A 60948-nucleotide genomic window follows, 5' to 3' on the forward strand; every position below is an offset into this window, starting at 1 on the left:
TTTAATCAGGGAGGTGTAGGCAGTGCAGGAGATTGTGTGTGTGTGTGTGTGTGTTCTGTCCCTCAATTGCAAATGCCTTATATGCGCAAATGCAAACACCGTATTATAGAGATTGATGGTTGACACCACATGACAAAACCTACAACAAAGGTCAAAGGTAAACTGCCCCTCTCCCTGGGCAGTTGCAGCCCTTCACAGTTGGGGATGAAAGCTGCAAAGTCCAGGGTCAGTGGGTGCTGCCCTAGTTGTGCCAAGGTCTTGCACATTTAACCCTCAGTGGTGAGTTCCCTGGCTCAGACTCTGATGGCTGTGGGGGTCGAATGTTTGCAAGGCAATTCGAGGAATTTGGAAGGAATATTTGGAAGGGACTGGAGGTGGGAGATTACGGAGCTGAGCCAGAGGGTCTCTTGTTCACTCCAGTGGGCATTGGATCGGTCTCTAATTGGTCCTTTGCAAACGTATGAAATGGGCGAAGAAATCAAAGGAATTGGCACCTGCGCACCTCAGGGCAGAGCTCGGCCAAGGATCTCTGCCCCAAGGAGCTTCCAGGCTAGCTCACTGGGACCCAGTGAAAATGGCAAGGGTAGGAGAAGTGCCTGGAGAGACAAATGAGAAGATGGGGACTGGAAGAGGGATTGGCACGTACTTTGCCAAGAGCATGCCAGTATTGGGATCTGTATTTTTTGTGATATTCTTTGATTCATTGTTTCCTGCACGTTTTCCTTGGATTGTCATATCTTGACGTAACTTGCTGTAATTGACCAAACTGTTTGGTGACCCTTGAGAGAAGAATCTGGGAGAAGAACGAAAAGGAGACGATAGTGTCAGAGCACAGCTTTAACATAGCCTTGCAGCCAGATTTACACCTGCTGCAGATCAGTTGGCTCAGACGGCCCCTTAATGAGGCAGAAATCAATGCAAAATTTGGTCTCTATGTTTCAAGAGTTCTCTGCCCTTTATACTTCTCTGGGGCCTGATCCTGAGTGGCCTCCTCTCCTGCATTTGCTGAGAGTCGAGCGTGCTGAGCTGCAAAGAGTTTTGTCAGATTTTTCAGGAAAGGGAGAAATCCAGCACTCTGGATCGGAGAGCACGAGAGTCAGCTCCTAAAGCACAGAGCATAAGGCAGTGAGAGCGGAGAGTGGGAGAAAGAAGAGTGCATTAGTGTGGGGCGGTTAATCTAGGCTGCAATACGGTTCCATAAACCTGTGGTTTCAAGTAAACTCTGGACAGCTTTGTACAGCACGGCGAGCCTGGACCCTGGGTAGCTGCGGAGTTCTGTCATCTCAAGGATCCAGCATGTCTTCATGTTAATCACCCCCTTTTCCGCTTCTCACCTGCACATGCTAATTTAGACAGCCCTCTCTTTCGAGCCCTGATAAAGAGAGCGGGTGCTAGGACCAAGGGAAGCTTTCAGGACTCATGTTTAAACTTCTCAGCTGAGGCTTTCAGCTGTGTTCCTTCTTGGGAGCCAGGAGTCAGCCAGACTCGATTCCAGTCCAGGTTTTCCTCCCCCTTTCTCCTCTAAAATGCAATCCTGAAAGAGTCCTCTACCTGTCTGACTTGAGTGCACTGCAGACTCCTTCTGCAAACCCTGCTCACCTGGGACAGCGGCAGAGAAATCCCAGGCTGGATTCCGTGCCCAATCTGGAGTGGATTGTGCGTACGCCCCTTGCTGGAAACCATGGAAACTGCTTAGCAAACACACTGTAGCCTTGTAAGCCATGTATGAGGGAATAGATGGGGAACTGTCAGAACCGTTAAGCAGCGGACAGGAAAGCAGTTCTCAATTCTCTGTACCAGACAGATTTCCCTTTTAGGAGAGGGCGGGGAGGATTTGGGAGTTGGTGATTTATAGGATATAAAAGGAAGGGATGAGAACACTGCAGAATATAAGAACAAATGAGTGTGTGTTTCTTTCTCTTGCCTGTTACCTGAGATAGGGTGCTCCACTGGGTGAGCACAGGACCGGGAGCCAGGACTCCTGAGTACTAGCCCCCAGTTTTGCCACTGACTTGCTGTGAAGCCAGCAGAGCTACGTTTTCAAACGTGGCTACTCATTTTGAGCGCTCAGGTTTTTGGGGCACTCTGCTTGAGACACCCGGGGCCTAATTTTTAGAAGCTGCCCAGCTGCCCTACCACCAGTTAAAGTCAAGGGGAGCTGAGGTTGCTTTGAAAATCAGTCCCAATGTGCCTCAAGTTGGGCACCTGAAAACAGGGGCATCCAAAATGTAAACGTGTTTGAAAAAGTAAGCCTACCCTTTCTGGGCCTCGGTTTCCCTATCTGAGCTGGCCCCAGAATCCAGAGGATGCAAAAGTAGCTTCAAGTCACCTTCCCTCTCCCTCTTGCCTTCTAACCTAGGTTGCACTTCCTGAAGCACAGCTCAGCATGGAGTGAGTGACAGACAAACACGCTGAACAGCCATGATAACCACACACACGCACGCATGCACACAGAGCCAACCATGAAACATCCCCCTCAATGGGTCATGCACCAGACAATGAGAAGACAGACACACATAGACCAAACTATGAGGCATACCAAACAATCCGTTAACACAGACAGACACCAAACAATGAGAGACGCAAAACAATGGGAGAACACACACACTAGACAATGGCAGAACACAGACATACCAAACAATGAGACTCACATAATGCACCGAGCAATCTCAGAACACACCAACACTCCAGACATAAGACAGAGAGAGAGAGAGAAAGACACGCACAAACACACAAACCCCTAACGTTGGGAGAACATGCAGGCTAAGCGATGAGAGAGACACACACTGAGGCCATTGTTGTATTTTTATGTGTTCTGTGCGATAGTCTCATGAGTTGCACATCTCATTAATGGGGGACCTGCACATAAGCTGCAATACACTGGCATCCCCCTTGTCTCCTAGTGCACGCACACACAAACACACACACACAGGGAAAGACAATGTCATGCTCACTGCTCCCTCTCTCCACGCCCTGGTATTTGCCCCTGGAGGCGGAGAACAGGTTGAGCGAGTCTGACTGAACCTGGGAGCCGAAATGCCAGGTGCAGCTACTCCTCCACCCTCCCTCCCCTGGCCTCTGCCTAGCGGAGAACGAGACTGCTGAGGCCGTAGGGGAGGAGGAATAGCCAGCTCTTAGTTATCACCAGGTTACTCCTTGCTCTGGTATGTTACTGCTCCTGCGGGGAGAAGATTCTTCAGGGAAAAGAAGGAATGAAATCACCCAGGGTCCAATACTGTGAGGTGCTGAACCTTCCTCAACCTCCGCTGAACTCGGACACAAGGTGCTCAGTAGCTCCTAGAGTTAGGCCTGTGTCATTGTAATCTCTGAGAGCTGGAGCGCTCTGAGCAATGGATTGTCTCACAGATATGATGCGTTTAGAAATAGATATGTCCCTAATAACAGGGCATGGTACTTATGGTAGCGTCTTCCAACCAAGGATCTGTAACTGCTCTGCTAACGTTAATTAATGAAGATTTACAACCCCACTGTGTGGCAGAGAAATATTTATGGTGGGGAAACTGAGGCACGTAGCGGCTAAGACTTATGTTTTCTGAGGGGCCCAGCACTCTCAGTTGGGCCCAAATTTTCAGACGAGTTCAACTCCTATTTAGGCACCTGAATAAATTGCCAGATTTTCAGAAGAGCTCAGTACTTTGTGTCCTGGGCTCTGTTGCCAATCTGGCCCAAGGTCACATAGCAAACCATTGACAGAGCTTTCAATAACATCCTAAAGTTCTTGCTCCAACTTCCCTGCTGTAACCACTAGACAACATGGCCTTACTCTAAGATCGCCTCCCCGTAACCCTCTCCGTCGCCACTGTGACCAAACCTGCTCTCTTTGCCGTTAAATTTTTGCGATAATCATTTGGAGGGAAAACATGGCCTGGGTTGTTTTAACTGTGTAAAATTGCCCATGTAACAATCATTGGTTTGGGTTGGTTCCCCAAATGTTGCATTAAGGAGAAGTTGATCTTTAGCGGTTTGGTTAATATCATGGAATTTTAATGTAGTTAGTTGAGTTCTTTTAATAATGTGAACTTGTTAAGTGCTTTGCATAGTTATACTCCTGAGTAACATTTATCAAACAGAAAGCCCAATTAATCAAATATGGAAGCTTTTATAATTCAGAGTATTTTGTATTCTTTCTCCTCTCTCTCTCTCCTATGAACCCTCCTCTGCATTTCTTTCTCCTCCCTCTTTCTCTTTCAGTCTCTCCACATTCCTCCACCATTCTGATCTTCCTCACTGTATATCGGCTTTGCGGCATTTAAGTCAATGGAGCAATTCAAGTCAATGGAGCTATGCTAATTTACATCAGCTGAGGGTCTGGTCCATAGTTGTTGGCCTTCCAGAGACCAAATGTGGGACATGCAGGTTGTCAGGTAAAGAGCTAGTGTATTTTCTAAGAGTGATTGGGGAGGAAATGGGTTTATCTCTGTTGGTACTGTGGTCACACCCACAGACCCTAATTTGGGATTCGAGCCCCTTTGCACTCGGGGCTGGCCATCCACTTCTGGTGGGAAAGTGCCTGGGGCAAAAGCAGAATCCTCACTCCACGTTGACTGTACTGCCCTCCAACAGACATGAGTCAACCATAATAAATGATGGACAGGCTTCAATTTGTGTTTATAGATACTCGGCAGCTGGGGGGGGGAACTGCATGGACCCACAAGATGGGTTTGCCTGAGGTTTGCGAAGGGGTAGAATGGGAGCTTGCTAAGCTTTAGTCTGAAATGGATCCAAATGGGTCTGTATCCAACATCACTGTGAATTTACTGTGTGACAAGAGGAAATACTTTAATGCTGCACCACCATGACTGTTAATATAATGCCTTCCCCTTTAAATATCCGTTTCTTGTAAAGAGATGCGATCAAATGTAAGAATTATGGGACCAACCCTGTGAGGAGGTGCATCTCGTTTAAACCACCGAGGGTACTCAACACCACACAGGGAGGGCACACTGTCTTAAAGGTTTGGGCCACTAGAAGTTAATGGTTTTTTTGTAATTGACTGGTGATAGCAGGAGGAGGCCCTATATCTCTGTAGATATAGATCTATACATACGCACTCACACATATGACTCCTCAGATTATTAAAAGTCAGGGAGAAATACAAAAACTAAAATTTCTTTTTACCATGTCACTCAGCATTTTACCACGAGTCTCATGGTGTATAGTAGGTTTGTTAAAGCCCCAGCTCCTGGAGTCATGTGAATACAGCAGAATCTCAGCTTTCAATTAAAAAAACAACCCCAAACAGTAGGTTTCTAGTCCTTGCGATCATGGAAGAAAGCAAAAACACAAACTGTAAAGCCCTCAAAACCAGAAGGCAAATAAAAAGAACCCAACATTTTACTTTTTCAAATCTCATGATTTTTAAGCCTCCCCTAGCAAAACTATCCAAGGCTAACAACAAATGTCAGCAGACTCTGTGCTGAATACAGAGCACGGCTTCTACACCAGCACTGAGCAGGGATTGTCCTTGGCTGGGCTTGCCATTAAATCTCACTAAGATGCAAAGGGTTTTACTGTTCTCTCCACAGACAAACAGTGTAACTCTGTGTCAGTCATTGCTGTCAATGGAGCTGTGCCAAATTGCATTAGCTGAGGATCAGTTGCACCCATTGCCACAAAAGTAATGTTCATGGAGACCAGGGAACGAGGAATGATCCCACCGGCTGATTTTGAGGAGCCCCTGATGAGCCTGGTCATGACTGATTAGCAATACAATACAATATTTTGTAAATCAGATGCCCAGTGCATCCCTAGCAGCCATCTAGGAAGAGGAGCAACACTTACACACCTGTCTGGATATTAACCATTACTCTGATAGTCCCTGCTCCAGCTATGTTCCCAGGTTGGAGTATGTATGATTGCTGGTTGCCTTTTCCAGAATTTCTAACAAAGCATTGGGACAGATGCTCAGTCAATGGCGCTATGCCAGTTTAAACTAGCTGAGTTACTGACCTGTTTGTTAATATAACAAAATCTTTGAATCTTTAAGTATATTAGGAGCAGGAAGCCTGTGAAAGAATCAGGGGGTCCACTGGATCACCAAAGGAATAAAGAGCAGCAGTTAAGGATGATAAGGACATTGCTGAGATGCTAAATGATTTCTCTGTGTAAACCCTCACTGCTAAGGATGCTGAAGAAGTACTTACCCCGGCCCTGCTCTTTCCTGGTAATAACGGTGAGGTACAATAAAAAAGACTGAGGTGTCAGAAGAAGAATCTGCTGCAGCAAATTGATCATTTAAACTGCAGTAAGTTGCCAGGCTGAGATGGTCCATCCAAGAATTCCCAAGGATCTTAATGATGAAGGAGCTGAGCTGCTAACAGAATACGCAGTCTCTCATTTAAAAAGTCACTGTTCCAGAGGGTTGGAGGGTAGCAAATGCTGAACCTGTATTTAAAAAAGGCTCAAGGGTGATCTGGACCAGTAAGCCATATATCTGTCCCTGGCAAATTGGTAATGAAGCAGCAATTAAAAAACGGAACACCTAAAACTGAGCACCTATGTATGATAGTGTCGAACCAGCACCGTTTCTGCAAAGGAAAATTGTGTCTTTCTTATCTCTTAGAATTCTTTGGAAATGTCCATAAAGTAGTGGATAAAGGAGAACTAGCTGAACTAATGTATTTAGACTTCCAAAAGGCCTTCGACAATGTCCTACATAAGAGGCTCCTCAAGAAGTTAAGTAGGTCTGGAGTGAGAGTCAAAGTATTCTCATGGAGCAAAACTTTCCTAGGATATAGCAATCAAAAAGTAGGATTAAATGATCAATATTCATAATGGAAAAGGGGTACTGATGGCGTGCCTCGAGGTTCCATATTAGGTTCCATGTTGTTAATATATTGAACTGCAAAGTAGGGTGAGCAGAGAGAGCAAAATTTGCAGATGCGAGGAAGTTATTTAGGTAGGTCAGGACCAGAGAGGAGTGTGAGGAACTTCAGAGAGACCTAAAGAACCTAAGTAAGTGGGCAACACAGTGGCAAAGGAAATTCAAAGTTGATAAATGCAAAGTAATGCACATTGGAGGGAAAATTTTAAACGATTCCTACACCTTAGAGAGTTCTAAATTAACTGAATCAACCCAGGAAAGGGACCTGGGTATCGCTGTAGACAGCTCCATGGAGACCCCTGCTCAACGAGCAGCTGCGGTCAGAAAAGCTAACATAAGGAAAGGAATGGTGAATAACACATAGACTATTGTAATGCCTCTCTATAAATCAGTGGTGCAGCCTCCTCTGGGAGACTGCATGCTGCACTGGGCACCCCACCACAGAAAGGATATTGCAGAATTAATGTGGGTTCAGGGAAGGGCTATGAGAATGACTAGAGGCCTGGAAAAGCTCTCCTCTGAAGAGAAATTGAAAAGATTGGGATCAGTACCTTAGAAAGGAGACAAATAAGAGGGGAGATAATCAAAAAATGAATGGTCTAAAGAAGGTAAGTCAGGAGCTTCTGTTCAGCCTGTCTCATAACACCAGAATAAAGGGACATTCAATAAGCACGTAAGAACAGTCATACTGGGTCAGACCAATGTCCATCTAGCCCAGTATCCTGTCTTCTGACAGTGCCAGGTGCTTCAGAAGGAAAGAACAGAACAGCGCAATTATCAAGTGAACCATCATCCCCTGTCATCCAGTCCCAGCTTCTGGCAGTCAGAGGTTTAGGGACACCCAGAGCATGGCATTGCATCTCTGACCATCTTGGCTAATAGCCATTGATGAACCTATCCTCCATGAATTTATCTAATTCTTTTTTGAACTCAGTTATACTTTTTGGCCTTCACCACATTCCTTGGCAACTGTGAGTTGTATGACAAAAAATTTCCTTCTGCTTGTTTTCAGCCTGCTGCCTATTGATTTAATTGGATGGTCCCTGCTTCTTTTGTTATGTGAAGAGGTAAATAACACTTCCATATTCATCTTCTCCACACCAGTCATGATTTTATAGATCTCTATCATATACCCCCTTAGTCATCTCTTTTCTAAGCTGAACAGTGCCAGACTTTTTAATTTCTCCTCATATGGAAGCTGTTCCATACCCCTAATCGTTTTTGTTGCCCTTTTGTATACAGTTTCCAGTTCTAATATATCTTTGTAGAGATGTGGCACCAGAACTGCCCGCAGAATTTGAGGTGTGGGAGTACCATGGATTTATATAGCAGCGTGATATTTTCTGTGTTACTCTCTATCCTTTTCCGAATGGTTCTGAACATTCTGGCAGCTTTTTTGGCTGCTGCTGCACATTCAACAGTTGTTTTTAGAGAACTAGCTGCGATGACCCCAAGATTGCTTTCTTGAGTGGTAACAGCTAATTTAAACCCCATAATTTTGTATGTAAAGTTGGGATTATGTTTCCAATGTGCATTACTTTGCACTTATCAACATATAATTTCATCTGCCATTTTGTTGCTCAGTCACCCAGTTTAGTGAGATCCCTTTGTAGCTCTTCACAGTCAGCTTTGAAATTAAAAGATGGCAAATTCAAAAGCAATACAAGGAAATACTTTTTCACACAACACATAATTAGAGTGTGGAACTCCCTGCCGCAAGAGGTTGCTGAGACCAAGGACTTAAGATTTAAAAAATGTTTGGACATAATTAATGATAACTAATTTTGTGGAAGGAATAGTAAACCTTATGTGTCAGAGCTGAAGCCAGTCTCTGACTGTTAGATACCAGGATGAGACCTAACATGAGGAAAGATTATCCCATGCCTGCTACTGCAGGGTTCTCCCACCATCCTTCGAAACATTATCTGGTGCTGGCCACTGTCAGAGACAGGTTACTGAGCTAGATGGACTTTGGATATGATCCTGTCTGGCAATCTGTATGTTCCTCTGTCAGTGAGGCTTTGGGGTTTTTTTGGCAGATTTTGTTCCTGCATGAAGATGATATGGCTCAGAAAGAAAATACCAGATTTATTATTTTGCAAATTTGCTGCAGGCTTTTATTAAATCACAAGTGGCAGAACCATGAGTCAGGTCATGGCTAGGGAGTAGAAATATAACAAAAAGCCAGTGGGTTTTTTCACTTGTTGAAGGCCCTTTTTCAGCCAAAATGTCAACACTTTTTGCTGTGCTGCCTATGGTTATGTAAGAGAAAGTTAAGTAATGTCTGCATGAGTCTGAACAAGTTGATCTTTCAAGAGGAGGGGTCTGTGTGCTCAGGAATTCAAATAAAACATACATTTTCAGTTACCTTTTGTTGATGGCAAGGATGGCCTTGCGGTTAAGGGACTGGCTGGGGACTCAAACGCTGGGTTTGGCTCTCCTAAAAGCTTCTTAGGTGAGGTGGGGCAAGCAACTTAGGCTGGGATTTTCCAGAAAGCGTGAGAGAGTTTTAGTGTGAATTGGGCATATTACTACCTTAGTCTCCGAAAATCCCAGCATTCCTCTCTTTGTGCCTAAGTTTCCTATATGCATAATAAGTCTGAGTTGTCTGTTTAGATTGTAAGCTCTGTGGGGCAGGGACTCTTTCTTGCTTTGTTTGTATAGCACCTACCACAATGGAGCCTCTAGGTGCTACTGTGAAAAAAATAACAACAGAGACCAAATTATAAAATCCGTCAATTGTTGTTTATTTAGGTTAACTTGTGTTGGCCTTTCTCTGATTCTTCTAACATTTTTAATAACTGTTGGGATGCAATTGTGATGTTTCCAGCCTTAAAAGTAATTCATTTATTTAGAGGGCTGGATAAGCCTTAAGTGACGGAGCCAGATACCGTTGCTGGCTTTAAACAAGGGCGGAGTGACGTTATGACCATTTGGATATATTCTAGCTAAACAAGCTAAGGTAACGGGCAATCAGCTCTCCCGGTTCAGGGCACAAGCTGATGGCTTACAGCGGTCAGGTGGTAATGCTGTGTCGTGTCGTTCCCCCCCCTCCCCCCAGCATGTGCAGCATTAGAGAATTAGTAGTAGTCCAAGGGAAGAGTGAGTGGCTTCGTTTGAGACATCATGAGATGGGCCATGATGATACTTGATAATCTGATCCATTATGGCAAATCCTGTGTTCCTAGTAAGATGACTGGCAAATATCAAAACATGCAGATAGTTCAGAGGCCTAAGCCTGAGATCGTCATTCGGTGTTTCCCCAGGTCAAACTCCCATTGACTTTGGAGTTTGGCCTGAGTACGTTCTGAGAGACAAATTCCATTCCCATTTCCCAGTGTAACATCTGGAGTAACTCCGATCAGGATGATCATTCTGTATTTGTATTACTGTAGGACCACTGGGCCAGGCACTGTACAAACCAGAAATATACTGGAGCCTCTGAGAGCAGAGTGTATGAGGAAGCCAAACAAGAGAAACCATTCTTTTCCTTTTCATTCCTGGGAACTATTTTTCCTGGCATAGTGATATGTAGACCATTTCTATTTCAGAGCAGGGACTGTCTTCCTATCTGTCTGTCCAGAACCCAGCACTTTGGGGCCACTGGATGTTACTGCAGTTTAGATATGAAATAATCGTCTGCAGACCACCAACATTTTGGATCAAATTATTTTTATTTCTGTTAATATTAATCTACAATATATTGATGGAATTCCAGGTTTGAAAGCACTGCTGAAGACCATCCATCTCCCCACCATCCCATGCTGAAGGCTAACACACTCCCTGTGTCAGGACCTCACAGGTCAATATTTCTACTCATGGGGCCAGATTTTCAAAAGCTCTCAGCTCCCATTTACGCAAAGAAGGGCCAGACTTTCAAAACTGTTCAGCACCCAACGCTCACAAGGCGTGCCATGCTCTTTGGAGAATCTGGCCCCCAGATGTGTGTGCTAGGACCTTGTCAAAATTCCAGCCATATTGAACCATTCCTTTAGGGCCTAACATCATGTTACATTTTAATGAAATGGAATCTTGGCCTCTCGGACTTGGAATGTCTCATTGTCAGATTCCCAGAATCTCTCCTTCCCCTGAAACTGGGAGCGTAACCCCCTGGGGTCGTGCTTTGCTCCTGTCTGCATCTCTTTCAGTGCCTCGTGTCCTCCAGGGCTGGGTCTGCCTCTTCTACCTCTTTGTAACATGCATGTGACTGAGTGTGGGGTGTGGCTGTTTAGGGCCTAACCTGCAGCGGGAATAGGAAATCTACTGCTAACGCTAGATAAAGGCCAGCTTGAGAGCTGAAGGAGCAGGATTCTCGTGCTGTCTCCTCTTGTGGCTGTGATTTATATAACAACGATGTCTATTGCCTGCAGCACATCTGGACATACGGCAGCTGATGCCTTGGGGGTGACCTCCAGTCTCCCACATGGGGGGTTACAGGGAAAAGAGAGGGATGGGTCAGTGGCTCTCCATATTGCCACAACATTAGGTGAAGCAGCAGCTTCTCCTTTGACTCCCCATCACACTTTGATTTCAAGCAGATTGGTGGAGATCTCCTCCACTTAGATCCCCAAAACATCTCTCCCCCATCCCTTTCACCGCTTGCGTTGTTCTTTTCCCTGTTAAGGTTCATTTCTTTCCAGCGCCCTATCAACACCCTCTCCTTCTTCTTCTGCCTGCAACCTTATCCCCTTCCCACACCGCTCTGCGTCGGACACTGGAAGGAGGTGGGTGTGCTTGGGGTTGAGGAAAGCACAGCTGGGAACCAGAGACCAGAGAGGTGGCTGCAAAGCTCATCCCCAGTTGATGTGCCCAGCACAATAAGCCATTTGGCCTTGTTCCAGTTCTCTGGGTTCAGCTGGTGAGTGGGGGGCGTGGGTGCTTATCCTTTGATGTTTGCCTCATTGTCTCCTTAGCTCCTTTGGAGTGGGGATGAGCAGCCTTTCTCTCCTTTAACATCAAAGGGGTGGTTGCCTTGAGTGAGATCCGGTTGCTGGAAGAGGGAGGTGATGTGATCTGTGAGGGGAGACAAGTTTCAGCAGATTCCCTTTCATCCCGCGATGCTTTGACGTGTCAAATACCTCTGGAGGCCCTGGCAAGTTCAAGCACATTGGCCACTAAGCTTAGCAGTAATAGCCCTATGGTACGTGCTCCGACATTGCCTGCTAGTGACTCTAAGGGTGTCCAGAAAAGCAGAGATGGGGCTATCGTTGTGCAAGTATTTCGGTATGGCACAGTGCTGGCTCTCATGACTGGCCCCTTGCACCATCCCAGAGACAGCAATGGGCCTGCTCAGAATCCTGCATCCAAACATTCCTTGACTCTGCGGGTGGTCAGATCCGTACTTGGCCCTGGACTCTACCTCTACACAGATTGGCTCAAAGGCTGGTATCCAGGTAGCCTTGGGCTTTGGGGAGGTTCAGCTCCACGTCCTTACTACATGACTCAGGCGCATCTGGACTCACACCAATCAGCAGCACCTTACATAACCAGTGACTAAGTCTGAATTCACATTGCCTCCCCTTAGGAGTGCTGTAATGGTCCCCCAATGAAACCTGTTGCAGAGGGATGTCATAGCGGTTCCATTAAAGCAAGAGCACTGAGCCTCATTCCTCACATTCAAAGATGCTCCAGAGACAGAGGCTAGAACGCTGATTCCTACTACTAAGTACAGTCATCACCCCTGGTATTTCACGAAGAAAGCAGAGATCTCATCGTCACCCAATCGGTACTGCCACAGGAACCCCATTGGGAAAGATCAGGCTTGGGAAGGGGTAACAGAACGGTATGGAAGAACCCATGCACCAAATCTGTCTCCAGCCAGGGTGGCACTCCCTCAATTTTCTATGTATCAAATTCACCCCAATTTATCAAAATTAAGGTTTATGGATTTCCTGGCCCAACAGGAGGTGGCTGCTTAGTTGGGGGATTGGATTGATTGGGGGGATGGAGGAGATAGAGAGCCTTCCAGCAGTTAAAATCTAATCCAGGTTTGCTGTGACCAAAATGTCCTGTATCTCTTGATATCTCTTCAGGTGTCCATGAGAACAAGCTGGGGACCTCAGTCCAGTTCTTAGCAGACAGGTCTCTACATAATAAAAGCCACCATAGCAGTTGAGACTGTAGGCTCATTGCTGGCAGTCACAGCAGAGGCTGTGGGTAGGCTGGATCATAAGGAGTCACCTGCTCACTCTTGCCTAGAAGAAGACCCTTGAGAACACATGCCCTGTGCATTTACAGTAAGCTCAACCTAAGCTGTCTTGGTTTCTGTAGCTGGATGGGAATATTGCCACAGCTTCCAGCTGTTTGTCGTCTGTGTGTGTGTGTGTGTGTGTGTTTGGAAGGGGGATTGCTGGATTAAATACAGAAGTGAATAGGGCACATTCTTTTTGGGTAATTTATATGGAGATTAAAATCACTTTATTTTACTCTGCTCCTACATTGTTACTTTGCCACATGCTACAAAGTACTGACCAAGCAAAACTGCATCACAGAAGCTGTTGGGGGTGAGCTCAGGTTTGGGCTGTTGGGGATTGAGGGTGACTGGACATTTCTGCTACAAGTACCATCAGTGAAACAGTTAATAGGGCTGACATTTAATCTGTCATCATTAGGTTTCAGAAGCCACAGCCCAGTTTGACAATGGAGCAGGTCATACCTGTCTCAGAACTATTGCTTCAAGCTGTCTTCAAATTCAGGCAGACGTATTGGTCCATGCTCAGGTCACATTGGAAAGATTTTCTTTGCAACTAGGAAGGCTGGAAGCTTTTTCTTTTTTCTTTTTTTTTTTTTTTTAATGAAAGATTTGATTCTGGAGTCATAGGGGTGGATTCTGCAGTTAATTTTGTAGTCAGCATATACAGCCCTCTGTAGGTAAGGTAAGGCGTGCAGGTGTCTTCGCTTGCATAGCACTGGTTATGGCACCTGTTTCTGGCAATTCACCTAGAGATATGATGGCTGCCAACTTCCCCACGGTTGTGTGTATGCCGGAAGATTTAGCTGGATGGCAAACGTTGGGATATGTGCGCTGATGGGAATCTGTGTGTAATTCAAGGGGACAGATGAAGAGAAAGAGGTCCCTTGATTCCAGTTAAGGAATGGAGACCAAGGGAAATATGGAAACATGACTTTATTTTTAATTTTAAAGCATGTTCTGATGAGCTAATAATAATCAAAAGGAAGATCAAGGGGGGAATCTGCAAGATAGATTTACTGTCAGTTCAATTAACACCCCCCCCACAAATCCACAGTAAAGCATCATTAAGGGTCTAACTTAAAACCATAGAGCCCAAGGAAATTGAGAATTAAGGAGGACACTCCATCTGTAAGCTCCCCACCCTTCCTGGGGATCCAAGGACTCTCCAGGCCGTGGGGTTCCTACTGACTCAACCAGGACAGTAGGGGTGGAGCAGCAGCTCTCTTAAAGCTCTTTGCATAAAATTTCCTGGTGTTTGATTTTTAAAAATCTTCCACCAAGAATGGAAAAATGCTTTTAAGCATGGATGGGGTGGATCTCACTTCAGTCCCCGGAAAAATCATGGAGCAGGTCCTCAAAGAATCAATCCTGAAGCACTTACATGAGAGGAAAGTGATCAGGAACAGTCAGCATGGATTCACCAAGGGAAGGTCATGCCTGACTAATCTAATCGCCTTCTATGATGAGATTACTGGTTCTGTGGATGAAGGGAAAGCAGTGGATGTATTGTATCTTGACTTTAGCAAAGCTTTTGACACGGTCTCCCACAGTATTCTTGTCAGCAAGTTAGAGAAGTATGGGCTGGATGAATGGAATATAAGGTGGGTAGAAAGTTGGCTAGATTGTCGGGCTCAACGGGTAGTGATCAATGGCTCCATGTCTAGTTGGCAGCCGGTGTCAAGTGGAGTGCCCCAGGGGTCGGTCCTGGGGCCAGTTTTGTTCAATATCTTCATAAATGATCTGGAGGATGGTGTGGATTGCACTCTCAGCAAATTTGCGGATGGTACTAAACTGGGAGGAGTGGTAGATACGCTGGAGGGCAGGGATAGGATACAGAGGGACCTAGACAAATTGGAGGATTGGGCCAAAAGAAATCTGATGAGGTTCAATAAGGATAAGTGCAGGGTCCTGCACTTAGGACGGAAGAACCCAATGCACAGCTACAGACTAGGGACCGAATGGCTAGGCAGCAGTTCTGCAGAAAAGGACCTAGGGGTGACAGTGGACGAGAAGCTGGATATGAGTCAGCAGTGTGCACTTGTTGCCAAGAAGACCAATGGCATTTTGGGATGTATAAGTAGGGGCATAGCCAGCAGATCGAGGGACGTGATCGTTCCCCTCTATTCGACATTGGTGAGGCCTCATCTGGAGTACTGTGTCCAGTTTTGGGCCCCACACTACAAGAAGGATGTGGATAAATTGGAGAGAGTCCAGCGAAGGGCAACAAAAATGTTTAGGGGACTGGAACACATGACTTATGAGGAGAGGCTGAGGGAACTGGGATTGTTTAGTCTGCGAAAGAGAAGAATGAGGGGGGATTTGATAGCTGCTTTCAACTACCTGAGAGGTGGTTCCAGAGAGGATTGTTCTAGACTATTCTCAGTGGTGGAAGAGGACAGGACAAGGAGTAATGGTCTCAAGTTGCAGTGGGGGAGGTTTAGGTTGGATATTAGGAAAAACTTTTTCACTAGGAGGGTGGTGAAACACTGGAATGCTTTGCCTAGGGAGGTGGTGGAATCTCCTTCCTTAGAAGTTTTTAAGGTCAGGCTTGACAAAGCCCTGGCTGGGATGATTTAGTTGGGGATTGGTCCTGCTTTGAGCAGGGGGTTGGACTAGATGACCTCCTGAGGTCCCTTCCAACCCTGATATTCTATGATTCTATGATCTGTCCAACTGCTGGGCAGGCAGAAGGAGCCAGAAGCTCTCAGGGTCCGTCTACGCTGCAATAAAAATCCCACCACACCGAGTCACAGAGCATGGACTTGGACTCATGGGGCTCAGGCTGTGGGGCTAAAAACAGCAATGTTGACATTTGGGCACAGACTGCAACCTGGGCTCTTAGATCCCTCCCTGCTCCCAGAGTCTCAGAGCCCAGGCTCCTGACTGACCCCAAATGTCTACACTGCAATTTTATACCCCCTGCAGCCCGAGCCCCACATGCTTGAGTCAGCTGACCCGAGGCAGCCATGGCCATGCCATGGGTCTTTGATTGCAGTGTAGACATACCCTAATTCAGGGGTAGTCAATAGGCGGACTGTGGGCCCAATCCGGATTGCCAGATGCTTTTGAACAGACTGCGAAATCTTTTTATTTACTTATTATTATCATTTTTAAATTATTTTCTCTGGAATCTGGACCTTGACTGTACCTTGGACAAGAAATTTGGACTTTGACAGAAAATAATTAACTACCCCTGCCTAAGTGTTGGTCTGACTCTGTTCCCATTGAAGTCAACGGGAATTTACCCTTAGGGCCAGTCGAAATATTTTTGTCAAAATAATGTTTTTAAGCAAAACGATGTGGGTTTTGGTTTTCTAGCACTGGGAGAGATTTCCTGCACACCGTTTTCACAACGTTTTCCTCCTTTGGCTTTTCGTTGAAAAAATCCAAACAGTTACTTGGGGAAATTTGCGAGGGGGAGGGGGGAGGGAGTGAGTTTTGAAATCTCCTGCAAACTAACTGGCCTTTTTCAGCCATCTCTTTTTAACATTGACACCAGTGAGACAACAGGTAGGCCAGGGCAGAGCACTTTGGAAAACTCCACCTTTACTCCACAGGATCCGAGCAGCAGAGCATGAAGTGTCCAGCGTATTAAGATAACTGAGTGTTGCCAAGATGCACCATGCCGATTCTGCTCCTGTGACCCACGACACACTCCGTGGCCCTCATGCGTGGCCAATCAGCAACATGAACCATTTCCATGTAATGTGCAACATCTGGTGAGGAGGAGCATGGTGGGAAGCAGGTACTAGGAGTGCCCTCCTCTGGGACTGTGTCTTTCATGTCTAAGGGTGCAGCTGCAAACTGAGTCTAAGTGGTTCGGGGGGGGGGGGGGGGGTTTCCTCACAACAAGAGAGAGATTGTCTGGGAGGATCAGTGAAGAAATTGCGGCACTCCCACCCAGTGGGGGTGTGGTGTAGGGGCTAGATGGTAGCATAGTCCACCAGGCAGACCACGGGACTAGGAGTTAACAGACCTGGATTCTGTTCTTGGCTCTGCCTCTGCCCTTGGGCAAGTCTCTTTTCTACCGATATTTACCCTCCATTGTAAAGTGAGTTGAGAACTATGGAGCCAAATACTATTATTGGACAGTTTTATTCTCTGCTCTGTCACTGACCCACAATATGTACTTGGGCAGACGACCTGCCTGATTACATCCCTGAACTCCAGCTTCCCCGTCAGGTGAAATGCCGTTATTAATATTGACCTACATCATAGGGATGTTGTGACAATTAATTCATGGCTGGCAAATGCTGGGTGCCTGTTAGACCAAAGGCACTGTACAAATGCAAAGCGTTCTCATTATAATAGTGGGAGTCCTGCCTCTGCGTGGGGTTTGGGATCAAGCCCCATAAATAATTTTCTTTGAATGCAGGCCTAACGTGGTCGGTGATGTTAATAATTAATAGCGCTGGGCCGGGGCCTTGAGTGGGATCTAGAGCTGAGGGGCCAGGTCGCGTGTGCTTCATTTCAAGGTATTCCGGGGTTGGTCCCTTTGCATCCGTGTGATCAGTTTGTGATCTTTTTCAATTGGCTTTGAAACCAGGGATCACAGGGGGGAGGTTTTCAAAAGCACAGTTGGGAGCAGTGCCCAGGTCCCACTGCTCTTTGCATCAGTACAAGTCCCCCCCTGTCATTATGAACCATGCTGGCCTGCACTGCCAAAGATGAACAAGGCCCCATCCTCAGCAACTCTGGAAAAGGGGGCTCTAGTAACTTGATGGGAGCTGCACACTTCTCCTCCCCTGAGGAGATACGTGGACCACCCCTGACAACCTTAATCCTGCCTCAATGCAGGAGGCTGGACTACATGACCTCTTAGGTCCCTTCTAGCCCTACCTTTCTATGGGTGCGCTCAGTGAGCCAAAGACCCTGCAGTGCGCCAGGCCCCTGAGCAGGGGTTGGAAGGAACGGGAGATCCTTGGGCTTTCTCATCCCCTTCTTTTGTGCCCCTGGCTTGTAGGCGTCTTTTTCCGTCTCATTTGTTATATCAAGTCCATAATAATGATTCTGCCTTACAGTGCCTCTCGTCCCAATATACTTCCCAATTAGCACTTTAAAATTTCCCAGTAGAAAGGGAGCATCAGTGGAATTCGACCCACAGGGTAGGAAATACCCTGCACAAGTGGAATTTTAAAGGGCCAGGAAGTTATCCACATGCAGCGCCGCTAAAATGCAGCCACCTCTGGGGAGGAGGTCAGCAGCCAGCCAGCGTGGTGGTGAGGTGGTGGAAGGAGCTATTGTTGCTTATGGCAAAGCCTTTCTCTTGCAGACAAAGCACAGGTCCTCAGCATCTAAGGGTCACCCCAAACACGTCCCCCACACAAAATGAAGTCCATGGATTGCATGCCTGAGGATGATGAAGGGACCTTGCTGTGATTGGAACTTGGGTTTACAGTGAATCTGGGTATTTAGCGCACTAAGCCACCCCCTCTAGTTAACATGGTTCTTTGCAATAGTTCACAACATTGCTGGGAGCGGCAGGAGCAGAGAGCAAACCAACTGAGCCAGGCAATAAAGAGAGCTTTGGACTGGGAATTCTGCTGAATGGGGGCTGGGAATCCACCTCCCCCCCAAATTCTCACTGAGATCAGGCTGGCATTAGAACATAAATGGGAGACCAGAGTTTCCACCCCATCCCCTTTCTGTCCTCCCCCAGAGGTAGGACAGGAGATCAGACAGGTGAGGGATAGCAGTGCTCAGAGTCCTGGCCTGAACTCCCTGCTCTTCCCGCTCTGTCCAACAAGGTACTGAGTGGGGCAGGCAGGGGGTGCCCAGTGGGTCTTCAGCTGCCCTGGAGCTCTGGCTCTCTGCAGCGTTGCCTGCGAGCTGCCTGTAGCCCAGCCGGCGTTCACATCACATTTTCCCATGAAGCCCTCTGAAAGGAGCTTGGCTCCCATCCAGCCATTAGAAATGGAAATGCACCGTCTCCCGGAAAGAGCCGGCCAGCCGGGCTTTTATGTCTGTCTCTCCCCGCACCATCAGGGGACTCGCTCCAGTGTTCGACAGCAGGTCTTCCAGTGATGCAGAAACCCAGCCCAGTGGGCTCCTCCACCCCATCCTTCTAGCCCATCTGTTCCAGTGGCCACTCCCAGATCCATCCCATTCAGGAGACCTGGAGTCTGCATTCGTCTCCCCAGTGACTGATTGGCTCGGAGGTAGCCACAACCCCAAGGCTGCTGCTCAGCCTGCAGTCTCCTGAGTCACCCAGCCTAGCAATGGGGCAGCCTCTCCGCCGCCTGGCCAGTGACCAAGCCCTGCCTTGCTTCATGTGCAGATGGTTTCGCTGTCCAGGGGAATGAGGAGGAAGGCTAGAACCAGTCCATGTGTGAGAAGACTGGGGTGGTAGGGTGGGAAAATGTGGGTGTGGAGTGATTTTATACCACTGAGGATTCCTGTCCTTCACCTGTCTCCTCCCACTGTGACAAAGAAAGGTGGAAAGTGACCTGGGATGAGGGAACCTTGTGGTATTCAAGGCTTGGTGAACCTCAAGCTGGTTAGAGTGTCTACTTCTCAGGAGAGGGAGTATTTGTTCTGTGTTTGTGCAATGCCTAGCACAGTGGAGCCCTGAGCCGCGTCTGGGGCTCGTAGGTGCTCCCACAATGCAAATAATTAATCATCTTGCACCTTCCCCATCCTTGTAATTTAAGCTCGAGATGGAGCCAAGCAGCAGGGGGAGACTTGGACTGGGATCCCAACTCCCCTGAAGCTAGGAGTACTCAGTTTACATTCCCATTGAGGCCACTCTAGCGAGAGGCCCGGCATTCGGATCAGGATCCCAACTTCCCCAGGTCTCAGCGGTGGCTGGATCTAGTGCTCTGGGTTTGGTCCTACTGGAAACTCGTTGCTTTTCAAGGGGGGGGGGTTCCGTTTTTAGAAAACCTACATTTGTTGTAGGTCAAGGGCAGCGGTGATCCCAGGCAGGAACGACTGGACAAGTTCCCCTGAGTTGGAGTGGGGCAAAGGGGCTGTCTTGTATGAACTATGTAGGGGGAAAGTCTGTTTCCAGTGGACTTAATCTCTGCTCTTCTCCTTGCTCCCCAAATCTCTGTGTCTGTTTTTCCACGTGGCTCACAATCTGCCATTTCTCACCCTGTTATTGACATTGGCACCTTCTCTCTGTCCCCTTCTCCACTCCCTCATTTCTCTCTGTAGCGGAAGGGGAACTCAATGGCGCTGGAGTTTGAGACAGAGCTACCGTGTGGGAGTGGATTCGAAATTGGGCAGAACAAATCCTCCTCTCCCTGAAAGTAGTCTAGGGATTGCAGCGGCACCGGGGCATTCTTAGCTCAAGGGAGCCAGGTGGCTTTTGGAGCGGGTAGGCAGCATTCATCCAAACTTGGGTATTCTGCTTACCTCTGTGCCCCCCACAGCAGAGCTCAGCAGAAGGCAGCCAGGCAAGGGCAGGCTCCTGGGGGGACAGACCCTGCTGTCTTGTTTGGGTCTTGGGCACAGTCCTTGCACATGCAGCTCAACAAGGAGAGGTTGCCAGTGAGACACCAGCTCCCCCAGCTTCCTCTGCTGGCAGAGGAGCAAGGCAGAGAGGAGGCTGGAGTGTTTGCACAGTGCACCCCCTTGCTGAATGCACCAGAGAGGGGTGCAAAGCACAGTCCCTGGCTAACACATTGGGGAGGGGAGGGAGAATCCTCCCCCCCCATCCCACCCCCGCCAGGGGTCCAAAGCTCAGCAGCTCTCCAGGAGTCAGGCTGCCTTAAGCTTAGGAGCAGGATTCCTGCTTTCCTCTGTGGATTTCGGGCCGGGCTGGCCAGTCCCTTTGACCTCCAGTGCTGCTCTGCAAATGCAGCCTGCAGAGCTGATTGCTATGAGCGTGCTAGTCCTCAGCCCCTCAGCCGCATAAGCCTAACATGGCTCCCTGCCAGAGCCAGCAGCCTCCGGCTGGAGGGAGACAGGCTGGGAGATGTTGCCTCTGGGATCTGGTGGGACTGGCTGCACCCTGACTGACCCGGGCAGGAGATATAAATGGGGGGGTTTAAATCCCCAGTCCTGTCCCTTCATCACCCCGGGCAGGGTGAGCGAAGAGTGCATGGGATAAAGCTACGAAGGAGGGGTGGAGGTGCTGAGATGCGGTGGTGATGGGGGAGACCCAGCTCTCCAGAGTAGCTCCTGTTTGCAGAGTGCTTTGAGATCCTCTGACTAAAGGCGCTGGAGATTGGCCCTGGAGATTTGCTTAGTGCTGTCCTGTAAACGAAGGGATGGTGTGGGGGGGAGCAGACAGGAGAGAGAGAGAGGCTGGGAACTGGACCCATTCTCCCCGCTGCCCTGTGTCCCAAGGTTCATTCGTGACTCAGTTTCCAGCACTGTTGCAACCCTGGCAGGCTTCCTCCACACACACACGTTTATTTAACGTTTAAAGCCCCTCCTCTTCCCTTGCAGGGGACGTGGAGGTAGAGGGGACAAGAAAGGGGCTAGCCTGGTATTATCACCGGCAGCACTGGGGGGTGGGGGAGGCACTTCCCAACCCATTAGCAAGAAGGTGCGAAGTTTAGCCCAGCTTCAGTGTAGGGGGGAAAAACCCAAGGCTCATCAAAGGAAAGCCAACACTGCCCCCATGTGCCAGTGCAGGGGTACTGCAGGAGCCAGCGGCGGCTACCTGCGCTCTGGTGGTTCCGTGGCGGGGGTCGGGGTTCTGCTGGAAGTGTCAGGGGGTCCGTCTGAGGGCCCAGCTGTGCAGCTGCTGTCCGGTGGGAAGAGGCAGACCGGCTAACGGGGCTATGCAGTGGTGCTGGGTAGGGCATTAGCCTGTCACCTCTTGGGAGCTCTGCATTCAAATTCTGCTGCTGGTCGCCCTCCTGTTAGTTGGATGGCCTGGTCTCAGGCCCCGTTTGCCCATGTCACTAAAGCACCAGACAGCTCTCCGGATGCTGGAGGGAGTCCAGGGCCGGCAGCAGCAGCAGGGAATGCTGCAGGTCGTGACTGAGGGGCCTTGGCAAAGCTAATAATCCTCGGTGAAAGGAACGTTGCCGCTGTGACTGGCCTGCAGAGATCCCGCAGAGGAACGGTGTGTCTGGGAGCCCAGGACAGGCGCGGCATGGGGCTGCGGCAGAGCCGGAGCGGGGGGAATTGGCAGAGCTGCAGGGTGGGGGAGTCTAGCTGCTGCTGCGGCTGCGTTAGTCCTTCACTTTGTTATTCCTCTTACCCAGCCCCACCTCGCTGTGTGTCCCTGCGACGTCTGGCCAGGAAGGGCCCTTTGGCTCCATGGACTGCAGGGGTAAATGGGTGCAACTGCACCCACGTCGGGGAGAGTCCCCTTTCCATGTCAGTGGGGAATCAGGCTCATTATAGACACTTACTGCTCTGCTGGGGAGAGCTCTGGACTCGGGCACTTTACTGCCCCCCCCCCAACCCACACACACATTTGCAGGCCTAGATGGAAGACTCACAAGCCCACCCTCTTTGACTCCCCAGTGCCCAGCAGGGGCCGTTCTGGACTCCCCCTGCGGAGAATGTCAGGCCCCGTGCCCCTGAATTCGGGACAGAGCTGGTGGGGGTGGCGTTACCGCATGGGTATTAGTGGTAGGAGTCTAGAGATGCCTGTGACTGATAACACCGGGTGCCAGGCCCATGTGTGCTCGGTGCAGTGCAGTCCAGGCCAGTCCCCTCATCAGCATGCCAAAGGCAGTGGCCACGTCCCCGCTCCCGGTATTCCAAGTGCCGTGCCACCTCCCCTCCTCCCTGTTTGCCTGGTGCGGCAGGGCAGGCCGAGCCCCATGCCCCCGCAAGCTGGGTGCTGTGCTTTCATGTCAGCACCCCTACGACACCATGCACAACAGCCAAATGTCAGCTCCTTGAATACCAGTTGCAGCAGCCATATGCCACCCTCCCTTTCATGAGCAGTAGCCCGTGCCAGGCCTCCATATACCAGCCCTAGAATCAAATGACAGCAGCTCTTTTATGATAGATGTGGCAGCTCCATGCCCTCCTCTCGTATGCCAGTTGCAGCAGCTACATGCCAGGCTCCTGAATGCTAGACACAGGGATTGCACAGCAGTACCTCCTTCCTGACAGGTGTGGCAGCGATCCGGCAGTCCTGTTGGTGTGCCAACATGCAGTTGGCCCCCATGCTGCTTGGACGTACTGATGAGCCCCGGAGAAAGGGCACTAGCCATGGGCAGTCAGTCCAGAAACACGGTAGCCTCAAATCCCCGTAGAGTTTAGATGACACAGTGAATGTTAATGAAACAGCAGCTGACTATATGGTTTATTTGTAAGGCTCAGCCTTTGTAAATGCAGAGGGTGCGCACAGTCCACTCAGATGCACATGTATACACCCCCACTCTCTCTCCATGCAAGTGTGTGTGTGTGTGTGTGTGTGCCCTTCATCCAGATGCATATATCACACTTCATCCAGATGCATATATGCATGGACACACACACACACGCCTTCCCGATGCATGGACACACACACACACTCACACACACACTCACCCAGATGTATACCAGGATGTAGAGAGAGAGAGATCCAGGCGTGTGCACACTCTCTCTCTCTCTCCTATGCAGACCGAGGTAAAGAGACACACACCCCCCCCCCCCAAGCAGACAGAGGTAAAGACACACACATGCACACTCCCCTAAGCAGACAGAGGTAAAGACACACACATGCACACTCTCCTAAGCAGACAGAAGTAAAGAGCAGTAGTGGAATCTCTCTGGGTTGTGTTACTCCCCTTGGGTGTGTTTTATCGGTCCCTTGCTAAGCGTCTCACAGCGTCCGTGCCATCCCTCTGGCAAGGGCTGCTCTGCCTGGTGAGCGATTGTTCCTTCCAGTGGGCTGTCTCCAGCCCGGCCCTTTGGTTCCAGGACTGGGTGTTGTGATGTTTCTGTTGCTAGGAAGGCGGTTGTTAGCGGACGGCTGCGGAGTCCTGTCCTGTGCCTGCCAGGCCTCTGAAGAACTTTCCTAGGCTCTGCCCTTCACCCTGCCCCATGCCCCTTGCCCACACAGCCGCCTGCCACTCAGGTTGCCTGGTAACTGGAGTCAGCAGTGGAGTTGGAGGCTTAGGCATGGTTGTGTTGGGCGGCTGTGCGGAGCCAGTGCTCTGGAACCCTGTGGGGTTTGGTTCCCTCCTGTGTCTGCAGAGAAGGGAAGTTGAAAGATACCAGGGCCCATGTCCCTCGGGGCTCAGCCCCATCCTGTCACAGCAACCGACTTCCGGCTCTGGCAGATGCAAGGCTGTGCTTCCCCACTGGACCTCGGCAGTGCAGGGCCTGCTCCTGCTCCCTCCAAAGTCTGGGGGTATCTTGCCGTTGAGTTTGGTGGTTTTAGCCCAGGGTGTCCTCCCTCTGCCTCATCCCCACAAGAAGAGCTGAAAGGGCTGTTGCTAGGGTTGGAGGGCCTGGTGTCCTGTTTTCAACCAGGAAGTCCGGTTGAAAAGGGGACCTGACGATGTCCAGTCAGGTCTACTGACTGGACACCCAAAGTCCGGTTACTGCGGGTGGGGGAGGAAGGGAGGCACCAGGTCATCACCAGCGCCAGCCCCTACCTGTTTCTGATCACACTCGCATCAGTGTAAACCAAGAATAACTCCACCCTTAAACCCAGGGTAAGATCAGAATCAGGCAGAGCTGCTGTCCCAGGTCTCCATCAGTATCACCCTGCTGCGCTCCCCGTGCTCCGCCAAATCTGGTCTGAAAGACGCACATCCAGGAAGCTTTTCATGCTCCCTAGTGTCACAGTTTCATCCTCTTGTTCTTATACCCCCGAATGGCATCCTAAGCAACCCTCCTCCCCCCACCCCACATGTATGTTTTCACTCTAGAGACATTTGTAGGGCACTTACCAGACCCCAGGGCAGCCGAGGTTTAGCCAAGCTCTGCATGTTTAATTCTTTGGATCTTTTCTGCACCAGTTTGCCCTGCTCGTCTCTGAAGTTCCTCCAGTTCAGCTGGATCTTAGGTGGCCAGATCTGAGCAGAGCATGCCAGGGGCAACCTTACTCCAGCTCGGTAAAGAGACTAACTCCTCCATGCACCATCAGGAGATACCTTGGTGTTAGCAGCCCAGAATGATGTTGGCTTTGATTGCGTTGCTGCATCACACTGCAAGTTGTTATCTGTATTGTACTGGTGCCTAAGTGCACCAGTCCTGGACCCATTGCACGAGGTGCTGTACCAACATAGAACAAAAAGACAATCCCTGCCCCAGTGAGCTTATAATTAGGCTTGGCAGGGTCAGATTTTGATTGGTAAACGTCGGTAAACATCGATTTTACCGCATACACACAAACCAAGGAAAAATATATCCATAATGAAACCGAAATTTACAAATAGGAAAAGTAAGAAAAATGCAGCTTGAGAACTTATAAAAGTTTGATTTAAGGATATTTACTTTGTCTATTTTGACATGTGCCGTTGACAATTTGTGTTTTAACAGTTATAGAGCTTCAACTTTGTACAGCTCCGTGTCTACCGTCATTACATAATTATTGTCTGACCCTCCCCTTGTCCGACCCCCATAATTTCCCGCAACTGTGAAAATGTAAAGCGATAAAATCAGAAAAAATGCTTAATTTTGCACAACTGTGAAAATTTAAAACAATTAAAAATGGTTAAAAATAAATGTTGATATCATCTGCCAAAATTATAAAAAAGTAACTATCAAATTCTGCCAAGCCCACTTAAAATCTTACAGTCTTGCAAGAGGTAATAGATGGAGACAGACACCCCGAACGGGGAGCACAGGGAAACACTCGTTGGACATGATGGGCAGTGATTCCAGCATGCCAGCTGCCTTTCTGTTGTCAAGTTTTTTGTAGGTATCCTGGCAAAGGAAAGTTGTAAGGGGGGATTTGCAGGATAAAGAGGTGGCTTTGCTGAAGTTTATAGGGAGCTCCTCCCAAGCGTGAGGGGCAGCTTGGGAGAAATCATGCCGGTGCTTGTTTGACAAGGTAATAAGTGGGTGACAGAGGCTGGTCAGTGGCCAATCAGCAGGAGTTGACATCTTGACAGCGTATGACATTCATACCTAGTTCATTGTCCAGTATGACCCTAATGTTGCTGTCACTGTTACTGCTCTGCAAGGGTCTCCTTTCTATTAAATAGCAGTGACTTTAGCTTCTATTGTCCAGTCTAGCTCTGCCCATATTTCTAACCCCTCTAGCTCCCCTTTTTTTTTTTTTGTGTTGTGGGAAAGGATAAATAACACTTTTTCCCCACACCAGTTATGATTTTATAGCCCTTGATCATATCACCCCTTAATTGTCTCTTTTCTAAGGTAAACAGCCATAATCTTTTTAGTCTTTCCTTGTATAGAAGCCATTCCATATCCTTGGTCACCTTTGTTACCCTTCTCTGAACCTTTTCCTGTTCCACTATATCCTTTCTGATATGGGACAACCAGGTCTGGACACTGTATTCAAGATGTGGGTGCACCATTGATTTATATAGTAGTATTATGATGTTTTCTGTCTTATTTTCTATCCTAATAGTTTCTAACATACCGTTAACCTTTTTGACTGCTGCTGTGCATTCAGTGGGAAGTTTTCAGAGAACTATACACGGTGACTCCAAGATCTCTTTCTTGGGTGGTAATAGCTAATTTAGAGCCCATCATTATATATGTATAGTTGGGATGATTTTTCCAATGTGCATTACTTTGCACTTATCTATGTTGAATTTTGTCTGCCATTTTGTTGCCCAGTCCTCACTTTTGAGAGATCCCACTGTAACTCCTCGCAGTCTGCTTTGGACTACCTTGAATAATTTTGTACAGATTGCAAACTTTGCCACTACACTGTTCACCCCCTCTTCCAGATCATTCATGAATATATTAAACAGTGCAGATCGTTGAGGGAGACCCTGCTGTTCTTCTCTCTCCATTGTGAAAACTGATCATTTATTCCTACCTTTGCTTCCTTTCTTTCAACTAGTTACTGATCCATGAGAGGATCTTCCCTCTTATCCCATGGCCACTTAGTTTCCTTAAGAGCCTTTGATGAGGGATCCTGTCAAAGCCTTTCTGAAAGTCCAAGTACACTCTATCAACTGGATCACCCTTATCCACATGCTTGTTGACTCCCTCAAAGAATTCTTATAGACTGGTGAGGCATGATTTCCCTTTACGAAAGCTGTGTGACTCTTCCCCAACAAATTATGTTTATCTATGGGTCTGATAATTCCTTTCTTTACTATAGTTTCTACCAGTTTGCCCAGTACTGAAGTTAGGCTTATCAACCTGTAGTTGCCAGGATCTTCTCTGGAGCCCTTTTTAAAAACCAGCATTACATTAGTTACCTTCCAGTCATTTGGTACAGAGGCTGATTTCAGTGATAGGTTACATACCACAGTTAGTAGTTCTGCAATTTCATATTTGAGTTCTTTGAGAACACCGAATATACCTGGCATGATTTGTTTGTTGGAAACCCATTTCGTTATCCACTAGATGTGCTTACAGATTTCTTTTCTCTTAATATTTGGTCCCTGAAAGTTTGAAATTAGACTTTAAAAGATGATAATTGCCAGAATCATTCTGTTTTCCTATTTTGAAGGTTGGTACCACATTTGTTTTTCTCCAACACCCTGTTATTTCCTCAGTTCCCTGCTTCAGAGAAAAGTGCAAGAATCCAGAGGTGGGAAGTTATGGATTAACCTGTCCATGAAGGAATTTTCTTCCTAATCCTCTCAGTTAGAGGTGTGAAAATGTGCTTACGTGTTTGTGCAACAATGTGGGGAGTGCAACTGTGTGTGCTTGCGGTAGGGCATGTGAGTATGTTTATATGTATTGAACATATGAACAATTTAAAGCATATTTTCTCATTCCTTAGAGATGGGATCTGAGGTTTCGGCCTAACATTTCCCCCACAAGTCTGGCTCTGAATCCAGATTTTATGGCTCGGGTCTGAACTCAGGATCCCAATACCCCTGAACTTTGGAATCCTGGACCATAACTTAGTGGACATAGCTTTTTCTGAGTTTACTGAGCCCCGTGTCTGAGGTGACTGACTCCACCTTGGTATGTTGTGGGTTGTTGTCCTTATTTTGGGGATCGCAAGCTGTGCTTCTTTTATCAGCAGTGGACCCTGCAGGGAATGGCCCTGAGCCTGCTGGTGTTTCCCCACACCATACTCTGGTTTGCACATGGCCACAAGGGCCTTTCTGTTTTGGTGCAAAACAAGCATTTTTTGGAGTGTAGCCTTGCTGATGAAAAAAGAAAATGATGTACTTTTTTTTTTTTTTTTGTAAAGACACACCCTATGGAACACTGAGGCTGAAGTGCTACTTTCCTATTGGTTACTGAACCTGCCAGTGATTCCCAGGGAGCAATGAATACTGGTAACAGAACCCTGTATCCATGGTAACATGTGACTGAAACTTTCCAGCAGAAGGTAATTTCTTTGATTTTTTTTTTTTTTAATCCTTTGATGTATTTCCCTGGAATGACCCATGGCACAGCCACTCAATGACTGGCAGGGAGGGAGGCTGGTCAGGGCTCAAGCCTGGCACCTGGAAGACGTGAGTTCAATTCCCTGCCCATGTGGGACCTGGGGTGTTGTCTCTTAGGTGCCTAAGTCCCAGGTTTAGGCTCCACCGTGATCCACAAAACTGCTGCAGGCACCTGCATTCCTGCCTCTAGACAGGTGCACTGCTGCCTCCTTCTGAGCCTCTGGACACCTGGCTTCAGCCCAAGCTAGGGGACGATAGGCAGGGCCCAGGCTGATAGGCGTGCTCAGAGGCTGCCTGCCAGATCGGGTCCCATTCAAAATCTGAAACCCTTCTCAGTTTCAGCCCAGTGGTTACTGTGCTCATTTCGGATGTGGGAGGTTCAATTCCTCGCCTCTGCCTGAGGGGGAGAAAGGCTTTGAACAGGGATCTCCCCCCTTTCAGGAAAGCGCTCTAACCACTGAGCTAGGGAATATTCTGATGTGGGGCTCTCTGTCTTTCCCATTGAAGCTGCTTCACTGGGGATAACAAGTGATTGGAGTAGGCGGACTGGACCCTGGGTCTCCTGCCTCCCGGGGGGCTGCCCTCACCACCAGGCTCGAGTCATTCTCTCTGTCGCTCTCTGGCCCAATGACTGTTCTACCGTGGATAAATACGTACATGGTCATGGAGGAGGGGAGAGCTTTAACCACTGGACACCTCCTGTGTAGAATAAGGCAGGTGCCTAACTCATTCCCACAAGAAACTACTTAGGCTCCTAAACTGCCTGACTCCCGGCGATGGGTTCCCATTCCTGGATCGCTAAACAGAGATAGGCACCTCCCTGCCACCTCCTCTTGGGAGCCTTCCTCAAGGAGATGGGCAGGGCTTAGTGCACACCCCTCTCGTCAGCATCTCCCCAGGGCTAGTGTAGGCGGCCCCCCACCTAGCAAGGGTGACCAGACGTCCTGGTAAAAGCGGGACTGTCTCGATTTTTACATCTTTGTCTGATGCACGGTCGGGACGCCATTTGTCCCGATATTGCAGCTTTGGCTGCTCCGGTGTGTTTGTTTTTATTTATTTTTATTTTGATTCGGCAACTCTGGCCGCTTTTTTTTTTTCCTTCCCCCATGTGCCCCGGTATTTTCTCCATTAAATCTGGTCATCCTACCATTTAGCAGGCTGGCTTTTGTGGATCGTGTTCTAAGGCCTCCCTCCCCATACATTATACGGGGCACTGAGGTGCTGAACTTGGGCTTTGTGAATCACAGTTCCTGGGATTTTCTGGGCTCCTCAGCATGGCAACACCTCAATCCCTTTGTGAGTCCGGGCCTTGGTCTCTCTGCCTCAGTTCCCCAACCGTGCAATGACCCTCCCCTACCTCACAGGGACCGTGTGAGCTGCTCAGATACATGGCCCCTATGACCACAGCAAGTACCTGTGATAGAGTGACGGCTCACCCTGGGTCATCGCTCACCTACCTGGTAGAGAAGCATTAAAACCCCCTCCCTACTAGTCAATATTGAAAAAAACAAACACCCCAAGCAGCTTCACAGAATGGCAACATGTGAAAATGACCAGGTGTGGCATTGTGGGGCTCCATTGGAAATATCAGCCTGGACAGGGAATCCTCCGCCTGTTGACGCCATTACTGAAATGCAGCCACCTCTGGGAATGAAGCTGTCTTTGGTGCTGTCTCCTCTACTTGTCAGTGACCTGGCTCCAGCCCTCCAGCAGGGGCAGGCGCATGCCAGGTGTTAAGCATGTTCTAAGTATACCTGTGGGATCGAGCCCAGCTTGTGAGACAGGTGTTCCCCTGCCTGGTTTGAGAATCCTGCTTCAGGGCTCTGGGGTTTGGCCTGAGTCCGAGCAGCTCAATTACTGTCAATACTCAGTTCTGCAAGTGGAGAAACTTGGCACAGAGCTGTGACATGAGGTGATGTGACTTGCCAGAGGTCACACAGTCAGTGGCAGAGCTAAGGGCAGAAGCCAGCCTGGCCAGGACCATACCCCCTGCTCCAAGATACCTCCCCTCCTAAGAACAGGAAGTTTGCCCTGATGCCCTTCACCCAAATTTTCCCTTCCTCGCCCTCTTTGTTCATCGATGTGCACGAATTGGCCGCCACTCTCCACCCCATAGGCAGCTGCATTTCAGCAGTGCTGTACAGAGAGAGACCCAGGGGCCAGATGAGCTTTACTAGCTTGGGCAGCGCTAGTAAAGCTCACCGCGCCAATCGAACGGTGGCTTGCCCGGGCATGGGCTGCAAACCCCCTTAAGGCGGGGGAGTGAGACAGACCCTGCCAGGCAAAGGGACCCACGTTTCCAGGGGCGCTGAGCCCCCGCACCGTCCTCAGTCTGAGCTGGGCGTGCTCTGACAACAGGCCCTAACTCTCCAGCCGTCCTCAAGCTGCCTGGGTCCAAGGGTGCTGTTTCCTAAAAGCCCTCCTGCCCTGGTGGCTCTGCCTTGCTCTCCCGAGGGAGGAGGAGGAGGCCGAGGCCAGCAGGGGAGCTCGAACAGCAGCGAAAGGCCAGAGACTCTCTGACTCCCCTGCCTTTCTCCCCTCCCCCTGGTAGGTGGCTCCCTGCTGTAACCTGGAGTAAGTCTCTCGCCTTGGCCCTGGTGGGAGGGATTTTCACTCTGAACTATTAAGGAAATTACGCTCGAGCGGAGGAGGCGCAGGCAGGCCAGCGTGCAGCCGCTGCTGCAGCGGGGGGGATCCAGGGGGTACATCGCTGCCGCCGGGACGGGAGGAGACCCCCCCCCGCTCCTCCCCCACGCAGCGCAGCGCCAGGCGCTGCAGACCCGGGGTGAGTCCGCACCGCGGGGGGCGGGGGAAAGCGGGGCCCGCCCCAGGCCAGTTCCCCCGAGGCCCCGGGCTTGCTGCGTTCCCCCGGCCCGGCCCGGCTCGGCTCGGCTCGGCCGCGGCCCACGTGGCACGGGAGCTGGGGGAGCCGAGGGGCAGGCCTGCCGGCTCGAATCCCGGGGCTGCTCCAGGGCGGGGTGACCCGGGGGCAGCTCCTCGGCGCCGGGCCTGGAGAGACGAGCCCCGTCCGCTGCAGCAGCCTCCCGCCTCGGTGCTCCCTGCCTCTCCGCATCAACCAGAACCTCCCCCCCCCCCAACCAAGCTCCCGGGCCCCGGTTCCCCCAGCTCCCCCATGCACCAGCGGCCCCAGTGCCTCCCAGGCAGCCGGACCTCTGCACGGGCGCCAGCTCCTCCCAGCAGGAGACCCTGGCACGTGGGGAAGGCTTTGGTCCTCGGCTGCTGATGGCAGGGTGATCTTCTCAGGGCCCTGGCCACAGACACCGGTTCGCCTTACACGCAGCAGGTTAAAATCTAGGGAGAGCGAGTTCAGTTCCCCTGGTCAATCTTCCGGATTTGGGGGGAATCTCCAGGGGGGGGGTGTGTGTGTGTCAAGAGGCCTGGCTGAGCTTATTTGTAAGGGGAGGTGGGAATCTGGGAACTGCCCACCCCAAAGCTCAAACCGTGGCTTTCCTCCTGGCTCTGTACACGGTCACTCGGGTCACGCCAGGTGTGTGTGTGTGTGTGTGTGTGTGCGTGCACCCCATAGTCACGGGGTGTGTGCACACGCAGGCTCGCACGTGCGCACACCCCCCCCCTCTTCGTGTGGCTTGCGTTACGTGAAACCTCAATGCTTGGAGCTCCTCGGATGAAAGGTGATCTGTAGGTGCAAAGTATTATTTCTTAACCATGCTGCCACGCCCTGTTTACCTGGGTCTGCGGCTCGTTCCCCTGTCTTTAGAAATCTCTCTACTGCGTTGCTGAATTGAGCATTTAGGCCACGTCTGCGGGTACCAGCTTACAATCGCACGGCTGTTCCGATACCGAGCTGCGTTATGCCAACGTCGACATGAAACCAGCTCAGTGAGTGGCGGTTGCTATGCTGGCTGGAGAGCGTCTCCTGCGGACGTAGCACTGTCCTCACCAGCACTTATGCTGGCAAAAATTATATCGCTCAGGAGGGTGGGGGTTTTTTCCCACCCCCCTAAGCGACAAAGTTTTGCTGACATAAGTGCAGGTGTAGACGTGGCCTTAGAGTCCGTGTTGTGCCCTTCTGCTGAGAAACAGGTGGAGTAGACCAATTCCACTGAGGATTTGCTTTCCCTGAGCCATCTTGCCAGGAGGGTAGGGTGGGGTGGGGGGTAGGCCTGGTTTGTCCTTCCACAGAGCAGGCAGGAGGTTCAGCCTTCTTAGTCCACTGATACCCCAAGATCTGCAGAGAAATTGCCACCCACCTGGAGCCTCCACACTGCTCCCCATTTCTCCCTCTCCCCTATGGCAGCATGGCTCCCCTGTGCTTGCTGCTGATGCCTGCCTGTGAATGTTTTTGTGAGAAGGGGGCATCACTGCATGGAGGGGGTTGCCGATGGGTTCAGCGTTATCTTGCATGGGGCGATCCCTGTGCGCTTGCAGGGGATGGGGTTGGAGGGTAAGCGGGGAAGGATGTTGGAAAGCTGCTGTGAATGGGGACTTATTCCTGGGAGGTTTGGATCCCCACTGTGCCTGGAAATAGAGCAGCATTCCCTCCCATCTCTGGAGGAGTTGTCTTGGCCTCTGGCATTTGCTTTGTGAGCTGAGTTGTGCATCTTCTGGTTGTTACTCTCGTGCCCCAGGGGTCTTTAATGGGCAAGGAGAGGGGGTGTTAAATAAACCTCCTAACCATCTACATAGCCACGTCTTTCTGCTCTGTGTGCTGGCGGGGGGATGAGGGTTGGGCATTGCAGTCATCTTCTGCTCCCTGCATGAGGGTGCCTGAAGGTGCATGTGGGATTTCTGCCTCTGAGGCATGGTCACTTCTGGCTTCCCCAGCTGGGCAGTGCCAGGCTCTCCTGATGAGCAGCCACACCACATGCTGGGGAATGCTGTGTGCGGCTATTCACCGGGGCCAGTTTTCAGACTTGGTGTGTGAATTTAGGCACCTAAATAAAAGCAGCTGGATTCACACTGCTTTAGTAGGGGCTGTGGGTGCCCAGCACCACTGATAGTTAGGCCGTGTATTTAGGGGTCTAAGCATGGACCCAAGTTTGAAAATGTGGGGCCGGATTGAGGAGATAGGGAGGGGGAACCGTCACTGAAAAGGCCCAGTTGTCTGCATCGCTGCAGTGCCCTGAACCTGTTCGTTGTTGTCGCAAGGGACAAAAAGCTTGACTAGCCGTAGCTTTGTCCACAGCTTTGGGGCTGGTGTCTCCAGTGCCGTGTAGTGTTCTGGGGTTGCCTTTCACATGAGGAGGATGTGGTTGGAGCCGGAGTTTATTTCCACCTGCTGGGTCTATCGAAATATGGATCTGTACTTCTCCACCCACGTGGCTCCAGTAATGGGGAACCCTGTGATGGGCCCTGGGCGTGGGTGGCTGTCGTTACCACTGCACGGGGCGATACAACATCCTGTGTGCTGTTTACTCTGTAGCTCCCTCTGCTGGTCCAGCAGCCCTCAGGGAGAGTTACTTTTCCCCACGTACTTGTAGTGTAGCCCAGGCCTCTGACTGCAAGTGAAAGAGTGCCTGAGGCCAACCCGGTTACCCTCCAGAAGAGACTGGTTCAAGGGGGTTCAGTGTAATTGCTCCTGTTTCAGTCTGGCTCCAGCCTGACTGTTACTGTGGTAAGAAGGTAGAACAAATCAGACCTGTCCTGAGAAAGTGCAGTGACTCTTCTGACCGGTGATGGGCGTGGGCACGTAACAAAACAGCATCATGCAAATGCCTCTGGCATGCCAAGTCAGGCGCTTCTTTGGGTGAAGCCCTATTTGGCTGGCCTTTCTGAGAGCTACGTACTGAAACCTTGAACTCTTGGGCCTTGCCTAGGCTGGGATTTTAGCCAGCAGGGTAGCTGCAAGAGTGCAAGCCCCTAGGGCAGACATGGGTCCACTTGGCCAGACCCTGCCTGGACTTACACCCTGTTGTAGGCAGGATTTTGACCAGTAGCAGGGAAGATGTGGTTCCATGTTCTCTGCCCTGGGATTGCTGGCACCATCTGGGTATACAGGATATTCAGTGCTCTCCTGTGCTTGTCTGGTTGGAAACATTGAACTACCCTAGCATGCGAAGAGGCAGCAGATGTATATTTAGCTGACTCTGTCATGCTCCTGCATGCTCATGTGACTAGAGTGCTGGCTGCTGGGGTGGATGCAGAGTGCATTCTTCGGCCTGACAGCTGGAGATAGGAGCCAGGCTGCAGGACCCAACCTTTGGCTTTGGGCAGCCAGTTTCATATGACAGCACCAGAGCAGCGTCCCAGGAGGAAGCTGTTGGCTGCTACAGTTGTTCAGTGTGACCTGCGCCCATGGCACTCTCAGGTGTCCCACATGCTTGTGAAATGTCTGCGTGGATGCCAAGAGGCGGGGACGTCCTTAGGAGGAGGGTTTGTTGTGGGAGCTCACTGGAGACTGGGGCATCTTTCTTCTTTTGGCAGTCAGACACAGGCCTCCAAACACTGACACTCCCTCTTCCTATCAGCCTGAGCAAGGAGGCACGCAGAGAGGGGCCCCAATCCCTGCAGTGAGTCGGGGGCAGATCTGAGCAATGGATTCTAACCCCCCCCACCCACACTCTCCTCTTTTTACAGTTTAACACCAGTATCTCTGAGTTTGCTTAAGTGTCTTTGTTTCCCTACATACCTGATGTATTTAATTTCACCTGGAGCAGGGTAAGGCCCGAACATACCAAGGGCAAAATGAACTCCCAGTGCTTCCTCTGTGGACCTGGTACCTTCTCCTAGGCCTGGTCCACGGTACAAAGTTTTGCCAGTGTAGTTATGTTGGGAAAAACGATCATGCCCCCTGCCTGACATAGCTGTGCTGGCAAAAGCCCTAGTGTATGTGCGAAGAGTCCCTATGCCAGCCAAAGAACTTTTGTCAGTAGAAGCTGCATCTCCATTAGAGGGCTTTGCTGGCATTAGCTTTTGGTCACTAGCAACCCAAGCTAGATTTGCAGGCGTTACCAGCACAGCCTTTGTAGTATAGACAAGCCCTTAAAGTGCCGATGTCCCACTGGAATATTGCCGCCCCCTCTGGGAAGGGTTGACACAACCGATTCTTTTCCTGTCCGTAAGAACGCAAGAATGGCTGTAAGGGGGCAGGTCATGGGTCCATCTAGCCCAGTGTCCTGTCTTGGTACAGTGGCTAATGCCAGATGCTTCAGAGGGAATGAACAGAACAGGGCAATTATCAAGTGATCCATCCCCTGTCATCCAGTCCCAGCATCTGGCAGTCAGAGGCTTAGGGACACCTAGAGCGTGGGATTGTGTCCCTGTCCGGGGCAGTGAAATCTGCCACAACTCAAGTCCCCAAAGGAGGGTTTAAATTGTGGCATAGAACCCAGTACTCGTTTTTCCCTCCCTGTGATCAGGGAACAAGTGTGAGTATTTTGTTGCATTGCATCGTAAGTGTCTGTGAAGGGAATTTACTGCTGATGAAAGGTGCGGGGCTGACGGCTCTATTCTATAGGTTCTTGCATTGCCCTCAGCCCCATAGTATATGAGCCCCTTCCAGTGGTGCTGTGAGGGACATAGCTAACATCTGTCACGTGTGACTGCCCTGATGACTGACACCCTCTGAGATCCCCACAACAGGAACAGTGCAGGCATCAAGATCCCAAACCTGAAGGTGCCTCAGCATTGCCATGCAAGAGCCCCCTGCAGGTTAGAGAGATTCCAATTCAGCAGTCTTGCGCTGGAGTCTGTTGCATCCGATGAAGTGAGCTGTAGCCCACGAAAGCTTATGCTCCAATAAATTGGTTAGTCTCTAAGGTGCCACAGGTCCTCCTTTTCTTTCAGTCTCTCTGGTCCATTGAGTCCATGGTTCCTTGCTGAGATGGTAGCTAATCAGTTACACTTGCGGTATTGAATTTGCGTGTGCGCTATAGCCATTGGACTGACACCTAGCCATTTATTTCCACACAGGCCATAGAACGGGGATCTGCTTTTCGTCATTAGCAACCCAAGCTGGATTCAAGCTGGTGATCAAGGTGAGACTGCCCATAACCTGTTACCATCTCCCTGAGCTATTAGTCTCTGGGTACTTTTTATTTTGTTCACTCTCTATTGCTCTTTAAAATCATGCCAGGGTATTGGAAGCTCTTAAGGCTTCCCTTGAAAAGATTTTTATGTTTCGCAGGAAATTTAGTCCATGAAACCATCTGTTTCTTTCGCTGTAAAGGTGTTTGAAGTCCTTGAATTTACCCTTTGGCCACATTAAATCTAGATTTTAATCCTCAGCACCCTGAATCAAGTCCTCAGTGGTTTGAATTATGAGCTGTCTTTAGGAATTTACAGCTTGTATTCCTGATTATACCTTGACTTTATTATATTGCCAAGCGTCCAACTTATGGTCATGACTGAAATTTACAGTCTTTAGGTAGGTGCTTAGAATAACTTTTAGCGACCCTGGATGTAATTGGGGGTGATTGATGGGGTGTCAACCTAAATAAACATGTAATCTATAAAATGGTAACTCTCATAAGGCTTTCAAGCAGGGGTAGGAAGGGAAGGGTGAGTGAAAATGAGTTCAGCCTCCGAAAATGCACATCATGGAGCAAGGTTATGACCGTCTGGTTATGGTGTGACTGCACCTCGGATACTGCGTCCAGTTCTGGCCACATCACTGCCAGATGGGTAAAGTGGGTGAAGTCGTCATCCCCGCTCCGGCCTCTTTATGCTGCATAAAAGGGCCAGATTGGCATTGAAAGGTCCTAAAAGTCTGTATCTGGCTGGGGGGAGACTTGCATCAGTGCAGGCCCAGCAGAAATCAGCTTTAAAGGCCTCCTTGCTCGGACTCCCTCACAAGCCCTGCAGCTGGGCATGGGAGGGGGCGTGTTGGGGGCTGCAGAGGTTCTGTGCTGTGCTGTGGCTCATCGGGCGGCCCTGTGAAGAGCCCAGGATTGGAAGGATGCGAGAGTGGCTTAAAGCCCCAAGATGTTGCCCAGAATCTCACCCTGTCAATGACAGGGAGTTGAGAAGGGCAGGAAGGGTTGACTTGGAGGAAAGGTTAGCAGAGCTCAGTATGTATAGTCTGGCTGCGAGCTCTTAAAAGGAGGCTGTAATGGATTTGCAAACACTTATCAAAGCTCCAAGAACAGAGGGCAAATCCATGTATAAATCTGAAGAGAGCAGATGCCAGGAAGGGAGAGAAGTTGTCAGGGCTTGTGGGATGGGAGAAGCTGTTTGCGGGTGGTTGGTCGGAAACCTTCCTTAATGGGGGCGGTGTCCCAGGCATCAACTTTCATTGCGGGGGGCGGGTAAATCTTGGCCTGATAGCTGCAAAGGGGAAGACTTCAGCTTGCAAGCCAGTGCAGCACTTGTATACTGAACTTGCAGGTTGCGCCACTGCCCAAAACTTTCTCAAGTATCCCTAAAGTGAAATTAACCAGGCCCTCCTGCGGCTCCTGCAAGTGAGAACACTATGGACAAGATGGTGGTTAAACTGCTATTTAACCCTGTTCAGAATGGGCCCAGGTGGTCTGAACGCTGGTGGCTTGCAGACAGGGCCTGACAATATGTTGCCCTGCTCGGTCTCCATGTTTTGTGCTGCTCTTGGTGCAAAGTGACTTTTTTTTGGTTCTGGCAGGTTGACGTACCTTTGTTTTCTTTTCCTCTCTTTGGAGGAGCAGGGTAAGTCCCTAACCCAGGGGGCAATTCCACTCAGCAGCATGACAAGCGAGGTGGTGGAGGATGAGATGGAATTTTATTCCAAGGCTGAGAAATACTGGAAGGACGTGCCGCCCACGGTGGATGGGATGCTGGGTGGGTACGGCCACATCTCCAGCATTGACATCAACAGCTCCAAAAAATTCCTGCTTAAGTTCCTTCGGGTAGGTGGTCTGGATCCGTCTGGGGAGGGGCGGAGGTGTCCTACAGCTTGTCCTTTAACTGTGAGTGGATGTCTAAACACCTGCTGAGTGGCTCTCTCCCTCCCCACAGCTTTCCAAAGCGCTCTAGAGACCTGACCGCTGTCTCTTTCCTTTGGCCCCTTGTGTGTGTTGGCTGTCCAGTGCCACCAGGCTGGTTGTCTATGAACGATCTCCTTCAAAGCCTAGCTGGTCATCCACACCCACTGTTAAAGGGGGATTTGTGAGCAGTCCTGATGTCTGGCTAATCACGCCACATGAAGCCAACCCGACTGGGAAATGATCTCCGTTCAAATCCTATAGCAACCAGGTGTTCATGCAGCCCAAACAAGTCTCACTGTGAATGTAGGGGGCAGGGAACTCCCTTGTTGGTGTCTCAGCTGAGAGGCCACCGATAGACTAACCCGTGGAGACTGAGCCCCCCACTCCCTATTGGAGTGGAACTCCTCTCTGCCGGGCAACATGAGGGCAGCTTGTAGTGCCCCTGACAGAGCTGTTCTTTGGAGAAAGAGGCCCTCAGGCCCCAGCTGGCATTGCCAAGGTCCAGTTCCCAGCACCAATTGCCACGTCCCTCTGTTATAGCTTGTGAGCTTTAGGTTCCTCTTGGCAGAGTTATGTCTCTCCTGTCCCTCATTTTCCCTTTCATTTCAGGATGGTCCTAACAGGACAGGAACCACCTGTGCCCTGGACTGTGGGGCTGGGATCGGCAGGATCACCAAGAGGCTGCTGTTGCCTCTCTTCAAAGCAGTGGACATGGTGGATGTGACTGAGGACTTCCTGACCAAGGCGAGGACCTACCTGGGAGAAGAGGGCAGGCGAGTGAGGAACTACTTCTGCTGCGGCCTGCAGGACTTCAGCCCCGAGCCCAACTCTTATGACGTCATCTGGATCCAGTGGGTAATAGGTGAGAGAACCCCTCCCTCTGCCATATGGAAAAGGCCCCTTCAGTTCTGCTGTCCCCAGCCTACTTCTGTTCCCTTGTACGGAAGATACGCCCTGGCTGGTGTGGGATTTACCCAAGGAGGGCGGGTAGAACAGCTTGCCTTACTCCATTAGGTGATGCCATGATCTGCAGAACTGACCCACGCACCTGTCTAGGGGGTGGATCAACAGAGCACCAGCTGTTCCCCACACAGATACAGCAGTACTCTGCCCGTCTGTACTGCTCCATTCCACCCCCGCAGTTGGAGTAGGTCAGGGAATCTTGCTGGTCCAGTGCTCATGGCTGGTCTGTGTTTCTACAGGCTCCCTGCTAACGCTCGTGCGCTTCTCCCCCTTGCCAGGACACCTGACTGACGACCACCTGTCTGACTTCCTGAAGAGATGCAAGGTTGGCCTGCGCCCCAATGGCATCGTTGTCATCAAGGACAACATGGCCCAGGAGGGAGTCATCATGGACGATGTGGACAGCAGCGTGTGCCGGGACCTGGACGTGGTGCGGATGATCGTCCGGCGTGCAGGCCTCAACCTCCTGGCTGAAGAAAGGCAAGAGAACTTCCCTGACGAAATCTATCACGTCTATACATTTGCCATGAGATGAACCCAGGCTGGGATAGGCTGTTTACCAAAAGGTACCACTCTGCCAGCTCAGAGCAAAGGACCAGCCCAGCAGGCCCTTTCTGGGGGGACCAGGAGGACACCTATCGTGCAGTCCAGACACTTCACGGTTAAAATTCGGGGTGGGGTGGGGTGTCCTGAATAACCCTGCTGGGGTTGGCTGGAAAGATCGGGGCGGGTCTTCTGCGTTGCTGCTATTTGTGAGAAAAGACAGCTGCCAAATACACTCTCCTGCTGTTCCACCTCTGTACACGGACTCTGCTTAAACACCCCCACGCCACCCACCCAGGCTGGCTCTATAGAGAGGAAAAGCCTTGATGCTACACCAGGTAGGGGTACGAGAGGCAGAGTGAGAACTCCTGCAACTGCCCTGCCTTGGTGTGTGTGCCTGCCGCCAGACAACGCTGCGTGCGCGATGCCTGAATGCCGCTCAGTTCAGGGCGTGCGGAGGAGGCTGACGCACTAGCTCTCCCTGCTGCAGGGGTAGAACTCACTAGCTCCTGCTCCAGCTCCCTACTTCGCTGTTCCTAACCCTCCTCTCCTCTGGGTGCCTGAACTGGGGTCGGTTCAGCTAGGCGTTTCTTGCTGCCTTCCCGACACCAGTCTGAGGCAGGAGGTTGTAGGTTCCTGGGACGTGAAATCTGTCACAAAGGCAGAGGGGTAGATGTTCGGGCTCTCTCACAGTGATGGAAAAGGGGTGATTTTGTTTGTTTGTCTGTCTGAAGATCTCTGCCATTTCCTTGGGATGGAGCAGATCTTTCCAAGGGGAGGAAGAAAAGAGGCCCTGGGGCTGTCGTGGGGTTTTATATGGCTGCCCATCACCACTGTATCTTCCACGCAAAATCAGTAGCAATAGCAAAATCGTTAAGTGCCTTCATGGAATCTCAGGGACTTTTTCAGAGCAAAAACTTTTTCAAGATTTGATCAAATCCATATTTATCTGTGTGGGGGCGGGTGGCGTAGAGGTTGAGAACTTGTGGGGCCAGTGCTCCCTCCCCAGGGGCACAGCAGAGTTTGGTAATACCCAACCTCAGCCAGGGACAGCTTGCCTGCTGTACCTGTTCGACAGTTGTGAGTCAGAAGGGGGGAGTCAGGCTGCCCACGGCTTGCTGGGGATGTGCTCTCCTGTTCCCTCCCTCCCAGTCCAGGAGAAGGGAAATCTCTCACCCTAAAGGATTTTTAAAATAATGTTGCTGTGGCCAACTACGCATTAAGAGAGACTCCAAATAGAGCCCTGGCACCTCGCCCAGAGTGGGGGTTGTGAGCGTAGGCCAGCCCCTCGCCGCTGATGCGGGGCAGTGGCTCTGGTGCCGTTGTATAATTTCGGGCAAGGAAGTATCTGCCACTTCCTGAATGAGCATCTTCCGAGCAAGCACCGACACCTGCCACCCGCTGCAGAATAAAGAGCCTGGCCCAGGGTAGGGCTAGAGCCTGGCTCTGAACTGCTGTGTCCCTCTCGCTCCAGGCAGGCATGCCATGGTACAGGGCGGTTCCAGCATTTCAGAGTGGGAGCCTGCGCCCGGCCTGTCAAACCACCCCCCGCTGTAGCAACTTCCCATCCGTTGCCACTCGTCTCGTGATCGCTGAGCAGCAACCCGAAAGGAAACGCTGACTGGTGGGGTGGGTTTAAGGGCTTGTTTGCACAGTGACTTAGTGCAAATCAGGCTGAGATTCTGGCGCTCACTAGCTTTCGATCCGTGCCCTGGGCAGCTCACACTTGGCTTCCGCCATTTAACAAGGGGCAAGCCTGCAGCGATAGCCCCTTGGACCTGATGCTAAGTCGGCCTGTGTTGTAAAGAGCAACCATGTTACTTAGGCAGGAATTAAGATCCAAAGGGGCACCCTCCCTTATTTCAGAGCCCCTCGTCGGCTAATAAAGAGGGCAGCTAATTTCCAAAGAGGGAGAGAGCAGGCCCAGTGGCTGCCCTGTTTGGGGTAGGGCCATGTACCAGCAGAGTAACAGTCTTTGGCGGCTGACTTTGCTGCTTGACAGTGTCTTACCACGTGTTGTCTAGTACCTTTTTATCCACAACCTTTACTGAGCTGCAAGCAGCAAGTCCCCTGCTGGCTGGGAGAAGGGAAATATCCCTCTCGTGCAAACAGCATGCAGTTAAGTGATTTGATCAAGTGCCCAGTACAGAACTGGGAATAAAATCTTGGCGTCCTGCCTGCAGGGCCAGGCTTTGACAATGCAAAGGCTCTTCCCCCCCCCCCCCCCAGCTCTGGATAACTTAGATGTTTTCATTCTCTCCACCCTGTAAACAAATAGCTGAGCCTGACTTCTTTCTTTCAGATTCTGGTCGCAGTCTAGTGTGAATCTGGCATCTCTGTACTGCTGTTAGCAGTGTAAATCCTGTGAGTTAGCATCATTTTGGGTTATGCCAGTTTTATACTCGTTTCATCAAGATCAAAACTGAGTCTTACACTTAGGCCCACTGTCAGAGATGTGTGCAGGCAATCGCTGCCTCGTTTGTGTAATCTCACTGAAAATAAGGAATGAGTCCACAGTGCCTGGCCCATCCGTGTTACCCACTTACTGACAGCGGGGTGACTAGTCTCCCACACCCTAAAGAGTGCTGCAGTTAAGTCTTCATCTCCCTACAGGACAGGTAGATCCCACCTGCTGAGCCTCTCTGCCCCAAAGGAAACAAACATCCATTTTCTATTACAACAGGTCATGTTTAATGGCTTGATCTCAGCAAGACACTGACACAGTGTTCCATTTTACACCCATTTGTCAATATGATCGTCAGCTGCTTCTGTGAAGTGTTGGGGGTAGGGGTGGAGGGGCAAAGACATCGGGTGGATGGATTTTGGCAGGAAAGTGAATTGCATATTCTTGCCCTGCCATGAGTGTTAACAAATGGGTGGAAGTGATGGCCCGGGAGGAACAGCCTCATGTTGTACCCAGCTGAAATGTTAGCCACAATTACTTGAAGGCTTTTCATGCCTAGCTGGTAATTATAGGCAAATCACAGTGGATTTCCTCATTGGAGACTTTGCTTTTTCTCCCAGGGGGTGAGAATGGCTTAGCAGCTGTTTGGCTTTGGCACTTAGAGAAATTAACACACTGGAAGGAAACCTGCCCTGAGTGGATGGTGCTGTGACTCAGCCTTTCATCTCTGCAGCCCCAGGGCTGAGATGACACCTAGGGTTTAGCAGGGCACAAACCAAAGAAAACGAGAGCCCCACCCTTTGTTGCCAGGGCTTCGAGTGCTGCAAAGGTTTCAGAGTAACAGCCGTGTTAGTCTGTATTCGCAAAAAGAAAAGGAGTACTTGTGGCACTTTAGAGACTAACCAATTTATTTGAGCATGAGCTTTCGTGAGCTACAGTATGCAGCCGATGAAGTGAGCTGTAGCTCACGGAAGCTTATGCTCAAATAAATTGGTTAGTCTCTAAGGTACCACAAGTACTCCTTTTCTTTTTGCGAGTGCTGCATAGTGCTCCTGTGGCCTCCAGCCCAAGACACGGCCTCACGGGGAGGGTCAGTGGAGCCTCGGCTGGAAACAAGCTTAGAGGCTCCTCTGCTCCAGTAGACTTGGCCACCACACCCAAGGCACAGAGTGGAGAGCTGCACTAGAACCCCCCGAACTGTAGGAGCCGGGCTGAATGTGCCACTAGACTAAGCCGAAAGTACTGCCTGGCCTGGGAATCCACAACCAGGCCCCATGTTAGCACTGTTCCTACAGTCTCCTCCTTGCCCCTGAGCACGTCCTTTCACAAGCCCATCATTTCCGGGTGCCACCCTCCACTTGCAATATCAGCAGCTTGCAAAGCCCTGAGCTAGAGAGTCAGATGCTGCCCCCAGCCCTGCTGCTTCCCTCTCCTTTATAAAGGTTTCGCTGAGCCCAAGGCCCCCCCAGATCACCGAGGCACCAGCCTTCGCCCCCACCACTTGGCAGATGCCTGGGGAAAAGAGAGGGAACGCTAACCTCTCCCTGCTCTTCATTTAGTCCCGGCAGGTGGTACAACAAGCGGACAAGCTGTTGCGAGAGGAGCGTGACTATGGCCCTTGAAATCCTGGGTGAAGTTAGTTGCTCCTCTGGCACGTGGCCCAGGCTGCCTAGCGCCACGTCTCCTGCTTTCCAAGCATTGGGAGAGTCGAGCCTGCTCCAGGCTCTGCACAGAGGGGTGTGGCAAAAGGCCATCAATTCCTCAGACAGCACCGCCCGCGCTTGGGCCTGGCCCGAGGGCTTATCGAGGAGGCGCTCGCTGAACAATTTCTCCAGCAGGTCGTGGTTTCTTCCTGCCCCGGGCTGCGCTCCCAGGAGACGGCAGCGTTGGAAGCCGCCATTCGCCTGAGGCACCACTTCAGCCCTTCCTGCGTGGTGGGCGGAGAAGGGAGAGCAGGAATGTTTGTTCCTCGGCCTTATTCAAACAAGACGGCACACGCAGTCGCGCAACCTGTGGGGTGCATCGCCTGAATCTCTGCTCCTCAGACCGGGCCCATGATCCCAAATTCAGGCAGGCATTTCTTGTACATCCCTGCGAAGCAGCCTTCTTACCAATGCTCATCGCTCATAAAGGCACAAAGTCCAGATGACCAGCCCAATCCACTTACCCCTCTGCCCTCCCACCCCAAATCACACTTCATGGGGATTCAGGTAACATGCTATTGAGGGTATCCCTTCCCAGAGAAGTCAGGCCCCGGTATTTGTGGACAGCGTGGTGTGATCAAACAAAGCACTGGCTGGCAGTGGAGGAAGCTGATCTGGACCATAAGGAACCTCTTGCTCTTCCAGGTGGGAAACCAAGTCACCGGAGTGTTTGGGGGAGGGACTGGAGTGAGGATTCCAGGTCTGCCCCCTGCCTGGCTCAGATGTCCTCCTCACCAGCACTGCCGTGGTCTATGAGGAGATACCACTTTAGCCTGTCGGGAAGCGGAAGGGCCTTGATCTTCACATCCACTGGCCACGGTTTGAGGCGCTGCCGGATATACACCCTGCAGAGATGTTTCAGGGCCTGTGGCGCGTGCTGCAGCTGCTTCAGGGAGTAGAAAAGGGCCTTGATCTTCTCCCCATGGAACCTGCAGCTGGTGGAGCTGATGTCAAAGTTGCTGGGCAGTTTGGGGATCTGCGAGCTGGCCACCATGAGCTCTAGGACCGTTTCTGCTTTTTGCAGGAGGTCAGCGGAGAAGCTGTCGTCTTCCGAGCTGCTGAGGTGGGAGCACAGTCTCTCAAAGACCACGTGAAAGCCCGACCAGCATGAGGGGCCATGGAGGGAGCAGTTGTAGGAGGCCCCCGACTCCAGCAGGAAGCGTAGGAGCAGGAAGTGGAGCTTGAAGCTCTTGAGGCAGATGTGGGTGAGGGACTCACGGGCTGGGCACTCACTGGGGTCAGCGCCGTGGGCCATCAGCAGCTGGGTGACCCGGAAACAGAAGCGGTTGATCATTCGCGCCTCCTCTTTGTCCCCGCCCATTGTCTCGGCAAGCAGGAAGATGATGCAGGTGAAGACAGTGTCGCCATCTTTCGTGGTGGCCTTCACGTCTGCTCCTGAAGCCAGAGACAAAAGGGGGAGCCACAGTCAGACGCCGCACATGGCTCCCTGGAAAGGGGGGCTGACACCGAATGGCAGGTGCAGGTATGTGTCGCACCCCAGCACATGGTACCTCTCCTCTGAACTGCAGCCCCTGATCGTTGTCACCCACCTCCAGCCCTCTTCTGCCTGCCATTTAGGGAGTAGATGGAGCGCACAGTAGCGACTGTTTCCCCTGGAGAGACAGCATCTCTTTGTACCAACCTGTGCTGCCAGTTAAAACAATCTTCACAGAGGCCAAATGTTATTTGTTTGTATTGTGGTAGCACCTAGGAACCCCTGGCATAGGCCATGGTGCTAGGTGCTGTACAAACACAGAACAGACGGGCCCTGCCCAAAAGAACGCTTGGTCTTTACCGGGAAATGAGCCGACAGCTGCTCGGCTGCCCTCACCTCCTTCCAACAGGAGCCGGATGTTTTCAGTGTTGTGGATCTGAACTCCATCGCTGCTGGCCAGGGCATGCAGTAAGGCTGTCTTTCCTGTGGATAAGAGTATAAACCGGGGAGTGGGAGCATTACGTCAGAGTGACTTCTAGGAAGGGTCCCTTTTGGGCCTGCCCCGTCCACGAACCATGACAGTATGGAGGGGACACTCTGCATATAGCTCTGAAAAATAATGAACCCCCTTAATGAGGTATTCAAACCGCACAAGGATGCAGCAGAGGGAGCATACACAGCCTTGGGGATAGGGCTGCCAACTATCTAATCACACAAACCCGAACATCCTTGCCCCGCCCCTTCCCTGAGGCCCCGCCCTGCTCACTCCATCCGCTCTCCCCTATCCTCACTCACTTTCATCGGGCGGGGGCCAAGAGGTTCGGCGTATGGGAGGGGGCTCTGGGCTGAGCCTGGGGTAGGGGTCCAGGTGCAAGCTCTGGGAGGGGGCTCATGGCTGGGGCAGGGGGTTGGAAGGGGGTGAGGGATGCGGGCTCTGGCCAGGAGGTGCTTACCTCGGGCCACTCCCAGTCAGTGGTGCAGCAGTGCGAAGGCAGGCTGTCTGCCCCTCCCGGCCCCGTGCCGCTTCCGGAAGTGACTGGCACGTCCCTGGGGAGAATGGGAGGGGGTCACTACGTGCTGCCCCCGCCCTCCCCCGGGGGCCGCACGGGGCCAGTGCAGGCAGAGAGTCTGCCTTCGCACTGCTGGACTTCTAGCAGCGTAAAATCTCCCAGTTTGGCTTCAGTGGCCTCCAGGAGATAAAGGCCGATTCCAGGAGATGCCCGGTGAAGCGGGGAGGCTTGGCAACCCCACCTGGGGCTAGTGCGTGTTCGCACAATACTGCTTTAGAGTCACCAGAGGGAGCACCAGACATTGTGGCTCTTCCATTAGCCCCTGAGCATACCAGGCCGACTGCAAGCATGTCACAGCACACACTGAGTGTGATCTCCCCGACTGGTGGGGGCAGGAATTAAGCGTCCTAGCCAGAAGTGCCAGGTAGTCAGCGCACGGCTACACTGCTAAAGCATGTTCGACTGTGGTTAAATCCCTGCTTGTCCTAGAGATACCAATAGCCCTGGGGCAAATGCCCCTGAACCCTGGTCGGGTTTGAAGGTCTTAACCTGGATCTGAATTTCCACAGGTGGTTCCTGCTTCTAAAATGGGCTAAACACTGGGCAACTCAGAAATCCAGAAGCAAATTAACAGCCTAGATAAAAGAACCCAGGTGTCCTGCCTCCCAGTCCCCTGCTCTTAACTAGGCCGTGCTGTCTACCCATTCTCTTTGCTACGCATACCAATGGTTGCTTTCTGTGAGAACCAAGTGCCCCAGGAGTTAGGGTGGGGCAGGGGGCCAGAGGGAAATTCACTCCCTGTATGATGGAAAGGGGCACAGACCATTTTTGTCAGCCGCATTGACATCGGCACCGAGTTCCAGGAGACGCTGCAAACATGGCAGCCGCTCGGGCTCCTCACTGGCAAGATCCAGGGGGCTGCTCTCGTGAATCTGAGGGGAGAAAAGGCAACAGCAACTGGAAAAAGCCCATGATCTTCCGCTTTAGCACTTCGCTGTGGAGGCTGATCATACAGAACAATCCACAGTCAGACAATGGGGTGAAAAGCAGGGCTCGTACGGCCGGAAGGGAAGAGCGTAAGTTAGTCCCTTCAGCATTAGCGCTATGGGGCAGGGCAAGCAAAGGACTGACTGCAGCCTGTGCAAACTACAAGTCCCAGCATGCAATGCTCCACCTGGACCTGAGCAGCCAAACACGTTAAAGATAAAGGGAGATGAGTTAAGCAGGCATCACTCTGGCAGAGCAATTCACAGGCCTAGATCTCCCAGGAGGCGTTATCAGTACCATAAACCTAGGAGAGGTCAGATCCTTTAGCCCTGTGTCTAAGGTGGGTGCTTTCCATACCCGATCTCTCCGGTTAATGTCCGCCCCACAGTGCACAAGCAGCTCCACCATGTCCGGCTGGTTTCGGAGAACAGCGATGTGCAGAGCTGTGTAATAGGTGACAGGATCTAGGGCCAGAACCGAATGACAAGTCAGGGAGTTTCAGAACTAAAGACGCCCTCCAAAAATATGAAACGGTCCAAGATAAAGCAGAATAACCCAAAGCAGCTGGGTTCAGAGAGTCCAGCTCCCCAGACGGGGCTAAGAGCGTGGGAAGGGGATGGGATCCTGCTTGGCTTGGAGGAATTACAAGGAGGGCTGGCCTGAAGCAAAGCAATTGACTGCCCAGGCTCTGCTGTTGTGGGGGCCTCGTCTCTAGGACAATGAACAAGCTGGCCCTAAGCCCCCAGCAGCCGGATCAGAAGAGCCAACTCCATCCCAGCCCCTTTCTGGCAGGCTGCAGCCCTGCTTTTGTGACAGTGGGGCAGCCCGCAGCCCCTATATGCTCTGCGACCCACAGGCGGGCCCCAACCACCTCCCTGACAGCAATGGATGGACAAGAGACTCACCGCTTGTCACTGCTACCCTGCTGCATCTGTGCCTGCAAGGGAAGCAATTCATGGCCCAATACCCCCATCCCCACCCCCTTCCCAACAGCTGGATGCTCCACAGATCACGGAGCCGGCTCCGTTTAAACCCAGACACCCTGCAGGAGCCCGGCCAGGATTCCAGGTGTGATGTCACAAACGCCCAGTCACTGCCAGGGCGGGAGGGTTTCTCTGACACGGGCTGAACAGAAGAGTCAGTGTTGGTTTCTGCAGCTTTTTAAACCCTTCACCCTATTAAACAGGCCCATGCGCTGATGCACAAGGCTAATTCAAGGAGCGTTGCTGAGAGAGGCCGGATATACAGCCCTGATGTTCTCTAGCCATCCACAGCCCAGGGATAGCGTTGCCATGGTTAGGGCAAGCTAGTCGGCACAGACCAGCCAGCATGTCTCAATCCTGAGCTGAAGGGGTGGTTTAATCCCGGGGGCTCGCATCCTTGTGCTCGCTGCTGGGACTGGCAACACGGGGGTCTGTTGTGGCCACTAAACTAGCTTGAACCCCACCTTGCTCTATTCAACAAGCAGCCAGCAGTCGGTAACAGCTTTTCGTTGCTGTTGGTGGATTTGAACCGTGAACCTAAAGGCGAGGGGCACAGGGATTGCCAGACAAACCACTGCACTAGCCTGTCGCCTGCCCCACGAGTTGACACCACTTGGATTTTACCATCAGACTCTGGCCTAATATGTTCCTGTTTCCCTGGAACCAAGCTGGTGCTTGCGCCCTGGGAAGTCAGCACATTCCGACTTATGATTTAAACCTAAAGGCACTCGCCAGCTTCCTGCGATGCCCAGAACATAAGCATAATGCATTTCCAAGTTGGCTCAGAGAAAAGCACCAAGGAACGGTGGGATAGACCAGGCCCAGTGCCAGCAATTGCATTTTCATTAACGTTAATTAAAAAAAAGGCAACACAGCATCCTCTCCCTGGCTTGAGTTCAGAGAAAAGAAAAAAAATCAATCCATTGTGAGGGATAGGGGCATGGAAGGTCTTAGGAGACAGATCGCAAAGGACCAGTTTTATTACCCACTGAAGGGGGTTTGGAGGAGAAAGTGGAATATCCTATGATCCTACCCAGCTCACTGATCTTCCCCCTGATGGAAGGGGGTTGGGCGTTGGCTTCTTCCAAAACCCATAACACATCGAACACTGCTCCACGCATTAGACAGGTTAACTTGGGAATGACCAACCCAATGAGGAAGGGGCAGGGCTTGGGACCTCAATTCAGATCCAGGACACCTCGTCGTGGCTCCAATCCACCGGCCAGCCCACAAATGGACCTTCCCTCCCTCTCTGCCGCCTGCAAAGCCTGTTTGCATCAGGAACAGGGGTGCGCTTAGAACACATCATCTCCCCCAGATTTACCTTCAAAGATAAGATTGGCCCCATTCTGCAGGAGGATTTCAGCTGCATTCACCAGCCCAAGTTCAGCTACCTTCAGCAAGGAGTAGCTCACTCCTTCTTGGTAGAATGCGGAGTGGGTCTCTCTCTCCAACAGCTTGTTGAGGACCAAGAATTTGCTGCTGTCTTCAGCTAGGCAGCTGGGGCTTGAGACACAGAAAAATGGCCCATTGTTAGAGCTCCATGCATTTCTCCTGGGATGTGCATTGGAAAAGGGAATGAGGGAGGCCTAAAATTGACAATGATATTATCTGCACGTAGGGCCTGATCCACGCTGATTGAAATCAACGGAAAGACGCCCACCAGCGTTTGGATCAGGCGCTGAGACAGCACCTTTCCTCAGAGGATCTCCAAGTATGTTGCTAGGGTAGGAAAGTCTCAACTCCACTTTGCAGAGGAGAAAAAAAAATAATCGAGGCACAGAGAGCATGAGGGACTTGCCTATAACCACATAGCACATCTGAGGGCGTGCTAGGAACAGGGCCCTGCACACCAACCTCTCAGACCTGCACTGCAACCGCTAGATGACTCTCCCTTCTCACCAGGGTTGCAAGGAGCACAGCTGCGATCGAGGTGCCCAAGATATTTTGACTTTAGATGGGATTTAGGCACTTGACTCTGTTGGGCTCTTTCACAAAGCCCAGCCCAATAACGGTCTCTGCAGGTGTCTTGCCCTCCTTCGTTCCAGTCTTGTGTTGTGGGAGCCAGCCGCACCTCGGTGCATTGCACCCTGCTTTCGCTGCTGCTCTCGTTTTAGGGTCTGACTGCCGTGGGATGTTTTGTTGTGCTCAGAACTAAGTGTCAGCTGCCTGAGAGAACTCCACTTAGTTCCTATCGCAAGAGTTTGCTCCAGGTCAACAGACTCTAACAGGGAAGGGCTCTCTAAAGGGTTAAACAGCTCCTCTCTGCAGGTTTTGGGGAACACCATAATCTGCCTTTTAACCCCTGTGTAAACAGTTGGCTCCACTATTAAAGGGCTCCCCAAATCTTCTTGGCACCCACATCCATCCGTTAGCATCCAGCTTTCCTACAGCAAAGGCCTCTGATTGTACAGTCAGTGATTCAAGGATAGCACACCAGTTAGCTCACTGGTGGAGACTTAGGACACCTGGGGTCTAGTCCCAGCTCTGCCACTGGACCTGCCAAGTGACCTTGGCCAAGTCATTTTACCTCCCTGCTTCCTCGTCCACTTCTTGTATGTCGTCTATTTAGACTGTAAACTCACTGGGGCAGGGACCACCTTTTACAACATGCCTATACAACAGTGGGACCCTGATTTCAGGTATGACCTCCACATGCTACTGTAATAACAATAACTTAGAGTGTTAATTAGATACCACACAGCTATTCAGAGGAACTTCTGTGGAGAGAAGCTTAGAGTAACCCACAACCACTTATTTAATCCTTCATTCAGTTACTTAAAAAATAAACTAAGTCACAGAGTAAAGGCCACCAGAGTTTTGATATTTGTTACCTCTCTAGAGTTTCCTGCTTTTCAGGATCCTGTATCCCCAGACATCCCAAGATCTCATCTACCAATGGCTGATACTCAAAAATGATCCTGCGGAAGCCATGCAAGAAAGGCATTGTGCTCTTCTATTCAAAGATCATCCAGAATATCCTTTTGGCTCAAGCACAAGAGATGGATTCTTCTTTTCTCCCTGAAATCAGACGGACGTTCAAACAGGGATCAGTTACAGGTTTCTGGAAGGAGACCATCAGATACAGTGCTGGGCAAAAAATGAGGATTTGGTGACACCAAAACATTTAGCAAATTCGTGTTGGTTTCATCCGATTGTTTTGGGTTGGAAAAAAAACATTAAACAATTCTGGAAAAAATCAAAACTTTTGTTTCAATGTTTTTAAAATGTTTTGATTTTTCAGTTTGAAACAACTTTGTGTTTCAAAATGTCCTTTGATTTTATTCAAAACAATGTTTCAGTTTTATCCAAACAAAACGATCTGTTTGACCTGAAACAAATTTATTTTACTTTTCAATTTGCTGAAAATGTTTCCAGTTTGACCCAACACAATTTAAAAAAAACAAACTGCCAGTGAACTGAAAAATCTTTTATTCACACAAAACTAGCGAGAAGGTCTCACTAAGGGGAGACTAGGAGAAATAAGGGGAGCTGAGGGTTAACCATGACCATCTAACATGGTTTTAAACACGAGTTATCCTGTCTGCGCTAGGACCACAGCCCTGTTTAAAATTCAAATTAGTTAAAACACATTGACTAATATTTTTCCTAGTTTAGATGTGGCCTAATTTTAATCAATAGGATAGTTAGAAACAATGATCAGGGAGTCTTGGTTCTGTTTCTTAAGAAGGGTTCTCAACCCCAACTATAAACAGAAACACTCCATAGGTGTTTTAAAAAACCATTAACTACACTGAACTTAAAAGATCATAATGGTGCAAACAATACACTTTTTGCTGTGTTACTAGTAACACATGAGGTGCTCTGATGTCATAGTGACGAGCAGGATTTTAGAACCTAAACAGAGTAAGATTATTAAAAATGAAAGGATTGTAAGGATCTTATTTCAGTCATCACTATTTAGTTCCTTTGTTTACTTTTTGCATTTCTCCCAGTGTAGACAATGGGAATCAACACAGTCACCTCTACTGTTGTTTAGTCAATTTCACTTTCAGGTTCTCTGTGTGGCAGAGTGGGAATCTCTGCAGAGAAATATCTAGTTGTTTAGAAGCACCTGTTTTCACTGGATTTTTTCCCTTTTAATTTGTACAAGCCATGCTGGTCTTAGATTTTTAGAAAAGCTGGAGGGCTTCCCCCACGCCTTACACATTTTAAAAATTTGGGCCCCTATCTAGGTCGTGCCCCTTTAAATTCAAACAAATTTTTTTAATTAAAAAACATTCCCTGAGTTGTTTCATGCGTTAATACAGAAGAACCAAAACATTAAAGCAGCTAGTCCATTTTCACTGTCCAAATACAAAATGTAAAAATAACCAAAACCATAGACAGAAGTAAATTAGATTTTTTTTCAGTTTCAATCATTTTAAGTGTCAGTAGTAACCAGAGGAAGGAACTTCTCGCTCAGGTTCTTCGCAATATGATTTTAGCCTGACAGTGCGTTGCTTTCAGCAAAGATTTAATTTCTGACTCTTCTACTGCCATGGCCCTGACCCTACTAAGACCTAGGCATGTGCTTAACTTTAAGCATTGCAAGTAATTCCATTGACTATTCACAGTGCATAAAGCACAGACAAAAATCTTCGGAGTATTGGGGTGTAATACTGTAAGTTCTTTAGGACAGGGGCTATCTTTTGTGTGTGTGTCTGTTCAAGGCCTGGCACACTGGGGCCCTGATCCTGACTGGAGCCTCTGATTGCCACCACAATAAAAATAATAAATGAATACCACCACCTGCGGGAATAACAAAACATCAAGATACCCCAAGGTTACCGCAGCAGTCACACGGTGCTTAATTCACCTGATGCAAATGATGAACTTGTAAGAGCGGAATCAAGCAGTTAACACCTCCCTCCACTTGAAACAGGACCAGGCACAGCCCAAGGCTAAGGGCACGCAGCTGGCTGGGAAATGTCACAAATATACTATAAACAAGCAACGCTGTTTACATGGATGCACCCACACATATGTATGTTTCCCAACCAGCTCAACCCAATCATGAGTCCTCACACAGTGGGTCCCAGGGTACGGGCCAGGTGACTCAGTGACCACTTGCCATTGGTAGGGGCATGCGCTTCTTTCTGGAGGCAGGGTGGCTCTCTGTGGGATCTCTCACTGCAAGAAGCAGCTTGCCTTTATTAAGTGGTCAGGGCTACCAGCAGCACCTGCCACAGTGGCAGCTACCAGGCATTGCAATAGGGGATGTGACCATCACACCAAGAAGCCAGTCATGCCCCTGCCAAGTACCAGACATTGCAGTCAGCAACAGCATGCACCAGTCTGCCATTGCACACTGCTGCACCCACACACGCCCGCCATTGCACACTGCTGCACCCACACATGCTATGTGCGCACACACACGCCCGCCATTGCACACTGCTGCACCCACACATGCTATGTGCGCACACACACGCCCGCCATTGCACACTGCTGCACCCACACATGCTATGTGCACACACACGCCCACCCGCCATTGCACACTGCTGCACCCACACATGCTATGTGCACACACACGCCCGCCATTGCACGCTGCTGCACCCACACATGCTATGTGCGCACACACACGCCCGCCATTGCACACTGCTGCACCCACACATGTCCGCCATTGCACACTGCTGCACCCACACATGCTATGTGCACACACACACGCCCGCCATTGCACACTGCTGCACCCACACACGCCCGCCATTGCACACTGCTGCACCCACACATGCTATGTGCACACACACGCCCACCCGCCATTGCACACTGCTGCACCCACACATGCTATGTGCACACACACGCCCACCCGCCATTGCACACTGCTGCACCCACACATGCTATGTGCACACACACGCCCACCCGCCATTGCACACTGCTGCACCCACACATGCTATGTGCACACACGCCCACCCGCCATTGCACGCTGCTGCACCCACACATGCTATGTGCACACACACGCCCGCCATTGCACGCTGCTGCACCCACACATGCTATGTGCACACACACGCCCGCCATTGCACACTGCTGCACCCACACATGCTATGTGCACACACACGCCCACCCGCCATTGCACGCTGCTGCACCCACACATGCTATGTGCACACACACGCCCACCCGCCATTGCACACTGCTGCACCCACACATGCTATGTGCACACACACGCCCGCCATTGCACACTGCTGCACCCACACATGCTATGTGCGCACACACGCCCGCCATTGCACACTGCTGCACCCACACATGCTATGTGCGCACACACGCCCACCCGCCATTGCACACTGCTGCACCCACACATGCTATGTGCACACACACGCCCGCCATTGCACACTGCTGCACCCACACATGCTATGTGCACACACACGCCCGCCATTGCACACTGCTGCACCCACACATGCTATGTGCGCACACACGCCCGCCATTGCACACTGCTGCACCCACACATGCTATGTGCGCACACACGCCCACCCGCCATTGCACACTGCTGCACCCACACATGCTATGTGTGCACACACGCCTGCCATTGCACACTGCTGCACCCACACATGCTATGTGCACACACACGCCCGCCATTGCACACTGCTGCACCCACACATGCTATGTGCACACACACGCCCACCATTGCACACTGCTGCACCCACACATGCTATGTGCGCACACACGCCCGCCATTGCACACTGCTGCACCCACACATGCTATGTGCACACACACGCCCGCCATTGCACACTGCTGCACCCACACATGCTATGTGCGCACACACGCCCACCATTGCACGCTGCTGCACCCACACATGCTATGTGCGCACACACGCCCGCCATTGCACACTGCTGCACCCACACATGCTATGTGCACACACACGCCCGCCATTGCACACTGCTGCACCCACACATGCTATGTGCACACACACGCCCACCATTGCACACTGCTGCACCCACACATGCTATGTGCACACACACGCCCGCCCGCCATTGCACACTGCTGCACCCACACATGCTATGTGCACACACACGCCCACCCGCCATTGCACACTGCTGCACCCACACATGCTATGTGCACACACACGCCCGCCATTGCACACTGCTGCACCCACACATGCTATGTGCGCACACACGCCCGCCATTGCACACTGCTGCACCCACACATGCTATGTGCACACACACGCCCACCCGCCATTGCACACTGCTGCACCCACACATGCTATGTGCACACACACGCCCGCCATTGCACACTGCTGCACCCACACATGCTATGTGCGCACACGCCCGCCATTGCACACTGCTGCACCCACACATGCTATGTGCACACACACGCCCGCCATTGCACGCTGCTGCACCCACACATGCTATGTGCACACACGCCCGCCCGCCATTGCACGCTGCTGCACCCACACATGCTATGTGCACACACGCGCCCACCCGCCATTGCACACTGCTGCACCCACACATGCTATGTGCACACACACGCCCGCCATTGCACACTGCTGCACCCACACATGCTATGTGCACACACACGCCCGCCCGCCATTGCACGCTGCTGCACCCGCACATGCTATTTGCTCACGTGCACCCACACACGCCCGCCATTGCACAGTGCTGTGCACACACCAGCCTGCCATTGCACGGTGCCGCACCCACACACGCCCGCCATTGCACGCTGCTGCACACACACGTGTATGCCATTGCACGCTGCTGCACCAGAGAGGGCCAAGAGTCCTGCCTAAACCCGAAGTAGGGCCTGAGAACCCCCCCGCTCCTCCGGGGGGGGGGGCAGGCAGGGCTAAGTTCCCTTCCCCAGCGCCACTTCCCCCTTAGTGCCCGGGGCCGGGCAGTCAGCCTCCCCCGCCCCGTGCTGGGTTGCCCGCGCCAGCCTGGGCCCGGGGCACGCGCTCCTACCTGCCCGGGGACCCTCCTGGCGGGCGGCGCACGGGAAACGGAAACCGCCTCCGCAGGCTGCAGCTCACCGGCCCTCTAGCGGCCGAAGGCGGGTGCTGCACGACGGCTGGCTCAGCAGAGGGCAGCCGCCTACAGGGAAAGGGGAGCCAGGCAATCTCTGCACGTTGCAACCTGGGCTGGCCGCAGGGCACGTGCTTTGCAGGGGCTCCTTCTCCCCTGACGGCACCCTCCCCCCACTGTAGCTCGGGGGCTGGGTATGTCACCCCCCCACCCCCAGCCCCAAAGCCTGAAGGCCATCAGCGATGGCAATGGTCCAGGCTTGCGCCCTGCACTGTCAGGCAGGCTAGATGCCCGTCCTCAAACTTGGTCGGGCTCGGGGTTCATGCGAAAGGTTTGCAAATGTAGCCACAACCCTTTGGGCCAAAATTCAGCGCCTCCCCCCACCCCCAAGCGTGGCACACAGTGCAAACGTGCACCTTAAGTCTGTGCACGGCTAACCCATGCGGACAACTTGCCCATCTGCTGTTAACCAGCATTTAAAGTACCTAACAGGGCCAGCTCGGCTAGTGCCACGGGCTAGTGCGCAAAAATGAAATTACGTGGGTGGGTGAGCTTCAGGGCCAGGCATTGCATTTTTAAAAGTACTTTTTTTACCTTTTGGGATCACAGCTCCAGACAAATGAAACACACACTCTGTCCCATTAACAGCACCAGCCTAACTGATTGCTCAGCTTTTGTTGTACGTGACGGCCCTTATTTGGTGCTTGCTGGCCCATTACTGTATCATGGCCCTAGAGGTTGCAAGGTGTTCTATATTTCAGTAACAAAAGGCACACGAAGTTTCATACGCTGTGATACAAATGTTTGATTATTTTTGGACCATCGCTGGCCTGGTCCCATCAATAGAACATTGTGGGGTGCTCTACCTTAGCAAGAAGCTTTGTCTTGCATAGTTCATGTCCTGGTCCTTTGTTTCCTTGGAATGCAGGTCCACCTGGCGTGACTGATATTTTTGACACGTATCTAAGGGAGCCCTTTCCAATGGAAAAAAACCTGAAATGGTGACTGTTTGGTATTGTTTGCTGGCCTTTGAAAAAAGCCCATCCAAAGTGTCCTGTATCATATTGCTCGTCTATGCTTCTGAACCCTTCCCTGGGGCCTGTCCCTTGACACGGTGGGAAGGCTTATGTGGCCCAATGACCCCCATGAGCTGTAATTTATGGAACTTAACAACATAGAGGACATGCCAGCAGCAACCCAGGCTAGGCAGCAATGTTCCCTCTAATTTTTGACGGGCCGTGTGCACAAAAAATGTCTTCTGTGCAAATGTTTGTGCGTGCGGTATTTCACCATGTGCGTGGGGTGTAGGATCACGCGCACAGCTTAGAGGGAACAGTGCTAGGCAGAGATGGTAGCACCTTTTCGTGCCCTAAACATCGTCTGATGGTGCAGGAAGGTTTTGGATTCAGAGGCCTCTGAACAACACAGGGGGTTGTCTGTATGCCTGCTTGGCTCCTTGGGCGAGTCATGAAGCAAGGTTTGTTTTTTTGTGAGGTGCTCCTGGAGAGCAAACACTTTAAATAAACACATACTTCACATAAGCTATGTGCCACTTAGAAACTTTGGTGATAGCTGCCTTAGAAATACCCAAGATACCAAGATAAATAAGATAAGAAAACTACTTAAGTTATTGCAACTGCAACAACCATAAACCAAACTAAGGTACTGCTTATTTAGTTTTTACAGCTCACTCAGTTGGACAGTGAAAATAGGCAGGTCATTTTCTTTTTTGTTATGGTCAATAGCTCTTTTGGGTTCTCCAAGGCTAGGACAATATCATCACTTGGATTTACAAAACCCAAAGGATTAGTCACGTTTTAAAAATGGCAGGTTTCAGATTAACAGCCGTGTTAGTCTGTATTCGCAAAAAGAAAAGGAGTACTTGTGGCACCTTAGAGACTAACCAATTTATTTGAGGGCAAGTACTCCTTTTCATTTTAAAAATGGTTTTCAGTTATTTGTTTTTTCATGTGTAACCATTTCTGCTGCTATGAGGTTTTGCAAAACCCCTTTTATTTGACACGGAGAGAAACCTGGTCTAAGCAAAAGAGGGTGAGCCCAGCAGTCCAGCATTCTAATCCCGTCTTTGACACGGGCTCCGTCTGTCACAGAACAAATCTTATCGAGGGATAGCTCAGTGGTTTGAGCATTGGCCTGCTAAACCCAGGGTTGTGAGTTCAATCCTTGAGGGGGCCATTTAGGGAACTGGGGCAAAAACTGGGGATTGGTCCTGCTTTGAGCAGGGGGTTGGACTAGATGACCTCCTGAGGTCCCTTCCAACCCTGATATTCTATGATTATCGGGTGAAATTCTGGCCCCACTGATGTCAATGGGCATTTTGCCATTGACATCAGTGGGGCCAAAATTTCACTCTTAGGCTCTCAGCCTTGCTCTCCCCACTTGTAAGTAGGGGAAAGCGCTTGTAATTACATCATGCCCCTTATAGCTCCCACCAAGTGACCCTCACAGAAGCTGCAGCATCCCATTCGGTCCTTGGTCCTCGAAGACTGGTGCAGTCTCTTGGGACCTGAGGCAAGGGTGGGCTAAGAAGGGTTAGCTTTTAATCAGTAACCTTTGATTTCACCAGTCCATTAGTCACACTGCTTTAGTCAGAGAGATAATCTGTCTACCAAAAATCAAACTTCACAGCTAGGCAAAGTAAGAAAAAAGCTGCTTGACAACTTCTTATTAGCATTTGAGTTAAGGATTTTTTTCACTTTGTACATTTTGCTGTGATGCTCACAATTTGTGAGCACAATGGTTTAACTTTTTGAATCGCAGCGCGTTTACTGTCATTAAATAATTACTGTCTGACCCTCGTTGTCTGATCCCCGTCCCCATCATTTCATGCAAGTGTGGAAATTTAAATAGCTAAACATAGACAAAAATGCTTAAAATACACATCAATATGATTGATTGAAATTATACCCAACAAACTGGCTTCTGCCACGTCTCGATATAAAGCATCATGCACTCTGCTCTGGGGACACTGAAACCAGAGTTACGGATCTGCTTTTTCACAGGGGCTCCAGGCTAGCCCTTTGCCCATGTTAATCCTGTCACCCTCTGCCTTGTATCAGAGTCAGAAGTACAGTACATGTGGCATGGCACATGCAGTCCTAGGGGAGAAACAGAGCAAAGATTCAGAGGCAGAGCTGGGCACTTCCCCCGCCCCAAATAGGGCAGATTCAGTGACATTTTGCAAATTTGTGTCATTTCCACTGAATTGTTTTAGTCAAAACCAACCAAACAAACAAAAAACCCAACCCGAATAGCCTCCCCCCTGCAACATTCCAACGATCAAAACCTTTAGATTTTCCAATTGAAAATGACTTTTTGTTTCAAAAAACCCTTTAATTTTACATTAAAAAAAAAATAAGATGTTTTATGATGCTCAAAACTCAACCGGAAATATTTTGTTTCAACTGAGACAATTTTTTTCGACTTTTCAATTCACCAAAAAAATTTTTTAAAAGTTGTTTTCCATTCAGTCCAAAATCTTTTTGTGCCCTCCCCACCCCCCAAATGGCCAGCAAACCGAAGAGTCCATTAGTCACACTGCTTTAGTCAGAGGGATAATGTAGGTCCTTCCAGGGCCCACATCATTGTAGGGCCTGAGCCCCATATACCAGACACTGATGAAGCAAAAGATTTTTTACTAGGGGCAAGGCCAATGGCTAGTCACCACGATCAGAGGGCTCTTCCTCTCTGCACTGGTGCTGGCCCAATTTTGAAACTAAGGCAGCGGGACTTACCTTTGATAACTGCCACTCCGCAGGTCACAATGTCAGGCTCCTGTCTTTAGAAATTCATCTGCCTGTTAACCTTTCTGTTAATAAAAAATGACTTGTTTACTACCCAGCTCCATCAGCTGCTAGTTAATATCCCGCTTCTCAGAGCTTCGGCCTGCTTTATGAGTATTCCTCTCCTCCCTCACCCACCCCGTGTTTTTTCGCCATGGACAGTGTATCATCCTGCTGGTCTCTTGATGCATGGTGCAGTTTGGTTTGCAGGCTGGCTTTCCCAGGGCTGTATTACTGCTTGCGGGGGGCCCTGTGTTTCTTAGGGCCATGATCACAGTGGGGGGCTGGGGGAGTAGTGATGGGGGTCCTTCGTATTTTCTGAGCTATGGCCATACTCGTGAAGGGATGGAGGCACCCAGGGCCCTGCGATTCCTCAGGGCCATGAATCTGACCTGCAGCTGGAAAAAGCCGTGTCTGGTTCCCAGATCTGTACGTGGCCCATGCCCACTGTGGAGGGGGTGTGATCAGGAGCGTGTCTGAGTGGGGAATGAAGAGTGAGTTTGTGGCCGCAAGCAGCTCAGCTCTGAGGAGACAGCGTGCTGCGTGCTGAAGCCATCTCTGCAGGGAGCGGAAGGAGGGAGGCCGAGAGTTGGAGAGGAGCAGGGTTGCATGGAGAGTCTGTGAAGACAATCCTGGGGTAGGGAGCAGCCTTTCCTGCACTGTATGGCAGGAACAAATTCTCTACCTTCCATAGCCAAGGATTTTCTCCAGCGCCCTTCACTGTACTGTGTAAACACGATAGGATCCAAGACAGAGTCATTGCTTAGAGGGGTGAAGCCTGGGCTTCCTAGCTCTAAGAACTTGATCGTCCTCTCTTGTAGACAAGGAATGAAGCCACAAAAATCCAGGGATTTACAC

General features: G+C 50.6%; 2 protein-coding genes across 6 annotated transcripts; one reads left to right on the forward strand and one right to left on the reverse strand.

Annotated features, from left to right (window-relative positions):
* Nucleotides 1-31044: 31044 nt before the first annotated feature.
* On the forward strand, nucleotides 31045-40067 carry NTMT1 (N-terminal Xaa-Pro-Lys N-methyltransferase 1). 3 transcript variants are annotated; one of them, XM_077836119.1, is made up of 5 exons: nucleotides 31045-31217; nucleotides 36326-36390; nucleotides 38026-38232; nucleotides 38920-39172; nucleotides 39552-40067. In XM_077836119.1, the coding sequence occupies exons 3-5, from the start codon at nucleotides 38071-38073 to the stop codon at nucleotides 39806-39808; spliced, it is 672 nt and encodes a 223-aa protein (XP_077692245.1). In that variant the 5' UTR covers nucleotides 31045-31217; nucleotides 36326-36390; nucleotides 38026-38070; the 3' UTR covers nucleotides 39809-40067. The 3 variants fall into 3 exon arrangements, with proteins under 3 accessions (XP_077692245.1, XP_077692244.1, XP_077692246.1); XM_077836118.1 differs by having other exon boundaries at nucleotides 38032-38232; XM_077836120.1 differs by having other exon boundaries at nucleotides 36326-36389; nucleotides 38022-38232.
* Nucleotides 40068-43179: 3112 nt separating this feature from the next.
* On the reverse strand, nucleotides 43180-56280 carry ASB6 (ankyrin repeat and SOCS box containing 6). Of its 3 annotated transcripts, XM_077835811.1 has the most exons (8): nucleotides 56228-56243; nucleotides 53158-53260; nucleotides 51173-51359; nucleotides 49663-49844; nucleotides 47713-47819; nucleotides 47192-47300; nucleotides 45755-45841; nucleotides 43180-45318 (listed from the first exon to the last, which is right to left on the reverse strand). In XM_077835811.1, exons 3-8 carry the CDS (start codon nucleotides 51283-51285, stop codon nucleotides 44642-44644), a joined length of 1275 nt encoding a protein of 424 aa, XP_077691937.1. In that variant the 5' UTR covers nucleotides 51286-51359; nucleotides 53158-53260; nucleotides 56228-56243; the 3' UTR covers nucleotides 43180-44641. The 3 variants fall into 3 exon arrangements, with proteins under 3 accessions (XP_077691937.1, XP_077691939.1, XP_077691938.1); XM_077835813.1 differs by lacking the exon at nucleotides 53158-53260 and having other exon boundaries at nucleotides 56228-56280; XM_077835812.1 differs by lacking the exon at nucleotides 56228-56243 and having other exon boundaries at nucleotides 53158-53305.
* Nucleotides 56281-60948: the final 4668 nt, after the last annotated feature.

This window comes from Eretmochelys imbricata, chromosome 16 (assembly GCF_965152235.1).
Source record: "Eretmochelys imbricata isolate rEreImb1 chromosome 16, rEreImb1.hap1, whole genome shotgun sequence".
NCBI lineage: Eukaryota > Metazoa > Chordata > Testudines > Cheloniidae > Eretmochelys > Eretmochelys imbricata.

Excerpts from the sequence above, each read along its gene's own strand:
- ASB6 (XM_077835813.1), bottom strand. The coding sequence starts at position 51,285 with ATGCCTTTCTTGCATGGCTTCCGCAGGATCATTTTTGAGTATCAGCCA. Across the intron at positions 47,820-49,662 it reads GGCCAATCTTATCTTTGAAG|ATCCTGTCACCTATTACACA; the intron begins GTAAATCTGGGG and ends TTCTGGCCCTAG. Across the intron at positions 47,301-47,712 it reads ACATTAACCGGAGAGATCGG|ATTCACGAGAGCAGCCCCCT; the intron begins GTATGGAAAGCA and ends TTCTCCCCTCAG.
- NTMT1 (XM_077836119.1), top strand. The coding sequence starts at position 38,071 with ATGACAAGCGAGGTGGTGGAGGATGAGATGGAATTTTATTCCAAGGCT. Across the intron at positions 38,233-38,919 it reads TCCTGCTTAAGTTCCTTCGG|GATGGTCCTAACAGGACAGG; the intron begins GTAGGTGGTCTG and ends CTTTCATTTCAG. Across the intron at positions 39,173-39,551 it reads CTGGATCCAGTGGGTAATAG|GACACCTGACTGACGACCAC; the intron begins GTGAGAGAACCC and ends CCCCCTTGCCAG.